General features: G+C 36.5%; 1 protein-coding gene and 1 long non-coding RNA gene across 2 annotated transcripts; one reads left to right on the plus strand and one right to left on the minus strand.

Moving 5' to 3' along the window:
* Positions 1-14,461: 14,461 nt before the first annotated feature.
* Positions 14,462-15,914, minus strand: LOC131641628 (uncharacterized). Its single transcript, XR_009295579.1, has 4 exons — positions 15,774-15,914; positions 15,566-15,681; positions 14,739-14,855; positions 14,462-14,651 (listed from the first exon to the last, which is right to left on the minus strand). It is a non-coding gene; the product is annotated as an uncharacterized LOC131641628 (long non-coding RNA).
* A 7,461-nt stretch (positions 15,915-23,375) lies between these two features.
* On the plus strand, positions 23,376-25,502 carry LOC131641625 (uncharacterized). Its single transcript, XM_058911928.1, has 5 exons — positions 23,376-23,905; positions 24,002-24,122; positions 24,208-24,498; positions 24,575-24,676; positions 24,891-25,502. Exons 1-5 carry the CDS (start codon positions 23,376-23,378, stop codon positions 25,500-25,502), a joined length of 1,656 nt encoding a protein of 551 aa, XP_058767911.1.
* Positions 25,503-72,089: the final 46,587 nt, after the last annotated feature.

Genomic DNA, 72,089 nt, shown 5'->3' on the forward strand with positions numbered 1-72,089 from the left:
AGCTTGAGAGGGAAGCACTCTTCCACGAATCCATGCAGGATCAACAGAAGATTGAGTTCTGATAGAAGCTTCCAAGTAACGCTTAACAGCCTTGTGAAGTTCTGCTTGGAACAATGTAGCAAAGCCTTCCACAGGAGTTCTTCTAGACATAATATCTGGGAAGCTTGAAGGAGCAGAAGTTACATCTCTGATAAGTTGCATCCTTAACAGATCAACACCATTGAAGATAGGACCTTGAATAATTCCAAAGAACCTAGGCGTTCCAATAGTCCATAGGGAGTCCATCAAATTACTTTCAATCAGAATATCTGAGATCATTCTGGCGAAAGGAATAGTATTTCTTTGAAGATGAGGATACTTCTCACGTTCTTCATCCCTTGACTCTTCAATAGCCAACTTCAAATTCTGAAAGAGAATGTTGGATATGTTGAGTTTAATTCTTCTTCCAATGCAGAATAGAGTGTATTTGTGATCAGGACTGATGTAGGAGGGGGAGAACGATTGCCTTCTGTGATGGAGAGAACCCAGAATAATTTCAGCCCACACTTGATAAAACGCACTCAAGGTACCGGTTTTGTGTGATTCAATACTGGTAGCAAGTGAGATTTGTTTTTCAACCTGTAGCCAGTTAACTCTACCAGGAAGAGGACCAGTGCATCCTTCTTCATAATTCAGGTTGTACAGTTTCCTGATCAGTTTCTCAGTTATCACAACTTCATGCCCTAGCACAAAGGAGATGATAGCAGTTGAAGTAACGGTTGCATGAGCCCAGAAGTCTTTCACCAGAGTTGGTTAATTGGTCCAACCAATCTACCAAGATAACTTGACCAGCCTTGTTCCAAGATTCTTGCATCAGCATGAAAACCATTTGCTTTCAGATTTTCAAAATCCACAGCAGACTCACAAAGAACTTCCAACTCTTCAGTAGGAATGGAGCAGTTTTTCAATGGAGCAAAATCACGCTTGCTCATAACCAGTTGAGTGGATGATACTTCTGTTTGGCTTGAAAAGCTTGATGAAGGATTCATGGTGAAATGCTTGGTTTCAGAATAAGGCTAGGGTTTGTGAGATGAATTCAAGGAGAGAGACAAATGAATAGAGAGAGAGAGCGAAAAAGATGAAATGAAGATGAAGCGGGTATTTAAAGATGAACAAAAGAAAATAATAAATGTAGTATGGTTTAATGAAATGATTACAGAAAAAACATGACATCAATTGCATTTAATGAGAAATGACGTTAGGAGAGATAAAGTGACAAAATGAAGTGATTTGCACAGTTACCTAGGGCGGCGTCTCCTCAACTGCACGCATGCTTGTCCAGAAATAGTAAACACGTGTTCGTTTTCTGGAAAACTAGTGACAGCTGTTTTACTTCAAAGGAGATTCTGAATCAACTTAGATAGTGAAACGTTAGTAATAACAGAATCAGAACTTCTAATTGATCATTATCAGAACTTCTTATAAACACATAATCCTAACACATTTCAGAATATACCCATACATAAGATCTTCTCATCTTCTCATTCTGGGCATAAATCCATACTGATATTTTTCAGAATGAACTTAAACCTATCTTCAGCAAGGGGTTTTGTAAAGATATCAGCCCATTGATGGTCTGTATCCACAAAGTTTAAAGAGAGAACACCCTTCTGAACATAGTCCCTAATGAAATGATGTTTAATCTCAATATGTTTAGCTTTGGAATGTAAGATAGGATTCTTAGATAAACATATGGAAGAAGTATTATCACAGAAGATAGGAATGTTACTCTCATATATTTGATAATCTTCTAGCTGACTCTTCATCCAGAGCATTTGTGTGCTACAACCAGCAGCAGCAACATATTCTGCTTCTATTGTTGAGAGGGCAATGGTAGCTTGCTTCTTGTTATACCAGGAGATCAGATGACTTCCTAGAAATTGACAACTTCCAAAAGTACTCTTCCTTTCAATTCTATCTCCAGCATAGTCAGCATCACAAAATCCTACTAAGTTGTATTCTTTAGATCTTCTATAGACTAAGCCAACATTAGTAGTACCTTTCAGATACCTCAGAATTCTCTTAACAGCCGTTAAGTGAGATTCTCTAGGATCTGATTGGAATCTAGCGCACAAACAAACACTGAATAGAATATCAGGTCTAGAAGCAGTAAGATATAAGAGAGATCCAATCATACCTCTGTACAACTTCTGATCTACCTTCTTACTTACCTCATCCTTACCTAGAACACACGTTGGATGCATAGGAGTTTTGGCTTCTTTGCTTTAAGAAAGATTAAACTTCTTCAGAAGTTCCTTCACATACTTCGTTTGATGAACATAAGTTCCATCAGAAGTTTGATTGATTTGAATCCCAAGAAAGTACTTGAGTTCACCATCATACTCATTTCAAATTCAGCCTGCATAGACTTAGCAAACTCCTTTCCAAGTGAAGCATTAGATGTTCCAAAAATAATATCATCAACATAAATTTGACAAATTAAGATGTCCTTCTTAGATGTTTTACAGAAGAGAGTCGTATCCACTTGTCCTCTAGTGAAACCATTGTCTAGAAGGAAAGAACTTAATCTTTCATACCAAGCTCTAGGAGCTTGCTTCAATCCATACAATGATTTCTTAAGTTTGAAAACATGTTCTGGAGACTTAGAGTCTTCAAAACCAGGAGGTTGGTGAACATAGACTTCCTCATCTATATAACCATTTAAGAAGGCACTCTTAACATCCATCTGATACAGAGTGATGTTGTGCTGAGTGGCAAAGGAAATTAATAAACGAATAGATTCTAACCTGGCCACTGGTGCAAAGGTTTATGTATAGTCAATCCCTTCTTGCTGACTATATCCCTGAGCCACCAGTCTGGCTTTGTTTCTTACCACTTCTCCTTTCTCACTGAGCTTGTTTCTGAACCCCCTTTTTGTACCAATGATGTTGAAACCTTTTGGTCTAGGAACAAGATCCCATACATCATTCCTCGTAAACTGATTAAGTTCTTCTTGCATGGCAATTATCCAGTCTGGATCTTCTAGAGCTTGATCAACAGAAGTTGGCTCGATCAAAGAAACAAGACCTAATTGACATTCTGCATTGTTCTTAAGGAATGCTCTTGTTCTGATAGGATCATCTTTCTTCCCAAGGATCACATATCCTGAGTGAGCTGAGGTGAGTCTAGAAGATCTTCTGACTGTTGTCACTTCAGAAATTCTGAGATTCTCTAAAGATGCAGCAACTTGATCTTCTGATTCTTTGCTTCTGAGATTTTCAGCTTCTGAAACTTTGCTTCTTGGATCTATAGCTTCTGATATATCAATATCTATATCTGCAAAATTCTCAAACTGCTTTGGCTTTTCAAGACCAAGCTTATCATCAAATCTGATATTGATTGATTCTTCTACAACCAATGTTTCAGTATTGTATACTCTGTAGCCTTTGGAGCGTTCAGAATATCCAAGAAGGAAACATTTTTGTGCCTTAGAATCAAACTTACCAAGATGATCTTTAGTATTCAGAATGAAACAAACACATCCAAAAGGATGAAAGTATGAAATGTTGGGCTTTCTGTTCTTCCACAATTCATAAGGAGTCTTATTTAGAATAGGTCTTATAGAGATTCTACTCTGAATATAACATGCAGTGTTTATTGCTTCTGCCCAGAAGTGCTTAGCCATATTGGTTTCATTGATCATGGTTCTGGCCATTTCTTGTAAAGTCCTATTCTTTCGCTCTACAACTCCATTTTGCTGTGGAGTTCTAGGGCAAGAGAAATCATGGGCAATACCATTTTCTTTGAAGAACTCCTCAAAGAATCTGTTCTCAAATTCACCACCATGATCACTTCTGACCTTTATGATTTTACACTCCTTCTCAGATTGAATCTGAGTGCAGAACTCAAAGAACACTGAATGAGACTCATCCTTGTGTTTTAAGAACTTTACCCATGTCCAGCGGCTATAATCATCTACGATGACTAATACATATTTCTTCCCTCTGACAGATGCTGTTTTGACTGGTCCAAACAGATCAATGTGCAGAAGTTCTAACGGCCTTGAGGAAGAGACAACATTCTTAGATTTGAATGCAGGTCTGGAAAACTTGCCCTTCTGACATGCTTCACAAAGAGCATCTGATTTGAATTTCAGATTTGGGAGTCCTCTGACCAGATTTAGTTTGTTAATCTGAGAAATCTTTCTCAAACTAGCATGTCCTAATCTTCTGTGCCAGACCCATTGCTCTTCAGAAACAGACATAAGGCAAGTCACCTTCTGCTTCTCAAGATCTGAAAGATCAATCTTATAAATGTTGTTCTTTCTCTTGCCTGTAAATAGGATTGAGCCATCCTTCTGACTTACAGCCTTGCAAGACTTTTGATTGAAGATTATGTCATAACCATTGTCACTTAATTGACTTATGGACAATAAGTTATGCGCTAATCCTTCTTCACGTCATGTGTCGCGAGCACCCAGAGTCCAGGTACCATGACATTTTGTGATTTGTCTTCTTTGCTGCTAAGGATATCTGCAATAGAAATTATCTTCTCCTTAGGTACCCACAGTTTCTTGGGTCCTTTCTTGTTAGTTTTCCTCAAGTTTTGATTGAACTTGGGTTTAGCATTATAAGTAACAGGAGGAACAGCATGATATTCTTTAGGTTTGGCAGCATGATATCTTTTAGGTTGTGTCACATGCTTCTTGGTGTGTGTAGTGTGAAAACTCTGTGAATGTGAAGTGAGCCTAATATCATGTGAGTGTCCATATTTGAACTGATCATACAATGGCTTGTATGTGATTTTCAAATCATCAACAGGTTCAAATTTATGTGAGGTATCACCCTCATAGCCAAAACCAAACCTTTTGTTTCCAGAAACACCATATATCATAGAAGCAAGATGACTTCTGCCAATACTTCTAGATAGGAACTTTCTGAAGCTCGAGTCATATTCTTTCAGAATATGATTGAGGCTAGGAATGGATTTTTCTGATTCAGAAGGAGATCCAATATCTTTGGATAATTTTAAAACTTTTTCCTTCAGTTCAGAATTTTCCACTTCCAGCTTCTTAGTTTCAAATTCAAATTGCTTTTTCAGCTTTTTGTATTTGATGCTAAGATGAGCCTTGAGTTCCAGAAGTTCTGTTAAACTGGAAACTAACTCTTCTCTAGATAGTTCAGAAAATACCTCTTCAGAATCTGATTCTGATGTAGATTCTGATCCATCATCTACTGTGGCCATTAGTGCAAGGTTTGCTTGCTCTCCTTCAGAGTCTGATTCTGATTCAGAATCATCCCATGTTGCCATAAGACCTTTCTTCTTATGAAACTTCTTCTTGGGATTCTCCTTCTGAAGTTTTGGACATTCATTCTTGAAGTGTCCAGGCTCATTGCACTCATAGCAGATGACCTTCTTCTTGTCAGATCTTCTGCCTCTAGAAGATTCTCCTCTTTCAGGCTTCTTTGAACTTCTGAAGCTCTTGAACTTCCTTTGCTTGCTCTTCTAGAGATGGTTTACCCTTCTGGAGATCATGGACAGTTCATCTTCTTCTTCTGATTCTGATTCTTCAGAATCTACTTCTTCAGCCTGAAAAGCGTTAGTGCATTTTTTATAATTAGCTTTTAATGCAATCGACTTACCTTTCTTCTGAGGCTCATTTGCATCCAGCTCTATCTCATGGCTTCTCAAGGCACTGATTAGCTCTTCCAAAGAAACCTCATTCATATTCTTTGCAATCTCGAATGCAGTCACCATTGGACCCCATCTTCTGGGCAAGCTTCTGATGATCTTCTTTACATGATCAGCCTTGGTGTAGCCTTTGTCCAGAACTCTTAATTCAGCAGTTAGCGTTTGAAATCTTGAAAACATCTTCTCAATATTTTCATCGTCCTCCATCTTGAAGGCTTCATATTTCTGGATTAGAGCAAGAGCTTTGGTCTCCTTGACTTGAGCATTTCCTTCATGGGTCATTTTCAATGACTCATATATATCATAGGCAGTTTCCCTGTTAGATATCTTCTCATACTCAGCATGAGAGATAGCATTCAGCAAAACAGTCCTACATTTATGATGATTTTTGAAAAGCTTCTTTTGATCATCATTCATTTCTTGTCTTGTAAGCCTTACGCCAGTAGCGTTCACTGGATGTTTGTAACCATCCATCAGAAGATCCCATAAGTCACCATCTAGACCAAGGAAGTAACTTTCAAGTTTATCTTTCCAGTATTCAAAGTTTTCACCATCGAATACTGGCGGTCTAGTATAACCATTGTTACCATTTCCATTGTATTGCTCAGCTGAGCCAGATGTAGATGTAGATGAAGGTGGTGGAGTCTCAACCATCTTGACTTAGTGTTTTTCTCTTCCTGAATCTTTTCTAAACACGGTTAAGTGCTTGCACCTTAGAACCGGCGCTGTGATGCCAATTGAAGGATAGAAAAACACTTAGAAAGGGGGGGTTTGAATAAGTGTAGCTTTAAAACTTGTAAGATAAAAACAATTTGCACAATGATTTTTATCCTGGTTCGTTGTTAACTAAACTACTCCAGTCCACCCCCTTGGAGTGATTTACCTCACCTGAGGATTTAATCCACTAATAAAACGAGATTACAATGGTTTTCCACTTAGACAACTTCTAAGTCTTCTAGAGTATACTGATCACAACCTGATCACTCTAGGAACAATCTGCTTAGATACCCTCTAAGACTTTCTAGAGTATACTGATCAACAACCTGATCACTCTAGTTCTTATAACTTAATGTAAACAAATTCTAAGAGTTACAATGCTTCTTATAAAGCTATTATCACAACTGTGATTTTCTCTTAAGTTTAAGCTTGATCTCACTAAAGTATTACAACAGCAATATAGTGAGGTTGATGATGAAGTTTGAGAGCTTTTGATTTGAACAGCGTTTCAGTGTTTTTGCATAAGAGTCTTGTATTCAGAATTCGTCACTTAGCTTCTCATCAGAACTTCATATTTATAGGCGTTTGAGAAGATGACTGTTGGGAGCATTTAATGCTTTGCGTAATCTGTACAGCATTGCATTTACTGTTTCACTCTTTTGTCAACTACCTCGAGCCTTGCTTTTGCTGTGTCTACTAACATTGCCTTTCATAGCTTTCAACGTTCCTTTTGTCAGTCAGCGTAGCCTGCCAGCTAGTACTTGCTTCTGATCTGATGTTTGTGTGAACAACGTTTGAATATCATCAGAGTCAAACAGCTTGGTGTAGAGCATCTTCTTGTCATCTGACCTTGAAGTGCTTCTGAGCATGATACCATGAGAACTTTAGTGCTTCTGCTTCTGATCTCAAGTTCTTCTGATGCTTCCATAGACCCATGTTCAAATTCTGCTTGACCATCTTCTGATGTCTTGCCAGACCATGTTCTGATGTTGCATGCTGAACCTTCTGAGTCAGTGCTTCTTGCGCTGATTTTGTGCATACTCTTTATATAATTCCTGAAATGGAATTTGCATAGTATTAGAGTACCACATTATCTCATACAAAATTCATATACAATGTTATCATCAAAACTAAGAATATTGATCAGAACAAATCTTGTTCTAACAGCCTTTAGTAGAGATCCCAACATTGATGAAAACGTTGTAGAGATCCAAGCATTGAGGGGAAGCTTCGATGATTTAGCCAGTCACCAGTTTATCCTTTGTATTTCGCCTTTGTTTTTATCCCTTATTTTTGCATGAACCAATTCCTTTGACTTTGATCCATCGGGATACCCTAATTTTTGCCTAAGTCGTTTTTGTTTTCTTTTATGGGATTTTCCATTTTGACTTAGCGGGCGCTTTTCTTTTGAAGGCTCCTTTTGAGATTTGATCCTTGGATATTGAATATCGTGACTGCTGTATTGATTTTGATTTGTAAGCTTCGCCTTTGATACTTCCTCGATCATGAATGATGTAATGAGGAAGAAGATTGTTGTGAATGTTATCTCCATTACTTTCTCATTCTTGGATGAATACGAGGAAGAAGATGTGCTTGAACCTTTGCTTTAACCTTGGTTGGATTGACTGATTCTCTTGACAACCAAAATACACCATTGAATTAATCGAAATCTACCCTGCCCCTGGTTGAAATCAAGGTTTAGTAGAAACAAACTCCAACTCCTGGCTCGAGGGGGTAACGAGGGATAAACATCCTTATATCTCCACTGTTTGGGAATTGAAACAATGCCTGTACATCCTCGGCTCGGTCTTACCTTGAAATCATACGTTTAGCTGGACCTAGTTATTTGTATTCGTCATTCTCCCTTAAGTTTGTTAATACTCCTAAATTTGAAATTAAAAAAAGAATAGAAGTGTGCGAGTAGAAAGTGAATGAATTGACTCCAAAACTTGCATGGTCATCTCATTAGAATTGCTAATTCGAAGGTACAACTTTTATCCTTAGTAACACTTAGCGATCGTGGGGGTTGAAATTCTGAGCGTGACAAAACCTATAGATCCTAGGGACAATTTCCTTTGTAAATCCGTTGACCTTGTTTTACTCCTTAGTTCCTGGACTTGTAGAAGTAAAGGGTAATCTCGAATTCTCTTTGGGCACGTCAAACCTGTTGGGAATAAATTGTTAGCGGTGGGTTTTCGTCGTATCGGAACTTCATGAGTTTCCTTTGACTGAACCTCTTTTGCTTTTCCTATGGATAGTATCACACCGTTCGTAACCTCCAGAGTTTGTAGATTGATAGAGAGACCTATGACCCTTTTGCCCCTTGGTGTGGAGTTAACATATGTCGCCTTCCCTCCATCGTAGTTATGCATCTTTGTTCAGGATTTTGCCCCAGTTGGACTAATCCTTGCCCCCAGGTTATCGTAAAGCGTCCTTGTAAATTTGATATGTTCTAAGACGAACCCCTTTATGAATAGATACCCCTTGAGTGTATCTATGAGGGAACTCTTTTGTTGAACTAATCCTTGCTCGATGATAACCTTTGTTGTATTTACAATCCTGTTTCGAAAAGGCCTGGACATATAACTGGCATGACGAAAGGCATCCTTTTTCTCCTTGTGAGACCAAGTTCGTTCTCGATAATTTATCCTCCTTTCTCCATGGTCTACGATCCTTTTTCTTTGTGAGTCTCGGGAAATCGGCTAGCGTGGTAGGTGTGGATGCGGATGAAGATAGAAATGCAAATGTAGATGCAAATGTATGACTGCATGAAAATGCGAATGAGTGGGTATGCGAGAGACTCCTTGTATTATAACTCCGTGTATGCAATGCAGACGCGTGACGTATAATCCTAGGGATAGCTTTAGAGGCGACATTATACCCTCGTGAAATCCTTGCAAGATAGATGTTATGACACGCCAATGGAAATCCCTTAGATTAGGGAGTACGCAGAAGGTAGCGGCTGGTGATCGTTCAAGACAATCATCAAATCTCATGGCCATCAAGAGGCCGTTCGACGTGTACCAATGAAGTTGTCCCTCGTGGGAAGGTTCTCTATGCGGAACACAACCTATATAAGGACAATATCGGATGAAGTGAAATCCCTACAGGCTAGAGATGAAATATGTATAGATGGGAATCCAAACCCTATAAGTTAGAGGGTGCGCGGAAACAACCACGGAGTTACCGTTCAGGACAGTCACTAGATCTCATAGCCATCGAGAGGCCAATCGAATGTATGCTAATGAAGTTGTCCTCCGTATGAGGGATGTGACTTTAGAAATAGAATCCATATAGGCTAGGGGTGAAAGATGTAAGCACGAGGTGACCGTTCAAGACAGTCACTAAGTCGCATGGCCATCGAGAGGCCAATCGACGTGCGTAAACGAAGATGTCCTTCGTGGGAAGGACACGTAGTTGTAAAATACAAAGATATAAAAGGAAACTCCCTACAGGTTAGGGGGTGCGTAGATGCAGGCGCGGAGTGACCGTTCATGACAGTCACTAGGTCTCATGGCCATCGAGAGGCCAATCAACGTGCATAAATGAAGGTGTCCTTCGTGGGAAGGACATGGTCTTAGAAATAGAGTCCCTGCAGGCCAGGGAACGCGTAGGGATACCTGCAAAAATCAAAACGCAAGATATTCGAAGTAATATAAATTGCAAACACATAATGAGCACATAAGCACATAAGCCCTAGGTTCATAGGTCCGACGTAACGGCTTAGGGTGCCTACCCTTCCCATTGGTATGTTCTAGAAGGTCTCATGGGGTCGTTCGTAGCCGCCGAGACTTTTTGTCCCTTTGGATTTTAGAACAACTCATTTATCCATGAGGTTCGAGTTTTAGGGGTAGGTTCCCAGAGAGATCAGCTAAATACCAAGTCCAACCCTTAACAAGGTCAAGCCTCGTATCAGACCTTTCCGGATATTCAACCCACTTTGAGTGGAATTATAATAAGACTCGTAGGCGATGTAGTTCCCCTCTGGTCTTAAATATAATTCCCACGCTTAGGTTTAACGCAATTTATAATATCCCACCATAATACAATAAAATAACAAATATAAAAATATTCAATTAAATTGAACGTAAATGAACGAAGTTGCGGTAAATGAATGAATAAATTGCAGATGAATAAATAAATAAATAAACATTTAAATATTTAATAAAAAAAAAACCTAAATCCTAAACCAAACCCCAACTTAGGCAAACTAGCCAAACCCTAATAGCTGCCACAAACCTAAATAATTTGCCAAACCTAAACCCTGCCAAAACCTATAGGAGCATAATAATTCACCATTTCTAGTTATGGGGCAGAGTCGCCAGCTGTAGCAACCTGCCCTAAAAATTAAGACTTAGATTCGCCACCTATTCTGAAGGGCGAATAGGAAACCCTACGCACTTTAGAGAACGGGGTAAGTTATTATAATCAGGTTGGGGGAAGGTGTTAGGCACCCTCAACCCTTTCCTAAGGTTTGATCTTAAAATAGAGGTTTATGGCTAAAATTATAGAGGTTAATAGCTAAGGAAATGAATAGGGTGAAAATTGAGATTTGAACTGAATTGAGGTTTTGAGGGAGGGGACTCGCCTTGGTTATCCAAGTGCCTACGTATCTCCTTAGGGAGAATCAGAGTCAACGTAGTTCGGGCACAGGGTTGTACGCCTTTGAATTGATTATGAAAGTGTTTGAAGGCTTTTTGAATGGCCTATCATAGTTTTAGAAATTGTGATTTGAAAGGCATTTTAAATTGCCTGATTGAAAAGGATGAAAATCCGTAGTGTCGTGGTTTAGTGTGTTTTAGATGTTTGGGCGTACAACCCTGATTTAGTATGTCACCATTAGATACGATGATCAATAGATTTGATCAGTATAGCTAACGGATTAATGGGGCATTGCTGGTTACTCAGATCGATAGATTCGATCGTCGCGGGCAGCAAATTAAATGTATTTTAAGTTTTATATATTTTCATCCCTCGTCTAATGCGACTAATAGATTTAGTCGGGTCGAGGAGAGAATTAATGTTAATGTTTTCTTGCCAAATGGGCAGTGGGATTGGACAAACCCTAATGTATTGATCGACTAGGGTTGTGTTGTTTTTAACAATTAAAATTAATTAAACAATTAAGTCGAATAATCGGGGGAAAACAATCGAGAGAATAATCCTAAATAATTATTAACCTAACCCTATTATTTATGCTAATCCTATTTTATAAATCAATTAAATTAATTAAATTACACAATATATAATTATCATTTAAACTTAACTAATTACATAAATAAATAAACATTAGAAGGAACCTGGCTTGGATCACATGTGAGTGAGTTGAGTGTCTATGGCATGTGCCTTCGTCCTGGTACGTTAGATTGGAATCATAGGAGATCATGTGGCTGTATGCTGAGGGTGTATTGTGAGGCTCTATTGGTGCTGCGCGTTGGAACCTGTGGAGATCATTACACCAAACGAGAAAAATAAATAAATGGCATACCCAGGTATCGAACCTGGGTTTTAAAGGAGCATCAAGACATCCTTAACCAATCATGTTGTGTTAATCTCGTTGCTTGACTAATCACCAAAATAAATAATATATGCAAATAACTATTAGTTGTATAAGTCAAAGAAACATCACAGACTGGGCCCCACGCTAATGGACCGTCCAATGGCTGCAGGAGAGAGAGAATTCAGATTTTGTCCAACCAATGGTGCCTTCTATTTGTCCTAAAAACGCCTGGAACCATGAAAACGAATGCTTTGTGTTCCTTTGCCCTAACAATGGTGTTCTCTAATCCTGACGTCAAAACTCAAGAATAATGGTTCAAATGCGTTCTAAGTAATCATATGAACTGTAATGCATGTTTAGAATTCATAAAAAAAACACCTTAATTACCGAAAACAATTTTCAAATAAAAGAACAAACCGTGGGGATGAATGCACATGGTCTGGTGCCTCTTAGCCTTGCTTCTCGACCTGGGATTGATTATTAACACCTCATAAGTAAGAGTGGACACTCAACCATGCTTGAGAATTGCTGCAAATCAGAACCCGATGGTGCAAGTTTCTTTGGAACCTTTGAATTTAAAACCCTAGTCTTCTCACTTATTTTTTCGTCCCCCCTTGTCCCTCTCCATCATTTAGAATATATATGGGCTATTTTAGGGTTTCTTTTGGGCTTGGCTATCACTTATCAAGAGAGAAAGAAAATTGATTAAAATTACATGATTTTTTCTCTATTTTTATATAATATTTTTCTATCATCAAACCAAGCTAATCTTAATGATATTGTGATCATGACTTTGATTGAAAAATTATCCTCATGCATTCTTTAGAATATCTCCATCATTTATTTAGTTTAAATTGAATTTAATTGAATAAAATTCAATATAAAAGAAATAGAAATAAAAATAATAAAAAATAGAAGAATGGATTTAGGGGTTCTTATTTGGGTCATGAATATATTTGAAGTGGAAATCTTAGGCCCATTAATCAAGAACTTCAAAATTCATTATTTAGGGTTTTATGTATTTCTTGAAATTTTTGCGAACTTGCGCGCCTCGTATCTCCCTCCCTTTTAATCATATGAATGAATTCTAAGACCTTTTAGAAAACTCCAAGAGTCCTCTAAATGACCTTTTTGATTTCATCTCAATTGAAGCTTCCATGCTCAAGTTATGAGCTTTGACCTAAAAGGTGTTTTTCGTTGACTTTTAAAAGGATCTGTAATGTTTTTGTCCATATCTCACAAATGGTGCATTTCTTGATTTTGGGCCCAACATCAAAGTTGTAGAGAATGAAATTTCCTTGAGAATAGGCTTTGGTTGGACAAATTCTGACAAACCATGTGAGATTTATGACAAGTCAAAGTTGAGTTGACTTTTTCCTAAAAAACCCTAATTTGAATAGGAGAGAGTGCTTGAGAAAAACCCTTGAACCTCGAGTTATTGAAGATGACATGAGGAGGGCAAATTTTGGGGTATGACAGGAGATAGTGTTAACAAGTTCTGATTAGTATACATTGCTATATCTGTTTCATCTTCATTCTGGATACAAATTCATATCAATTCTATATGTTTTTGTCATCATCAAAAAGGGGGAGATTGTTAGAACATGAAATGTTCTGATCATATTTTCTAGTTTTGATGATAACATTAGATATTAATTTTGTATAAGATAATGTGGTACTCTAATAAATTGTGTTTTCCATTTCAAGAAAAGTACAAAAGAGTATGCACTACATTAGCTTTCAGATGCTCTGACCCAGATGTTCTGGATGGCCACATCAGAAGATGATCTTGAAAGTGTCAGAACATGACTATGAGAAGCAAGCTTTGAAGCTCTGAAAGGTATCACGCTCAAAAGAACTTCCAAAAGTCTGAAGTGCTGAAGTTCTGATCTGCACCAAGCGCTAGAAACTCTGATGATCAAAGCAAAACATAAAGTCTGAGTCTAGAAGAAAGCAAATGATGAAAAAGACTAAATAGACTAGTCTGTGTGTCTGACAAAAGGAACGTTGGAAGTATGGCTACAAAAAGCAAAGTCAGAAGTAGCAGTTAATGCAAGGCTCGAGGTAGTTGACAAAAGTGTGAAACATTAAATGCAACGTTGTACTATACACGCAAAGCATTAAATGTAGAACTGTTCAACGATCATATTCTCATGCCTATAAAAGGAAGAAGTCAGCAAGGAAAAATGTTAGAAAGCCTACGTTCATTTTTCATATTCTCATCATCTAACTCTGAACCTTTATTACGCTAAAAGCTCAAGAACAAAGAAGCAATATTCATCTTCAAGCTCACATACTTTTGTATACTTAGTAAGATTTAGAACTTAAGCTTAAGAGAAAAATCATTTGGTGATTACAGCTTTATTAGAAGCAACTTTAATCTCTTGTATTGGATTATATCTTTGTAAACCAAAATTCCTTGAGTGATCAAGTTGTGATCTGTAGACTCAAGAAGACTTAGAGGTTGATCTAAGTTGAGAACCATTGTAATCAATTTTTTATTAGTGGATTAAATCCTCAGTGGAGGTAAATCACTTATGAGGGTGGACTGGAGGTAGTTTGAGTTCAAACGAACCAGGATAAAAATAATTGTGTTCATTATTTTTATCTGCCAAAAAGAAACAATTCTTATTCAATCCCCCGCCCCTTTCTAAGTGCTTTTCACTCCTTCACCTTAACCTGGTGAGTTTCTCATCACAAATATTCAGCCTAAAAAAGGTTTACCCATAGAAGGATCATTACGCAACCAAATCTTAGTTTCCAACTGCGGAACAAATACACACGTAAAGTTACAAAACACATCTTTTATGTGAAAATGATAGGAAAACCTCGATTCAAATCCCATACATACCCCTTTTGTAGCTGAATCAGTCTTGCTTGGAAATCACAACCAAGTTGAGTATCGAAAAGATCCTAGCCTAAACGCTCATGTGATATCGGATAACAACATGCTTTCTCATTTTCATATCTGTAGTAAAACAAACCAAACTAAGTTACGACAAAATATAACTCCACTTGATGTTTTCTCCATCAAGTGGAGTTAGAATTTTAAATATTTCTATTAATATGCATTATATACATATGCATTGCAGTCATGAGACAAGGAAAACAAGTGGCTTAATGGAAATGCATGGTTGATGTGAGCAAGAGGTCCATGGTTCAAACCCTCTCGGGACTACTTTATTTAAGTCTAAAAAGAATTATGGTATGATACTTGATGGCATAAGCACATAAACATTCAAACTTTTATCAACTAAAATGTGTAACAAAAGGAATGGAAAAGTAAAGAAGTTTCTAATAGAGAGATATTAAGAGAGAATACAAACCCTCTCGGGACTACTTTATTTAAGTCTAAAAAGAATTATGGTATGATACTTGATGGCATAAGCACATAAACATTCAAACTTTTATCAACTAAAATGTGTAACAAAAGGAATGGAAAAGTAAAGAAGTTTCTAATAGAGATATTAGGAGAGAATACAAACGTGACTCAAATTCACTTCAAAAACTCAACTGAAGAAAGTTAAAGCTCTGCCGCAAAATCAAAGCCCCCCCGTTACCGAAAATCATCAATATGACAAAAAAAAAAAGTTAAAGCTCTGCCGCAAAATCAAAGCCCCCCGTTACCGAAAATCATCAATATGACAAAAAAATAGGGTTTAGGGCAAAAAATCATACCTAAGACATCTCCTTCTTCGTCAACGTTAGAGAAATAGAAAGAGAAGGAAGACGGAAGAACCTCGAACTGCAATTAACCTATCTCTTCAAAGCTTCTTTTTGCGCCCTCTCCAAACCTTAAACAATAAATACTAAATCAAAATCAAAACCGACTCGCTCAATCCAACCGAGAATGAAATGGAAGAAAGAGAAAGAGATCAAAACCGACTCGCTCAATCCAACCGAGAATGAAATGGAAGAAAGAGAAAGAGAGTGAAAAATGGAATTGTTTGCCACATTTGAAATGGAATAGAGAGAAAGGAGTTAGAATACCACATTTGAGAAGAAAGTAAAAAAAATCAGTAATAACAATAAGGTTGGCAAAGGCAAAGGAACGTGAAATAGAGATATATAAAAGTGAAAGAATTGTTTAAAAAATCAACAAATTTAATATTTATTAAAAAATAGAGAGAGCATTGGATACAGTGTTGCAATCAACAAATATTTAACAATAAGGTTTCTGTGTAAAATGAAGTTTGCAATCAAATTGGATACAGTGTTGTTACGTTGTCGAAATATAAATGATTTATTAAAATGAAATATTTTAATGTTTTATTAAATGAATTTGATAAAAGTAATATTTAAATTCAATGTAAAGAAAAATAATGACTGAGTAAATAATAATAAGAGTAATCAAAATAAAACGTTTATTTTATATTTTTTAATAAATTCATCAAATAATATCCAATTTGATTTTCAAATATTAAGGACATATTTTATTCATCATTATTACAGATTAGTAATACACAATTATTTGTAAGACTGAGCTTAAAATATCATATATCATTTTAAATAAAAATTACAAGACCATTATTTATAATAGAGGTCATACTCACCAATAATATAAATTTTCTCACTAAGAAATGATAATTTTTATTACATAAAACTATTCTTAAGTACAATTTTTTTTACTATTATTTTTTCAAATCACAATTGTAGATAATGTTTCAAAACATTCTAAAAGGTATATTTTTAATTTTGTTATTTTAAATACATGTTTATAAAGAAAAACATTAATAATGGTTTGTCTTAATTTTCTTTAGTTCAATTTACTAAGATCCATTCTTCAAGAAGTCAATAATAAATCACTATCATAAACAACTACCAAAGAAAATTGCACTTTTCATATAACAATGATCTTGTTTACCAGTGCCCTCAGAATAATAGTTAAGCATTCTAAAAACAAAAAAATATATTTTATAAAAAATTTAATATTTCAATTTTCAAAGCAGCAAATACGCAGATTACCGAAATAAATTTACTATTTTAAAATCTTAACAATTGCTTTGAGGGTACTGATTATCATTTCCCTAAAACAATATTCATAAATACTTATTGAAATTTTTTTATATAACTATATATCAAAAATAAACTTCGTAGTGATAAAGAAAAAACAGCTTCTTTTGCTTGATCCTTCTAAAATGATTGATATTAGAAGAAAAAAATCTTCAAAAATCTCGTCAAGAATATTCACAATTAAGAAAAATAATTTTTTTTCAACTCTTTTAAGAAATTTCAATGTAATTCTTCTATAATGCATTAAAAGCTTTATTTGTTTTTTTTATCTTAATCAATAGATACATAATATACATAAAAGGTAGAATTTATATATATATATATATATATATATATATATATATATATATATATATATATATATATATATATATATATATATATATATATATATATATATATATATATATGTATTTAAACTAAAAATAAAATAAATAATGTTATCTTCTAAACTTGAAACTTCCTGTTTATAACGTGTTATTAAAAATAAATAAAAAATAAAATAAAAATAGAGTAGAACTGAAGGGAAGAAAAGAAAGAGAAAATAATTTATATTATAGTTTATATTACAACGTAAATTCTATTTATAAGACATAAGTGTACAAACATATCACTACATATAATAATAATAATAATAATCACTACAAAGAAACATGCACCCAGCGACCTTTTTTTGTGTCATGATACTCATGTGGGAAAATAGAGGGTGTTCCGACGTGTATACCACGTCACTAAAATATTTTAATGTTTAATAATAACAATCAGATAAATACATGGGGTGTCAGTAAAAAAAATTAAAAAATATGCTTGTGACATACAATCCACGTCGCAAATTATAAAATAAATATTCACGCATTGGAAACAGTAAAGTCAAATGGTGGGAAAACAAATTTTTCAAATTTTTCTGTTGTGACGTGTTTGTCACGTCGGAAATAATAAAGACTGACTTTGAATTGACCAGAGCAGGTGAGGGCAGAAGAAAAAAGTAAATATTATGACCGTTGCACTTTAGCGACGTGGCCTACTAGACAGAAATTAGCGACGTGTTATGCCTGACGGAAGTTTTCTGACCGTTGGATGTTGTGACATGCTGAACACGTGGGAAGGTACCGACTGGGCAATCACGTCGCTAACCCTAACTCAATTATTTCAAAAGCGCGCTTCTCTCACTTCTCTTCAACTCTTCACATTTTCTTCCTCTTCCTCACACCATATTTGAAGGTATATTTATTCTACTTGTATTTTATATTTAGTTTATTTATTATTTGTTATTTGTATTGATTATGATTCTAATTATGTTAATTTTTTTTTTTCAAGATTTTGAAGTATGTTTTGAAGATTGAGGAGATATAAAAATTGAACTAGAAGATTGGAGGAGTTTAGAGATTGAGGTATTTCTATAATTTTAAATCTGATATATTAATTAATTTATTGGTAGATTTAAATTAGATTGTTTTGTATGTTATATTTGTGTTAATAGATAAATATTATATTTTTTCTGTAATATGTGTGATATATTATTTAGTATATTGAATATTATTAGGTTAATTTAATATGTAATATTTGTGATAGTAGATAAATTTTATATTTTTTCTGAAATTTTTGTGATATATTAATTAGATTGAATGTTATTATGTTTATGTAGTAATTTATGGTAATTGTTGATGTTTTTTAATAAAACAGATTATATATTTTATTATGTTTTTTATTAAAATAGATTGTGTTTAATAGAGAAATATTTGTTTAGTTTATGGTAAATATATCTATTTTTAAGAAAATAGATTATGTTTTTTATTTTTAAATCTATAATATTATTTCTAAAAAATATATATAATTTATTAAAACGAAATATATTTTTAAACATAAAAATTATATATATGTAAGATATTATATATAATATAATTAAACATACTTTATATATATGTAAATTATATAGACAACATTTATAATATACAATTTTTTTTAAAAGTTTAATATTTATTATTTAATGAAAAATAGAGGTTTATTATGTATTGGAAAATAAAATATTTTTTAAAAAGGTAAATAGGTAAAAAGAAAATTTAATTGGTATATAGTATGTTATGATGTTGAAAAATGGTAAAAAAAAATATAATTATATATTAATATGTATTGGAAAATACAATATTTTTTAAAATGGTAAAACAAAAATTTATTAAATATTTGTATATGTTAAAAAGGTAAAAAGAAAATTTAATATGTATATTGTAAGTTCTTATTTTATTAGGTTATAAAGACAATTTATATTATATATATTTTACTTCTAAAAACATAATGTTTATACTTTTATATTAAAAACATGATTTCTACATTCTATTTTTATTTTTATTTATATGTAAGTTATTAAAAACATGATTTATACATTCTATTTTTATTTTTATTTATATGTAAGTTATTAAAAACATGATTTATACATTCTATTTTTTTTAAAAGAATAAAGTTTATATATTATGTGAGAATATGCTTGTTATATGTTATAGATTTTGTATAATAGCTAATGTATGTGAGAATATGTTATATATTATGTGAGAATATATATGTTAGATAAAAAAGTTATATATATATATATATATATATATATATATATATATATATATATATATATATATATATATATATATAGTTTACATAAATGTTATAGATTAATTAGTGTAATGATTGTACAAATATGCAGTATGGAATATTATCTGTACTATCGTAGTTGGATGTACGATAGATTGGAACCAGGAAGACGTGCACTTAAACCAAATTTCATAGAAGGAGTTGATGGGTTTATCAAGTGGGCATTTGTTCAGGAATGTTGTCGAAGTGAAGGGGGAGTTAGGTGTCCTTGTCTTAAATGTGAATGTAGACGTATAATTAGTGATCCAGAGGAAGTAACACGTCATTTGCATAGAAGGGGTTTTATTAAAAATTATTGGGTGTGGACATCTAACGGTGAAAATTTGCCGATGAACGTGCCAGAGACTAGTAATACTCATGCTTCAAGCAGTAGACCGACTATGGAATATGAGGAAAACTTTAATATGATCGGTGAGATGGTTGAGGATGCTTTTGGCGTGAACGTGGCCTATGATCAACCTGAAGATTTTGATGGAGAAGAGTTGCCAAAGGAGGAAGCGCAAAGATTTTATCAGTTGTTGAATGAGATGAATATACCGTTGTTTGAGGGGTCGTCAGATTCAAAATTATCGATGTGTGTGAGATTATTGGCTGCTAAGGCAAATTGGAATGTTCCAGATCAGTGTTTGGAATTCTTCGCAAAAATGATGTTGGACTCAACTCCTATGAAAGACAACTTACCTACAACATTTAAAGATGCAAAGAAGTTGGTTTCGAAGTTGGGTTTAAATGTAAGAAAAATTGATTGTTGCACTAATGGTTGCATGTTGTTTTATGACAATGAGTTTGGTACTAATGATGGATTGTTGGAGGAATGTAAGTTTTGTGAGAGTCCAAGATATCAAATTCAAAGTAAATCTATTGACCGTAAGCAAACACGTGTCGCAGTGAAGTCCATGTTTTATCTTCCGATCATACCAAGGTTAAAAAGAATGTTTGCTTCAATGCATAGTGCAAGTCAGATGACATGGCATCATACAAACAAAACAAGTCCGGGCACTATGCGACATCCATCTGATGGCGAGGCTTGGAAGCACTTTGATCGAATACATCCTGATTTTGCCGCTGAACCTAGAAATGTCAGGCTTGGATTATGCTCTGATGGATTTACTCCATATGTCCAAGGGTCGGGAACCGCCTATTCTTGTTGGCCAGTTATTGTAACCCCTTACAACCTCCCTCCTGAGATGTGCATGACAAAACCGTACATGTTTCTGACATGTATCATTCCAGGACCGTCGAGTCCAAAAGTTGGAATTGATGTGTACTTACAACCTCTAATTGATGATTTGAAAAGGTTGTGGATTGGAGTATGCACCTATGATATATCTCGTAAACAAAACTTTACTTTGCGAGCAACCTTGATGTGGACGATTAACGACTTTCCAGCATATGGCATGTTGTCTGGTTGGGGTACACATGGAAAAATGGGTTGTCCGCATTGCATGGGAAGCTCTACGGCGTTTACGTTAGAGAAAGGGGGGAAGAGCTCGTGGTTTGATTGTCATCGCCGATTCCTACCAATAAATCATACCTATAGAAGAAATAAGACAGATTTCAAAAAAGATGAAGTGGTAAAAGATCTCCCTCCGCCTCGTCTGTCACCGGGTGCAGTATGGGAACAAGTTTGTCACCACCCAAAATTCACAGATACGGGTAAAGCATGTAGAATTCCAGGATACGGGGTCGAGCACAATTGTACAAAAAGAAGTATATTTTGGGACCTCCCGTATTGGAAAGATAATTTGTTACGCCATTATGTGGATGTTATGCACATTGAGAAGAATTTTTTTGATAATATATTTAACACAGTGATGGATGTTAAAGACAAAACAAAGGATAATGAGAAGGCGAGACATGACATGAAAAAATGGTGTAATCGAAAAGAGTTGGAGTTGAAGCCTCAACCGAATGGAAAATTATTAAAACCCAAGGCTTGTTACACTCTGACTTCACAAGAAGCTAAAGCAGTTTGTAGATGGTTAAAAGAATTGAGAATGCTCGACGGATATTCTTCAAACTTAGCAAGGTGTGCCGACGATAACACTGGGAAGTTGCATGGCATGAAAAGTCATGATTGTCACATATTTATGGAACAATTACTGCCAATTGCGTTTGGTTCTCTACCAAAACATGTGCTTAATCCACTGACTGAAATCAGTCAATTTTTTAGAGATATTTGTGCCTCAACTTTAAGAGTGGATGATATCATTAAGTTGGACCAAAATATTCCAATCATTCTCTGTAAGTTGGAACAAATATTTCCTCCTGGATTTTTTGACTCCATGGAACATCTACCTGTGCATCTTGCATACGAAGCTTATCTTGGAGGACCTGTTCATTATAGGTGGATGTATCCATTTGAAAGGTTTATGGGTGATTCTAAGAGATCCGTGAAAAATAAAGCTAGAGTTGAAGGATCCATATGTTCACATTACTTGCATCGGGAGACATCACATTTTTGCAGTCACTATTTCAACAACTTGATGTTAACCCCAAGAATCATAAGGAATCCCGTAAATGTTTACGAAAGAAGCCAATTCACCTTATCAGTCTTTGGGCTTCCAGGTCGTCCATCTGGAAAGAAAGGTGTTCATTGGTTGACCCAACAAGAAATGCAATCCGCACATGTTCATGTGTTGATCAACTGCGTCGAAGTTAAACCGTATCTTGAGTAAGTATACCTAACTATTATTTTATCTATAGTGTGTAAATATTATTACCTTGAAACTTATGGTATGCTTTTTTATAGGGAATTTAACAGCGTCTATTTTCAAAGCACCGGTGTACAATCAACAGCCGGTGTCATTCATGCACAATTTCCATCTTGGTTCAAGGATAGATTGTCATGCATTGTTACACCGACACCAGAAATACTCCATTTGAGAAATTTGTGTGAAGGCCCTATTCTAAGCGCAAACGAATGGCACACATACTTCGTGAACGGATATAAATTTCACACTGAGACTTGGACTGAAGGGAAAAAAACAAAAAACAGTGGTGTATTCGTAAAAGGAGTTACAGATGGGGGTGAAGATGATTTCTATGGCTTTGTTAAGCATATCTACGAGTTGGTATACAATTACTTCGACTCGGAGAATAAAGTTGTCTTGTTTTACTGTGAATGGTATGATCCAACTAGAGGCACAAAAATAGACAAGACATATGGTACTGTTGAGATTCAAATGGAGCGAAGGTACAAAGAGTACGACCCTTTCATAATGTCACATCTTGTTAGGCAAGTTTATTATGTTCCTTATCCTTCATTTGTGCCACGTAAGCGAGGGTTGTGTGTTGTTATAAAAACAAAACCAATAGGCCATATTGAAACTGACGATCTAGTGGAAGATCTTGCTTACCAAGTTGATGAAGTTGGACCAATTAATGATGTCATTGCAGTTGAGCAAATTACCAATTTGTCTGATATAACAAATGAGGGGTATGAAGTTGATGCTTCTGTATTGTTGGTTGAAGATAATGTGAATGAAGAGCACGAAGGCGTTGGGTCTGAGGATAGTATCACATCAAATGATGATAATGATATGTATGAAGAGCCTGTAGATTTAGAATAATAAATGTATTTATAAGAGAATGTGTTTTTTGTAATTTTACTTAATGAACCATCTATTGAATGTGTTAATGAAAACATGTTTGAATATATTTGTGTGAATGTATATATTTTATTAATTGTTTATTCTCAATAAATAGGTAAAATGTCATCCCGATCTGAGAAGGGTAAGGGTCAGAAGACCCGACGCCCAAGAGCAGTAGTATGCCAGTCTCCTCAGACAGCAGTGTGCCCCCCCCACAGAGTCAGTTAGCAGGTTACATGTCCATGGCCAGTACCCAACCTCTTACGTCATTACTCTCCTCTCAGGGGAGGCCTATGTCTGGGTCACCATCTTTTATTCGCCCACCTATGGACTTTAGTTATCCGTTTCAGCAGACTGCAGGACCTAGTTTTTCATCATACCAGCAGACTGGAGGATATAGTTTTCCACCTAACACACAGGTGCCCCCAGGATTCCAGCAGACTGGAGGATCTGCTAGCTTTCCACCTAACACACAGGTGCCCCCAGGATTCCAGCAGACTGGAGGATCCCACACTCCATATCCCACACAGGTGCCCTTATCCTTCCAGCAGACACCGATGCCCCCACGCTTCCAGCAGACCGGGGGATCCCACACCCCGCATCCGACTCATATACCTGCACGTGAGGATGATCATGTGGAGTCTGGTGGGGATGATACTGTGCAGGATGCAGATGATGTTCAGTCTGATGGTGACGATGTTCAGGGGGAGGATGATCCGAGTGAGATTCATATCATTGACGGTAGATATTATATTTGGCCCGCTGGAAATTCGTAAGTATCTTATATATTAAATTTTTATTAAGTTTACATTTCCTTTTTTTAATATAAATTTATATTTAATGCATGCTAATTAACATAATTGTTTAGGTTTGGGCCGAGTTGGACTGCTGCCAGGTGTGTGTACTATGTGATTCAGCACATGTATAAAGAATCTTGGACGACTTTTGGAGATGTTACAAATAAAGATGCTTGGTTTAATTGCTTTAAGGTACAATTAATATATTTTTTCGAGTCATTGTTTTTTTAAATTTTTTTTACTATAGTTTTCTAACAGTTTATTTTAATGTCTTCAGGAAAAGTGTATGTGGGATCCAATGAGCGAGAAACTTGTTAAAAAAAATTATTTCAGCAGAACATCAAAAAGACTTTCTGACACGTTGCGAAATGTTAGAAAGCGTTGGGAACGTGATGGTAGTCGTCCTGCGTGGTTGGGCCAAGAAGTTCTTGAAAAACTTATTGCATATTGGAATTCAAAGGAATTTAAAGCTAAGTCTGAAAATGCTAAAAAAATGAGGGCATCTGAAAAAGGAGGTCACCTTAATGCAGTTGGAAGTATAAGCACTTACGAACATTCTCGACGCATGGTAATTATTGTCACTTTTTAAAGTTATGTTTTGATTAATTATTTGTTTTTTAATTAAAGTTAATTTTATTTTTTAGGCTAAAAGGTTGGGGAGACAACCACTCATGATCGAGTTGGTTAAAGAAACTAGGACCAAAAAATCGGGTGATTTAGTTGACGAGCGTACTCGAAAAGCTTTGGTAAATTATTCAATTTTTTTTATTTTTTTATTTATTTAATGGCAATTTTGTGATGTTATTTTCACGTGGCAACTAAAAAGTTCCGGCGTGATTTTCATGTGGCAACTATGATGTTGTGGCATGTAAATCACGTGGCAACTAATTTTCAATTTATTATTTAATATAATTTAATTGAAGTTATATATACATAATTTTTATTCTATTTTATGTGTAGGAGGATTATCAAACAAAGCTTGTGGATTTTTTGGTCGCTAATCCCAAATATACTCCTAGAGAAGGAGAGCCGCTTCATCCAGATGTTGATTTTTATATTTGGAGTGAAGTCATTGACGGAAAAGGGCCTAATGGATGTTTTTTTGGTGCGGGAAATTTGGCGGGAAGCTTGAGAAGTGGAGATCGAAATTTATTTCAAAGAGTTAGAGATGGGGAAGGATCGTCACGTCCAACACAATTGGCACCGCAAGTAATGGAAACAATAAGACAGTTGGCTCTAACTGAGGCGAGACGCGAGTTAGCGCAACGTGAGGCGGAGCTAAAGGCCCAAATGGATGAACGTGAGGCGGCGCTAAAAGCACAAGTGGAGGGGCAACAACGGCAAATAGAGGCAATGGCTAAGATGCAAGCAGAGATGCAACAACAACAAATAGAGGCAATGGCGAAGATGCAAGCAGAGATGCAACAACAAATGCTGTTATTTATGCAGTCTCAACAAAGTGGTGGTCAACCGTCTAGAGGAAACGTGGGAGCAGCTGACACTGAGCAAGAGAATGATGATGATTTCAACCTTGATAATTATCCCGATCCCGGTGATGATTTTTTAGGATAAATTTTATTTTTATTTTAAATTAAAATTGTGTGAGATAACAAAATTTTATTTATTATATGGTAGTATTTTGGATATTATATTATAAATATAATTTATTTTAGTAATTTAATATATTTTTGTATTTAGTCTATTATTATTATTATTAATTTAACTAAATAAATATTTTTATTAATATTTATTAATTTCCAACAAATAATATTAATAATAAAAATCATATTTTTTTAAAAAAGATTTTAATATTTGTGGCGTGTTTTCCATGTCACTGACTTGTGACATGTAAAACACGTCGCAACTTTCAAAATTAATTTCAAAATTAGCGACGTGTTTTACATGTCACAAGTCAGTGACATGGAAAACACGCCACAACTTTTCTTCGTATATTGTGCCATCCTGCTTTTTGCAGACTTGGTCTGTCCCAGTTGCAGATAAAGGATTGGTAATTGTGCAGAATTAGCGACGTGCCTACCATGTCACAAAGTTGTGACGTGATTAACACAACACAATAAAGTTCCCACGCACTCCCAGGCGACGTGAGTGATCATGTCGCTAATTTTAGGTTCTGACGTTATTTTCCATGTTGTGTCATGGATTCCACGTCGCTACAGACGTGATTTTTTGTAGTGAATAATAATAATAATAATAATAATAATAATAATAATAATAATTAATTCATAAGAGTTCAACATAAAAGAGCAGGAAAATCGACCTTTCATAATATTATTTATAACAAATTTTTTTTTTTTAGATTTAGTTTTGATAAATTAAATTATGCTCTGATTTGTTTTGACCAATTTTAGCACACGTGAAATAGTAAAATGTTGGCCAGAATTTAGTGGTCAAGTCTATAGTTCTATATGGAAAGCTACATACAAATAATTTGATGCATGAAAGCGAACTTGTCGACCACTAACTACTAAACACAAACTTGTGACTTCCAAGTATATATTGCTTCAACTCAAAGTATTAGTGGTTGGATTAAGACCCAATCCACCTTTTTCACACCTTGCACATGACTCATTTTATTAGTTCTGGTAACGAGGGAGTCAAATAAATTACGTGTTGAAATTTGGGAGCATTTACGTGGCACGCTAAACTTCTAATTCTAACTCTATTCGAATAAACATTTACTCAATTTTAAAACTTTTGAACATAATTACATTCAAATGGAGTTGAATTGATAGATCGGCTTTCAATAGTCACCGTGGTTCTTAATTTCAGAACTCCGCCCATTAATATGCATAAAATAGACATTCACCTTGGTTGTAGAGAGACAGTGTGAAGAGAGAATCAGAGAAATAAGTAAGATAGAGTATAAGAAGAGAGAAAGAGATAAGAAATAGAGTAGATTTAATGTGTTGTTTGGTATAAAAGAAAAAAGAGAAATAGAAGAGAAAGAGAGTGTTATTTTTGAAAAGACACAAATATCCCTTGATTTAAAAATACACTACATTATTGAAAAATAATTTATTATTTACATTAATTTAATAAAAAAACCAATATTTAAACTCAACTCTAGAAAATTAATTCATATATAAATTACTTTATTTAATTAGTTTTTTATAAAATAATTTAATTAATTAATATGAAACAAGTGGTATCAACTATCTACCCATTACTAAAGAATTGCCCAAACTGACCTTTCTACCCTTTCACAATAAAACAATTCCAAAGCCAAAAGGTTATTCAGGTAATTAACAAAATAGAAATTCATCCATGCCAATTGTTCTCTTCTCATTGGTCATTACCATTTACATTTCTACTTTTCTGAATTGTTGCACCAAGTGTTGCACTATTATTGGTCCTTATTTCCCACATTGTACTACTTTTTTTTCTCTCTCATTTCATTTCACGGTTCAAATTTCTTTCTCTCTTACAGCCTCTTCTCGTCTCCTTTCCCTCTCCCAACCCTAGCCGCCGCCCATTCTCACGTTCAATCTCACTCAACATTTCTCTCACTGCAACTTGGAGAAACCCTAGCAGCTCCTCTCCACTCACCACTCGCAGTCACTAATCACCTCCACGGCTCCTCCATGAAGAACACCAGTCCACCACCATTAACTCCACCACGACGAACACCATCACCATCACTCTCATATCCTTTTCTAATTGACTTTCACGGCGAACAACAACATTTGAAGATGTGATCGGATCTTTTTTTCTTCTATTGTTCGACTTTCGTTTGCAAGGTTTGATGATTTTATTCAGTTTTAGACTTTTTTTACTTTTAGGTTTTTCAATTTAGGGTTTTTCTACCACCGTTCTACTCTGAAATAATCTCTGTGCTGACATCTTTGTGTTGATCTTCTGTTTTATTTTTGTCTACAAGGTTATTTGGGCAGATGGTTATTTCAACATAAGTAGAGGTATAATCTTGTCCTTCTTCATATTATGAAGGATGATTTGTGGTTTACAGTCTTCTTAGAACTGAGTATTTTTTTTAAATGATATCGTTTAAGGGTGTTGGAATCTGCTAAAATGATTATGTTTGTTGCTGGGATCTATATGACCTTGGAAATCAGAGGGAAACAATTCATTTAGAGAAATCAGAGTGAAACAGTTTTTGTTGCTGAGATTTGTATGACCTTAGAGAATAACTTTAAAATTGTTTTAAGTGACCCGTAAAAGATTTGAACTTTTCATGTTTTAAGTGTGGTTCGGGTTTTCTCCATTTCTATTCATATTTTGCTTTCAATAGGTGTTTAATGTTTCTTAACATACATTCTGGTTTTAGTTTTATTAGTGGTTCAACATGAAAGTGCAAAAGTTTTGAACTTTTCTACTTTTAAGTGTGGTTTATTTTTCTCCCCCTCTATTCATATTTTGTTTGCAATGGTTATTTATGTCTGTGTAATTTACATTTTGAATGGATGGTTCTTCAATGACTTTAACTCTGTTTTTGTTTATTCATTTTTACAGTATCTTTGAGTTATGCAGTACCGAGGTTAAGGAGAAGGTATGTCATGTTGCTAACTTTGTATGGGAAAGTTAGACACATTTCTTATGTTAATTGTTACACATAGCTACTGCTTTCTCAAGTAGCTATTGTTTTTCCACTATTGCATTTTTCCATTTCTAAAGTAAATATTTTTCAATAGAGAGCATTTAATAATAGCCATTTAATTTGAATTAACGGTTCAGATCTTTTTTTTTTGACCAAAACAAATCTAGCTTCTTTAATTCAACAAAATATATTCAATACAGGGAGGTATAAAATTAATATAACTACGTCGAGCCCAAGAATTGGCCGCCTTAGTTAGACAATGAGCAACCATATTCGCTTGACGCCGAACAAACTCTACCTCAAAGTTAGGAAAATTAGATAGTAAAAGCTTAATAGACCGAATAATAGATGAAAACTCGGAGCCTCCAATAGCATTGGATCGGATAGCTTGCACCACCTTTTGCGAGTCACTCTCAAAGACGACACAATCAGAATGATGAACGGATGCTCCTTGGATAGCTTCTTTTAAGGCTATCGCTTCCGCTTCAATAACAGAGACATTACCAACATCCCACGCAACCCCCGCCTGAATAAAATTCCCCAAATTGTCGCGAAGGCACCAGCCTCTATTAGTGGTGCGATGACTTCTATCAAAACCCGCATCGACGTTACACTTGAGCCAACCCAAAGGAGGGGGAATCCAATGATGCAAGGTAGGAGGGACATTCCCGTTATCCTGAGGATTTTGTGCCGTAAACCATTCATGCCACCTGTGAAAAGCTAACCAACCTAGTTTAGAAGCCTCCTCCTTCTCATTATTCAAAATAAAATTATTTCTGTTATGCCATAACGTGTCAATCATAATCGCAAAGCGGCCAGCTGTATTTCTATCAACCTCAGTACACACCATCAAAATAAGAGTTTTAATGTCACTATAACGAGTAATAAAAGGAGCGACAATGTCATGCAAACCTGCTACTTGCCAACACGATCTTGTTTCAGGACATCCAAAGAAAACGTGCCAATCATCCTCCTCAAGCGCATCGCAGAAAGGACAAGTAGACGGGCAAGGAACATGATGCTGAATAAGGCGCACCCGGGATGGTAAAATACCTGAACAAATTCGCCAAAGAAGGTGTTTCACTCGGGGGGGCCCAAAGATCGAACACAATCCTTTCCAATTATCCTCATGGCGATGAGAGACATAGGACTTCTTCCTATTCTTCCACACTTTATAATCGGAGCGAACACTATATTGACCGTTCTGCTCTCCCTTCCAAATCAACCTATCTTCGGTAACATCATCCACAAGCGGGACCAAAAGTATCTCCTCCGCCCCTACATGGTCAAACAAATCACGAATCACCCTCATATTCCATTGCTTATCGGTAGGAAGTATCAAGTCCTTAACAACCAAATTATACATACCTTGCTGTTGTGGCCCCTTCACACGACCCTCTAAACTTCCTCGAAGCCAAGGTTCATTCATAACTCCTATTTGGCTACCGTCACCTATACTCCACCTACAACTAATAGTTAGCACTTCCCGGGATTTCCAGATACTCCGCCAAACGAAGCTAGGATTGTAACCAAGAGTAGCATCAAAGAAAGTTGTTTTAGGGAAGTACCTTGCTTTAAAAACTCTGGACACCAACGCTTCCGGGTTATTCATGAGAAACCAACCTTGCTTTGCAACCATAGCCATATTAAAGGCTCTAAAATCTCTGAACCCGAGGCCTCCCTCATACTTAGAACAAGCTAATTTATCCCATGCCATCCACCGAATACCTGTTCGATTAGTACCTCCACACCACCAGAAAGCATTCAGCATTTTCTCTATATCATTGATAACCGCATCAGGAAGCATATAAATACTCATCATATATGCCGGAATGGATTGGAGAACTGATTTGATCATGACATCTTTCCCCCCAATAGATAAGGCTCGACCTTTCCAAGAATTAATTTTTGCCCATATTCGATCTTTGATGAACGCAAAAGTAGCTTTTTTACTCCTACCAATCATAGAAGGCAATCCCAAATACTTCCCTGTTCCGAGAACGTGGCGGACTCCCATAACCTTGGCTAGGTCCTCCTGAGCTGGCAAGCTAAGATTGCGGCTAAAGAAAACTTCAGATTTATTCAAATTGATCTCTTGGCCTGTTGCTGTAGCATAAGTATTCAGTATCTCCATAAGATGTGAAACTTCATCTATGTTAGCCCTGCAAAACAAGAAACAGTCGTCAGCAAAAAGCAGATGCGACACACTAGGTGCCCCTCTGCAAATCTGAACCCCATGGGTATCCCCTCTAGCAACAGATCTCTTTATGAGTGTCGAAAGGCCTTCCGAGATAAGGATAAACAGGTAAGGCGACAGTGGGTCACCATGCCTAAGACCTCTTTCTGGTATAATAGGTCCTACCATGTCCGAATTAACCAGTACAGAATAGTGGACCGAAGTAACGCACATCATAATCCAATGAATCCATCTTCCATCAAAACCCATCCTCAACAACATAGCTCTAAGGAAACCCCAATCAACCCTATCGTAGGCTTTACTGATATCAATCTTAAGGGCCATATGGGCTCGCCTTCCCTTCGTCTTTCTCTTGGGAGTATGTATAATCTCGGTTGCGATCATAGCATTATGCAGAATAGACCGACCTTCCACAAACGCTGATTGCTCCTCAGAAACACACTTCTCCAAGAGAGGCTTTAGTCTATTTGCCAAAGCTTTGGACACCACCTTATAAACCACGTTACAAAGAGATATAGGACGGTAATCCTTCATACTGCTAGGCTGCACACACTTCGGGATCAAACATATATTCGTGTCGGTGATAGAAGCAGGAAAGTATCCTTGCGCTAACCAACTCGATGTTGCTTGAAAGATATCATCACCACAAGTATCCCAGAAGTGCTGATAGAAACCGGGGTTGAAACCGTCAGGCCCCGGGGATTTATCCGGATGCATATCCTTCAAAGCAACAAACAACTCAGCCCTGGTAATAGGTGCAATAAGTCTGCTATTATCTTCTTCCGAAACCCATTGCGAAACCCCACATAACACCGGCTCATACTCACTGTTGGTACAGCTCGTGAAGAGTTCTTCAAAATACTTACTCGCAGCGTCCCTTAATCCTTGCTGTTCATTGAGCACACTTCCATCATCAGCGGTTAAGCTAAGAATGCGGTTAGCATTCTTCCTGGCAGTAGCCGAAAGATGAAAAAAACGAGTATTTAAATCACCCTCTTTCAACCAATGCATCTTAGCTCTCTGTCTCCAATACAAATCCTCACGTATCAGAGCTTTATTATATTCCTGTTTCCCATCGAGGTACCGCTCCGTCGAATAAGAGTCTGGACAACCTCTGTACATATCCATAGCATGCCTATGCCTTTCTAAATCACCTTTCCTACTTCGTCTGATATTCCTACTCCACTTCTCAAGCGTCTCAGCACACCTAGAGATTTTTTGAACCACCTCAGCCGGTTCGTCAACATTCCAGCCTGTACCTACCACCTCATCAATACCTTCTTCCTTGAGCCAGCAATTCTCGAAACGAAAACGATAATTCCTTTGGATATTCTGAATCTTATCACATGCTAATAGGATAGGATTATGATCTGAATGCGACGCTATAAGATTTGTAAGTTTAGCATCAGGAAATAACATCATCCAATCGGAATTAGCGAGGGCACGGTCCAGCCTTTCTTCGATCATCTGAGCCGTCCCCCTACTCTTCACCCAAGTGTACTGGTACCCCTCAAGGGTGATATCCGATAAGTCGCAATCACTCACAGCTTGGCGGAAACCCGAGCACAACCAATTAGGATGCGGATGAATACCTCTTTTATCTTGTTGAGTCAAAAGATCATTGAAATCACCAATCACACACCACGGAAGATTAGACATATCCCGAATTTCTCGAAGCATATCCCATGCCATTCTCCGTCTACTACGCTCCGGGAAACCATAATAACATGTTAACCGCCACTCACCCTTCTCAGCATCAGTGACCGTAAGATTCACAAAATTCCTTGAGTAGTTTATCACATTACAACTACCTGTGTTCTTCCATAAAACCGCAAGACCGCCGCTCCGACCTTCAACATCAATTGAGAGACACGCATCAAAATTCAACATCACCCGAATCGTTTCCAGCTTCCTAGAATTTGAGAGAGTCTCAGCAAGAAAGATGATATCCGGTCAATGTTGTTGAGCCAACTTCTTTAAATTGGGAATTGCACTCGGGCTGCTCAAACCCCGACAATTCCAGCTGAGTATTTTCATGAGTCCCGGCAGTCCTGTCTGTCAGGACCTGCCGTTAAAAAAGAATGAACAATTGTATCGGCTTCCTCCTGCTTCCTCTCTCTATCTTCACCTACCTCCCTTCTCCGCTTCTTCTCCACCTGTTCCTCCTTACTGCATTTTCCTTCAACTGGGGGAATATCATGCTGCTGTTGTTGTAGTATGGGTTGTTTTAGAGAATCAGTAGACTTAGTTGAAGAGCTTAGGTGTTTCTGTTTAGTTAGGGACAGTTTGGTACTATGGGGTTTGTGTTTGAAGTGCACCGGTTTTGGGTTTAAGGTTGTATGCGAAACTGGGTGGGCTTTTGTTAGTTGGGTTGGTAGTATTATGAGATGCTTTAAATTGGATATCTTGGGCTAAGGCAGAAAAGGCTTTATCGTGGGGATTTTCATGCAATAGGAGTAACTGCTGCATGGAAGTATCACTTTTGGTTGATAAATTTATTGTGGGCTCCACCATATTATAACTATTATTGGGTAAAAAGATGGATAACGGTTTTGTGTGACTAGGTCCATAGGGTTGGCTTTTTATGGAATTAATGTCATGTGGGGTAGAGAATATTTGGTTTGTTGTAAAAGATGATTGGTTAAGTTTTTCAGCATGGTCAACGTGTGCATTAATAGCTGGTACAGGACGGTTAGCAGCAATAACATCCCCATAATTCACATTAAATGCCCCTTGATTCCCCACTAATGTCACATGATTCGTGGAGTTATGTGACTTCAATGCTAGAGATTCTTCCTCACCACCTGTGCTGAATGTCGCACCCGCACGATCATAGTCGTGAGCAGCACGCGCCTGCATGCCAGGAGCAAATTTTTTTGGCGTTTCTGCAGATTCAACACCCTTAGTACTTTCTTCTCTCAACCATCTAGATGCAACATTACCTCCTCCAGCCCTCCTCGTTTCTGCACGAATTTCATTAGACCATCCCCTTTTCCCATCATCTTCTTCCATGGCAAAACGCACCTCGCATCGTTGCTCCGAATGACCCAGAGTTCCACAAACAAAGCAAAATAACGTCAGCTTCTCGTACTTAAAATTCACCACACACCACTCCCCTCCTTTGTTCTTAACTCTAGTGTTTTGTTTCAGGGGTTTCCTGACATCGATTCGAACTCTCAATCTCATATATTGCCGCCAGAAGCTTGAATTGTTATTTTTGTCGTACTCCACAAACTCCCCTATGAAATTTGCCAATGTCTTCCCTACTTTTTCCATCATGAGGCCAGTCGGGAGGTTGTGAATCTGAACCCAGAAATCGACATGAAACAACGGAATACTTTCGATTTGCACACCTATTCCTACTTTCTCCAAAATTAACAAATGACTATCAAAGGTCCACGGACAACCTTTTAGAGCCGCTTCCATATCAAAACTGTGGGAAAATTGAAACAAGAACAAACCATCGCTAGTCGCTTCCTTTATTATAACTCCCTTCACCGGCCGCCACATATCTGCCACTCTAGTCTTCATAGATCTAACATGTATAGGTCGGTCAGTGAGAAACCGCCCCACCAAGCACCAACGGAGATCCGCAACAGTCTCTTCCTCCCCTCCCACATCGAAGCAGAAACTCTCCTCACCCTCAGTATCATTCAATGAAAGATTTTCCATACTTGGACCAGCCATAAAGTACTGATAGTAATGGACAACAGAACCTAATACCAGAAAAAGGCCAGAAAAACAGAAGCTTCTCAAAAGAGAAGAGAGATCAAAAGCCCTAGCAGAGCCTAGGGGAACCACAACTATGTAGAAGAAGAATAACGGTTCAGATCTTAATTTCCTTTGAAATTGTGAACATATGGCCAATTTTCTCATTTAACCGTGCATGTAATCACTTTAATTTCCAACAATGACTTTCTCTCTCTTTTTGTATTGATTTCTCTCTCTTCCTTCTCACATTGTAATGTCTTTTTCATTGTTCATATTTCTTCTTTCAAGTGGGCTGGTGATTGGAGATTAAAATCATTCTCAGGAAAATAATTATTATTAGACACAAATGAGGTTGGGTTTTAGATATAAGGAGTCTTGACCATTGTTTTTTAAATTGAAAATCATCAACTTTTTTTGTCTCTAACCACAATTTTCAGAATTATTGATAAAATATGAAGGAGTCTGCATCTTGCTTCTTTGCATTTCATGTCAATTAGTTTTCATATTTCAAAATAAACAACTAACAATTAAGAACACTAAAATAAATTTCAAAATTATTATAAAAATACTTAATTCACAAGCTTCCTTTAATTTTGGAATATCTTGCAATTATAAAAAAATATTTCTTTTTTAGATACATTAAATAAATAATGTATCTGGACAATATATTGTCAAAACACATTATTTATTCAATGTATTTTAAAAAACAACTAACAATTTAACTACAGTACAATGTGTTACTATTATGATTTTTTTTTTTATTTTTAAATTTGGTACAACATGTCCCTTTCATATCATCATGCAACATTGATCCACGCCCGACAATCCAAACTTTAGTTGAAATAAGCATTGAAGAGAGATTGAAACCAAACAGTTTTTAGAGATTCTTTCATAAGAGGGTGGAAACTAATTCAGTTTTTTTAATAACAAGTTAGTCATCCCGTAAAAAAAAAAGTTAGTCACAAATGAACAATTGGTTATTCAATCCAGTCTTCAATAAAATTTATTTTAGTTTTTTAGATTTACAATGAAATATGCATCGTTTTCTTTAATGAAGGGAATGATTTGCAAAACATTAATCAATAATTTTTTAAAAAAATTATTAATAAATTGATAATTCTAAATATGCATTGATTTATAAGTTGTTTTGTGTGAATATCATTTTAGAACAATAAATATAATACTATAAAAATTATTAATGTTTTGTTTAAAAAAATTAACAAATATTTTAATATTATTTTGATAGTTTTGAATATTTAACACATTAACACAATTGTTATTTAATATATTAACATAATTGTTTGATAACTCTCTTAGATGATTAATGGATTTTACACACAATTTTAACGCATAAATATGATAATAAAATATTTAATCGTACGGGTCACTATCAACACAATACATATTTTATTTTAATCAAAAAAGACTTTTATTTGTTGTTATTATATGATTATTATTTGAAGAATTTCAAATACTATAATTTTTTTTAGTTATTTATATAATATCATAAATAAAAACTGTTTCACTCTAACTGAAATAATCAGCCTATATAACAATTACATGTTATTTGACTGTATTTTACGGGTCACTATCAAATGATGTCACTCTATATAAACTTTTCTATAGGATATATCTTGCTTGAAATATTTTATTTATCAAGATATATTCTCAAATATTTTGTTGTTATTTTTTTAATTTTCTGATTCATATTTGAAGATTGTAAATTATTAGATTTTTTTTTAATTATTTACATAGTATCGTAATTAATTAGCCTCTAACTGAAATAATCAGCCTATATAACAATTACATGTTATTTGACTGAATTTTACGGGTCACTATCAAATGATGTCACTCTATATAAACTTTTCTATAGGATATATCTTGCTTGAAATATTTTATTTATCAAGATATATTCTCAAATATTTTGTTGTTATTTTTTTAATTTTCTGATTCATATTTGAAGATTGTAAATTATTAGATTTTTTTTTAATTATTTACATAGTATCGTAATTAAATTACCCGTGCGGGAGCACGGGTCTCTTACTAGTTATTTATAAAGAAAAAGCAAAACTGAAAAAAAAAAGTTATAAAACATACAATTAAAGGTTAAATTAGGAAAAGTCTAAAAATTGAGACACTCTCTCCACTTTCTTTGCAGCATTGAGGAGAAGATAAATGGTGTGGGTCCCACAGCAATTTAATCACTCTTCTCCATTTCTATGCAACACCAAACAGAAGAAGTATCTATTTTCTTTCATTACTCTCTCGTCTATCTTTCTCTCGCCTCTACTTCTTGCATTCCAAGCACACCCTTAGGGTCTGTTTGGAATAAGAGAAAGAAAGTAGGGACGAGAGAAGTACGGAGGAGAGAAGCAACTTCTCTTGCTTGGTATTGAAGAGAAATGCAGAAGAGAGATAAAATTCTCGTGGGGCCCATGACTTTTGCAGTTCTCTCATACTTGCGAAGAAAGGAAAGGAAAAAAGGGCAATTCCACTTTTATCCTTGTGATTGACATCAATTTTTAATTAACACTGAACATAGTAAAAAATCAGAAATTTATAGATCATGAAGTTTGAAGGTTGTGTTTTTTGAAACATGGATAAAGAATATTAATGTGTTTTTGAAAGAAATCAACAACATAATTTTTTAAAAAATTTAAGTAACTATATATCTATTAGGAGGAGGAGGAAGTTTTTTTGTTTTGGTTATGGTGGGACGGTGGATTGGTGGAGGTGAGGGTGGGTCTAAGGAGTTAGAGGGAAATGAATGGGGTGGTAAGTTTTTAACAAAGTAATATAATTTAATTGGTTAATAAAATAAAACCAATAATATGAACGTACTAAATTCATTAATTAGAATTAATAGTTAAATTTATTACTTTACATCATTTTAATTTAGGAGAATAATCTACTTAATTAAATCAAGTAATAAATAATTTAATAAATTAATATTTTGTTTTAACTAAAATATTACATTAATTTTAATATATATTTTAAAAGAGAGAGGTATTATTCTACTTTCAAACATAATTAACAATTCCTTCTTTTTTATTTCTCTTCTCTTTCTCTTAAACCAAACAATACATCAAATCTACTCTATTTCTTCTATCTTTCTCTCTTCTTATACTCTCTCTCACCTAATTCTCTCTTTACATTTTCTCTTTAGTGCCAAACAAAGCAGTAGGGATGGTAATTGGTATCCGTGGACACGGGTACCAGTCCTCTGCTACCCATCCTATTTAGTAAATATGATATCTATATCCGTCCATATTTGTGAAGGTATTCATCAAACGGGTATCCGTAGATTTTAAGATATTCATGGATATTAAATGGATATCCATAAGTATTATTTTTATTTAAATATATATATATATATATATATATATTTTATTCCTATTAAAGATAAAAAATATTTTTAAATAATAATAAAAATAAATCACATTCATTTTATTGTTTCTTTTATCCAATAAATAAATTCAAAAATATTAATAATTACATATTCAACTAAATAATTCTTTAATATATAATAAAAAATTAGTATTTAAGTAATTTTATTAATTATTAAATTCGTATTCGTGCCCGTAAGGAAACGGGTAACTAAATATACATTTATTTTACCCGTGGATACTCATTAAGCCATCAAACTCGTACCCATGACGAATTTTACCCGCGGATAGTCATGAGTATGGATTTTTTTTGCCATCCCTACATCCACTTAGTTTGTCCGATAATCTTTCGTATTTGCAAAATATTTTTATTTAATTTGATTTTGTATATAAATTTTTTTTGTATAATATTGTTAAAAATTATTTTTCCTTTTTGTCTTTGTCTAAAGCGGATTAAATATATGAAATGTTCATTACTTGTTTAGTAACCTACACTAGTAAATATTTAAATATTTGAAGGTCAGATGAACTTGACTTTTAATGGAACAGATTGAACTTCTGGTACTATAATGCAGGGTAAGATTTTTAAGATACCCACTCTAACACCTAAGCAGTGAATGTGTGAGAAAATAACTAGAGTGTGTGAATGTAAGAATACCTGAAACGACGTGTGTTGGGCTTTATATAAGAAAGGTGGTTAAAACCTTCTCAATAAGATTAGACACCTCATGCGAGTGACCGTCTGATCAGATTTAACGGTGGGAAGTGTGTTGCAACTTGGAATCATGTGTCGTCCACATCGGTAAGGTCTCATTTATTCCATGCGCCTTTTTGTAAGATCTTTACTATTAGGCCTTCAATCGTGGCCTTGCAAACAACCCAAAACTATTCACACTTGTAGAATGAAGGAAATAAAAAAATTTCGACTGGACGTCAATAATAGTGAGAATAGGTGCATTAAATGTCCGCCTTCTAATTAGAAAAGTTTAATTAGGTGCATTAAATGTCCGCCTTCAAAGTAAGATCTCGACCATTGGTGGTGCAGTTTGCACTTCCCAATATCTATTATAGTGGAACATACAACTGTCTTTATTGAAGGATATATCGTGGGTCCTAGAATTATCCTCTTCCTTTTTGCTTTTGTGGATCTTGAGAACTCTTTTTTGTGTTTACAACTTCTTTCATCTTCGTCAATATCCTTAAGTTGGTTATCATTTTAACTCATTTGCGCCACCCTGTTTGCAAGTTTTCGAGTTCATCTTTGTCAAGGTAACATCTCAGAACCTTTCTTTCGTGCTACATTTGCTTTCTTCGCATGGATTTCTTGAGAAGAGAATTATAATATCTTATATCTTATTAAGTGTTTTTTCATTATTAGTTGGGACAGATTGAGCTCACATATGCTCTATTTGTTGTCAATTGGGACAGAATGAGCTCCTATGTGCTCTATATATTGTCACTTGAGATATAAAAAGTAATTAGTGATCTCCGTTTAGCTTAATTCTTACTCAATTCAATTGACATTTATTAATAAGTGAAAGAAAGAGCATTTTGGTAACATTAATGAATTTTCAATTACTCACTAAAAGAAATGTCACTTTTTAATTATTTTCTCTCATTTCCTCTTACCAACCATTTTCCCTTGTTAGTAAGTAACAAAAAGAAGAAGAAAAAAAACAAAGTTGGTAAGAAATAAGAGAAGAGAAAGAGAGAGAAAGAAAGAAGATGAGAAGAAAAAAAGAGGAAAATCTTGGAGAAGAAAGGAAAACTTGGATTAAGAAGCAAAATTAACTCAACTTCATCATCAATCTTATTCCTAAAGTGGGTTCCTAGTTAGACATAGCTTTTTGGTGGGGAAAACTCCACGACTTGGGAGCTAGGGTTTTGTGAAACTTGTTATATGTGTGAATTGAATGATGATGATGCATGTTCTACTTGTTGATTTTTATGATTCATAATGCTAATCCATGATAACTGGTGTTAACTTGGTATAGCTTGATGTTAGATGCTGTAGTTGTTGCTTGTTTTTCCTCCCTATCACGTTTTATTATTTTATGAGTTGTGTCCTCCTTGCTAGGAGAGGAATGATCTCTCTAGGCAAGCATATCAGTTTCTTTATGCATAGCCTGTTACGTCATCCTCGCTAAGTGTAACACCCTTCTAAAACCCCCGCGGAAAATACAATAATAATCAGAGTAATCATACAACAAGGATGTTACAATTAATAAAATAAAGAAAACTCCAAGTCGTTTGTCATGCTTTATTAGGAATAATCCAAAATATCAAAACACATGTTCAACACAGCGGAAACTCATTCAACAGTGTTATAAAACATCTCCAATAAAATCAACGGTACATAATCCAAAAATGGCAAAACAGTGTATCACAAGAACTCTAAGACTATCGTTCCCAGTGTTACAGATCAGAGCATGACTCGACACGAACTACGAACTAGCCTACGAGCTATCCTCACCAAATCAAGATGCCGCTACTCCTTAATCTGAAATCATCAAAGTAAGGGTGAGTTTCATTCGAAATTAATAAGCATTATACAGTCATAAGTAATAAAATATCATAGCAATTATCATACACCCAACCATACATGTATTCGGAATTACTACAAACAAGCAAGCATCAATTCACACGTATCACCTACCACGTTACATAATCATTTAGTTATATCATACTATAATGCACATGAATGGACTGAAACTATGCATGTGGTACCATACATGGACTAAACCCATCCAACTAATCTTTTCATCACCAAGATACAATCCAACCAGCACAAATTCCTCACAATGGGAATTATGCCCACCATTTTGATCCACAACGTCACCGGGATCCATCACCAAAATGTATGCGAATGAATGCAACATATAACATGCTTACAACATCACCAATCCGATGTATTACATCGTCTCATTATCAATCACCAATTCATCACCAATAAGCATGCATATGTTTTAGCATTCATACAAGTATATCACACGCATACATGTAAGACATCACCCAATAAATAATATAAACAAGATAAAAACTCGGACCCACGTCCATTTCACCCATTCATCATATAGGCTATTAAATCAACTTCGCAATGCCCCAAACGGCACCTAAATTAGACACTCGGATCAAAAGTTATGGGTTTTTAAAATAAAAACAATTTTCCAAAAACACACAGTAGAACCCGGTTCCTCCCTATGTGGAACCCGGTTCCTGGATGTGTCCCAAAACTCGTCTCTGATTTTTACTATGGGGAACCGGGTTGTCTCTAGCTGGGAACTGGTTCCCAGCAACCCAGAATTCCCACGCCTCTGTTTTTGTAATGGGAACCCGGTTCTTCTCACACAGGAACCGGTTCCTACGTACCTGCACAGCAAAATTCATAGTTTTGACAGCAAAATACTTTTCCACATTCAACCAATTCGTCCACACACGAATATTACACACAAACATCACCAAATTATACATTGTAACACATTTCAAACAAGTTTTAAACATCAAATAACAACATATATCATGGTTATTATCCAAATCATGCAAAATTATGAAGGTTTATCAAAACCTAACAAAATTCCCAAACCCGACACGTTTGATTGAACTAAATGACAATCCTAATCAATTCTACTACCAATAATCGCATAATGATTACTAACCCGAAGAATCCCCCCTTACCTCAGAGTCGAATTTTCGAAGGTTCTCTTCCTCTTTGGTTCTTCTCCTTTTCACGTACTTCTCTGTTCCTCAGACTCCTGCCCTCTTGCTTCCAACCTTCTCTTTTCCCAATTTCCTTTATTTTTAAGAAAAATAGAAAATGTCTTAATAGGCCTACATAGTTAACACCCCCCCTTTTGCTAACTATTACACTAGGCCCAATAGCCAATATTTCATCATTTTCCAAATAATTCTCAATAAAATATTAATTCCAATAATTTAATTAAAAACTTAATTAAATTAATAAATAAGAATTTACGGGGTGTTACACTAAGCGAGGTAAGGTCTCGCTAAGCCAGACAGGTGGTTTGGAAGAAAAATTTCATTTTGCTTGGCCTCGCTGGGGCCTCGTGGGAGCTTGCTAAGCGAGACCTCGCTGAGACGTCATGTCACGGCTCGCTAAGCGAGAGTGTCCAGACTTGGATAAAATACTTTTTCCCCTGTTTCCACCTTAAAACGAGAATCGTGGTTTTGATTGATATGAGGTCAGATACAATGGAACATTAGTCTAATGCCTACCATTCGGTAAAAATAAACCATACTTGAATTCCATATATTGGTCAGTTAGTGATGGCAAAGTGTGGTTGCATAAGTGTTCTAAAATAATGTTAAAATGCTTGAGTATAATAGGACATGATTTTGTTTAGTTTGAATGGTTAAAGGTTGAAGAAGATGGGTTAAAAGTGAGATTTTTGGATTTTTTTGTCCCGTCAATATCGCTGAGCATGGGAGATTCTTGCTTAGGGAGATCTACTCTCAAGGAAATCCTAGCAGTATTGAAAACAAAGTATCTTGAGTTTCGTAACTTGAAACGAGATGCGGTCGGATGTGTTGGAAAACTAACGCATAGAACAATAACATAATGTAGTTTCTATGTTATTATTCCACTTTAATTCCTCCACTAAGTCCAGTTAACCCCACCATAAGATGATCAAATTTGCGCCTACTATGTGGCGCGTAAGTGGGTTAGCGTAGGTTGAATTAGGTTACGGAAAGCTTCACCTAATGCTTATTTAGCAAGTTCATTGAAGAACTTATGAGGAAACCATGCTTATTTTCCAATTATTGTTGAATAATGGTTATGGATTATTATATATGCGTATGTTCTAATTATTGGTTGGATAATTGGTGAGGAATCTTTGTTCCAAAAGTCCTATTTGGTGAGGAACCTTTGTTCTGAAAGTCATATTTAATGAGGAACCTTTTATCCAAAAGTCCTTTTGAATATAAATTGTACTATGATTTGTTTGCTTGTGTTTCGATTATGATTCAGATATTGGATGTGAACTAGTATGCGTAATTGTGAAGCATGATATGATGATTATATGCTAAATGACTAATGAATGAATAATTCCATAACGAAAAGTGAGATTAAAATCTAGAGTTGTTACTAGGTGAATGAATTAGAGAGATAACTTAAGTTATGGTAAAAAAATTAGGTTGCAGTGCTCGAATGTAAGAGGTTTCTCGGTATGCATCCATGAACAAGTAGTTACTAGAGATTGATTGTTCCATTTACGAAAAATTATCGGATGACATGGATGGTTAACGATGATCCAATTGCAAATTGAACTAGCTTGTATGGAAAACATTATGTATGTTGTTTAATGAACTAATCACATACCTATAATGAGAACCAATCACGTATTTGGAAATATACCCTTACTCGTGCTTGTCTAGATTGCGATGCTTATGTGAAGCACGATTGGGATATACACGTTATTTATTCACATTTTTATCATAAGTGGGTTCGAGTCCCATAGAGAAAAGATTTCCTCATAAGTGGGTTTGAGTCCCATTGAGTAGAGATAGCGCATAAGTAGGTTCGAGTCCTATAGAGCAGTGGACCTCAAAGTTGGTTTGAGTACCATACGAGGAAAGATACTCAAATTGGGTTTGAGTCATATACGACTGACGAATATTAAAGGATTCATGTCCTATGTGTAACACTCCATTTTTACCATCGGTAATTAATTAAATAAATCAGAGTATAATAATCAAAAGACTATCATAGGATGTCCCATTTTCTTCGAAACAACAAAACATGCTCAAGTTAAATAATTTGATACATACCACACTTTAGGATAAACCAACATAAAGACTTAAATCGTGGTTCTCAAACTCACTTTAATAATGCAGCGGAAAGAAAATCACAATTTGTTTCCAACGTATTCAACTTCATCAAAATCAACAACAACTTAAAACAAATGAGAGTTCATAATAATTCCCATTAATCCTCAAGCAAACAATAATTCACTAAAACGAAATAAAACAATCAAGCGTTCAACCCCCAAGTTCTATGTATCAGAGAATGACACCTACTCGAACTATCAACAACTAAATCTTCACTCATTGTGGATCACCTACACGTTACTAGTATAAAGGCAATAGCCAACAAGAAAAGGGTGAGATATCGAACAATATAATTGAGTTTATGATAAATAATGTATTAGGATCAAATCATATAAAATTATCACTTCACAAGTATCCACGTCACAAATCACTTCACATTTACAACAATCATCTACTTCAACCAATTCAATCACAATCCAATTCACGACACTTCACATCAGTCAATACTTATGCAAAATAAAAGGTGACACTAACAATGCACATGCATGTGGTACCCAGAGCTTCAACCCCCATCGCCAATTGCCAATTAATAGAGGCATCAAACAAGGCATAAGCCTTGTCACTGTTTGCCAATCCAGGCCATTACAAAATGCAAATGTATGTGACTCGATGAATGCAAAATCACATACACAATCACAACAAAACTTGTCACGAGGCATACACCCATATCACCGTTATTACCAATAAATAGAGGTAATTAATCGTCATAATAATTCCTGCACTTTGCAATATTCACCAAAATAATAACTTCACATCGTCATTGGCCATAGGCCTACAACTTTGTATCCACATCACAACAACAGCTCAACGACAACAGTCCAACAACAACAAATCAACAACAAAAGCATCACAAATAATACAACGACAATTAACACTGACTACAAAATCATCATATTTATTAGTCTCTTATTTAATCAATTATTCTACTACTAAACACTTCAAGGTTATTCTCTAATATTCACTTCTAAAATACACTAAAAGGCAATATATATTTTCTTCTACTATTTATCAAGTCTGCTATTTAATTACCCTTGCTATATATATATATATATATATATATATATATATATATATATATATATATATATATATATATATATATATATATATATATATATATATATATATATATATATATATTTCCATAGACCTATATATGTATTACCCCTAAAAATATTGTACTATTATTATTATTATTATTAGTAAATTGAAACACTAAATTTACTAATAATATTAGTAACTGATCTACACTAAAATGGTACATGTTTCAGATTGTGAACCACTCATTTATTATGTCTAACAAATCTTGGCCGCTACTGTATATGCATAAAAATAAGGTGATGCTGCCAATTTTATGTCTCCACTTATTTCAAAACTTAGGCTATATAATGAATGAAGCTACAATATATACGTTGAAATTGGAATGACACTACAGACTACACTACATTACGCACTCTATCAATTTTCATATACTACTACTAATATATCTAGGATGATTTGTTGCTATAGTGTAATACATACATCTCAATGAACCAATATATATGGATCAACGCTACAATACCTATTTCTATGATTACACTAGGTGCCAAAAAGTAAGCACAATCATACAGTAACGTCACTGAAGCCAAAAAGTAAGCCCCTCGGCACACCTGTCTCCTGTGTCGGTCGTCACTTCCTTTGTGCCACTCAGCACTACGTGATTTCACGCAGGCTCTTGTAATATCTTTTGCCCAGTTTTCCTTTGAGTCTCATACCAGACTGTCTATCAACAATTTAATTACAAAACACCATTTTTTCCATGATTCATAATATAATTTCACATGACAATAAAAATTGACATAGATAGTAACATACAAAACAATTATTTTGCAACCCAATTATACTAACACATAGACAATTTCATATAAATCTAACCTCCACATATCATCCATCATATACCCAGTTATATAGCAAGAACCCCACCCTTACCTTTGGATCGAAGGTTGCTCTAATTTTTTTGTTCTGATTGAAACCCCCAAAATTGCTCTACGTGCTTATCTGCTATCTCTAATTTTCTCTTCTGCTACTGTTATTCCTTAATGTTAGGTTTCTGATTTTTCCAAAAACTTAAGTAATATTACCTCACTAATATTCCAATTGCGCCTAATAAAATTACACGTACAGTGTTACACTTCTAGCCCAATTAATTTATTCACAGTATACTCCCTAACTACTCTTAGTCCCAAATTCTCGGTTTAATTTTAATTACTCGGAAAATTCCCAAAACATAAAATATTATTCTAATAATATTTCTAATACTAAAAATATTAAAATTCACGACTAATTATCACTCCGCTATCCCGATCTAATACCGACTAAATCGTTCAAAACTAAATCGTTCAAAACGCAAAAAATTCAATAATTATCACAAATGTCTAAATTAAGCAAATAATCGTTTTTCCGCGCGTTACATTATAAATAGTCTCAATCCAGAAGAAATTTGAATCACGATACAAAGATCCATGACCCGTTTCGATAGTCATTGATGTAGGATTGCCCAGGAAAAGATGCTTTAAATTTTCGAATAGTGATTTATTGAGTTGATGAACTCATGTTTACATGTTTCCATACGAAGTATGATTTCTCTTAGAGGCTTAAGTCCTCGTTCTATGGTGTAAGTATACATTAGTAGGGCGAATTTGAATGGCTTAAGTTAAGAACCGAGTGACCCCATAAGATAGAGGAACTCATTGAGATTATTATCTTACCCCACTATTATTGTTGTTCTTTCAAGTGGTTATTTGCAGGTTAAAGACAAGGATAAGCTTTTCTAATGATGTTTTAAAGAATTTTGTTATCGTGATCTTCTGTTGTTGGTTATGTGCAATTACAGATATTGCACATAGATCTTAGTTTTTGATTAGGTACTCTTGTACATCATGTGCCATAGTTGTATATTTAGTTTTGGACATATAATATTTGGCGTTTTGGAGATTTCGGTTGAAACCACGTGTCATTCAACTTCAACAATCAAATCTACCCTTCCACCGCTAGTCAATTGAAAGGGCTTGTGCAAAGGCAACAAGGACAACGTCCTCGTCCAGAAACCTTAACTCAAAACAGCGAATGAGCATACTAGGGACTCCCCTAGGATGCTATCCCAATTCACCTGAGGACAAGTCTTCCCAACAAATAGGGTTTTGGGGTCCCGAGGGGCACCTCCCCTGATGACCAGGGTTTAAGCTTAGGCTAGAACTACCCCAGAAACAACTCCGAAACACCGCGCTAGCCCAATTTCTGGTAGATGTTAATCCAAACATCGATACTAGCCGCCCTACCGGATCGGTAGAACAACTATATCACACCATTGGTTGGCGGCGTCGGCGTCCAAAAAATAGCAAGACCGCCGTCAACCACCAACACCTCATAAGAAAGCTCCCTAAAAACTAAGTTTCACATATCCTAAACCACATGCATTCTATAAAATAACAGAAATAGAGTGGAAAAAGTAGAGGAAACTAGAGAATTTACGTGTTCAATGAGAGATTTGACGGTGGTCAGAAGCTTGGTGTGGGGGTGAATGACGGAGATAATTTTGAGTAGATGACGAGCAGGAAACTGGGAAAGAAATAGAAGCGAAAGTGACAAATGGCTGGGTTCCCTGCTAATTATAAAGGGTCCCCCAAGCGCATGATCGAGCACGTGGCTAAAATAGTCATTAGCACATCTAAAACTCTTCCTCGAATCAGGGTTTACCTTTAAGTCATCACTCCCATGCTCGGAGCAACGACTTGGGGGACTCCTGTTCCGAACTGACCCGATGGTTAGGCATGGCCTAATCCAATCCTACTCCTAGAACGGCCCAGTGATGATTGGCCCAATCACGTGAGGGAAGTAGAGGCGCCATCTCCTATACCCGTCACCATTCCGCTCCCCTCGGATTGGGGATTGTCCACTCGGCTGGCACACACCCTGCTTACTTTGGAGGTGGAATAACCTATGTCCGACACAAGATCATGTCGACTAGGATCCACCCATTTACCCGACTAACGGCTAGTTATGGGCAGCCTCCTAGGATCCCTAGACATGCTCCTAGAATCCTGGCAGTCACGCATTTTGGGCCTAAATCCACGATCTAGCCCAACACATGGACCAATGGCCAAGCGTCAGGGGACAATATAAAAACCCTCTCATTTGAGGGTCAGGTAACACAATATTAAACCCTTGAAATGCTCTCACGTATCTGTATTCCTACTTACTTGCTCGTCGCAGTGCCTTGCAAGTACACACCCTCCTCCTCTTCATCAGCACCATGCAGACATCTCTGGCCCACTTTCTGATTCCGATCACTCTACGGATCAAGAATTAAGATGAATAATTCTTCTAATGATTATTTAGACAACAATCCTAATCATCCAAAATAGTGAATATGCACACTTAAGAAACTATTAGAGTACAACATTGTTTCATACAAATATATGTATTATTATCATCAAAACATAAAGATTGAATGCTGAACCAAATCTTATTCTAACATAGACCACCCACCAGAAGCACTTTTACTGCAGTCAAGTGTCTGAAACAGTCAAAGCCAAAATAACAAACATCTTAGTAGAAGTCCTAAGAAGGGTATGAGAAATATGACATATAACACCTCCCCTGAGTTTTAACCACTTTTTGATTATCCAAAACTGTTTTTGACTTTAGAGAAAGTCAACAAAAATCAACTTTCCACAAAAGGACATCTTCAGTGCAAGTATATAATAAAGCTTGAGTTTTTCATATGTTTAGCACAATGTTGAGACATTTAGACTGACATCATTGAGCCAACTTGCCTTATGATAGAAACAACCCTTTGTTACTTGAGCTTGCCTTCCAACATTTGTCTTCAAACTGAACAAATTCATCAGATTGAAATTGATATTGAAATAAAATTGTAGAATGATAAAAAACGTACTGTTTATGATGATTTTCGGTAAACAACCGCTAGTCTTCCAAACTATAATAAATATGATTTGGTTACTCGCAGGATCGACTAGATTGATCCTAGGACATAGTCAAAAAGGTTGTTATTCATGATAGTTCGAATTATGTCTATGGTTGGCTTGTCTCGAAATAAGAAATACTTAATCAAAGAAATAAAGATTAACAATCACCTTGTTATACACGTAAATATAACATCAGCGAAGGGTAAGATAAAGATAAAATATAAGACAAAACTGTAAAGTGCAAGAATCTTAAAGTGTAGAAACGTAAATGCTTCGAAACTAAGTAGAATGAAGATAAAGAGTGCAGGAATGTAAATGACAGAAAGTAAACGAAATGCAATAATATCAAAAGATACTTGAATAAAGAAAGATACAAATGTATTTAAAATGGTGTTGGTGTCATACGTACATTTCTCAGCGAAACTCGTTCTCTTAACACTTGATACTTGAGCAATATGTGAGTGATTTGTACAAAATGAACACCCAGAATCCTAACACTAAGACCCTTATTTATACTAATTTCGACCCTAATGGTCCTACACTAATCTGATGCCACGTTACTCACGAGAATCCTTGGGATGCCATCTGTCTTTGTGCAGTTATATAAACTACTTCGAAATTCAAATCCTCCCGCCTGAATCCTCTTTCGACGCGTGGCAACATAATCGAATCGAGAATGCCACGAAAATACGCTAAGCTCCAGTACTTTACATATTTCGTAAAAACATTTAAGTCCCCAAAGATGATTCTTTTCGAATTTAGCTTCAGTGCTAACTGTCTATGTCCTAACTTAAACCATCATTCTCGAACATGGCCATCAGTAGCCATTTTTGATCTCAAATATGGTCATCAGTAACCATCTTCCTTCGAATTTCAAACCTTCGAAGGATATTCTTCCCAAACGAAATCTTCAGCTAACAAATTGCCCCCAATAAATGCCTGTTTCGAAGACAAGAGAAATAGGCGTTTCTTGTTATAGCGAGATTTCGTTTTACTTACTTCTTAGAGTTCCAAGACTATTGACTGACGTCATAATCATTTATGACTCTGTTTCCAAAACGTCTTGTCATTTTTAAAGATGTCTTCTCATAACTTACATTCCCACGTTCTGGTCTTACTTCATGATCATTACTCCTATATACTAGGAGTAAAGCTAATAATTATTCGACCGCCGTTGGATTAAATCAACGCCTGCCGCGTCTCTCATGGCTTTTACCCAAAAGATTTGAAAGGGTTTCCGTTAAACCTTTAAATACTTAAACTTCTACCTTCATATAACTTTCACTTCTATCTCCTCATTCTCTCCACAGAAAAGAACATCTTCGGTTACATTCAAACCCATTTCCCAAATCAAACTTATCCATGGCGTCTTCTTCAAATGTTCTTCAACCCGTTCTAAAATTTCAAAATCCTACGCGGTTAGGGAATCAAGAACACATACCAAGTCCAAATACTGCAGAGGCGCGCGCCATCTATGCTTCTTAGGTAATCATTCCCTTTGAACTTTCTGGAAAAACTCATGCCTTCATGGGTCCTTTACCAGGAGAAAATAACTCTTCTTTAAATAAATTCTTTCCTGCTTATTACAAAACTAGGCCTTTAGTTAGCAAGAATAAGATAGACGATGAAGGTCACCCAGTCTCAGCCAACCCTGATAGCCCAAAAGAGACCTCAACTGAAACTCCTTTGGCCTTAGAGAAAATTAGGTTAAACTATGTAACCAATTTTGTGAAAGTCTTTAGGTCAATCCCATTAGCAAAGGATCCTGACCTGTATTATGCTTGGCTAACGAAGGTAGAAAAGCAAAAAGCGCCTTTCTGGAAACAACTAGGGATTTATGATTTAATCCAATTATCCAAAACAGGCTTAGAATATAACCAAACCATGCTAGTAGCGTCAGTTTACTTCTGGGATGCTTCTCACAATACTTTTCACCTTCCATGCGGGATGGCTACCCCTACCCTCTTCGATGTAGCTGCCATTACAGGGCTTCGACCAACTGGGGAAACCTTCGACCCTAACTTCATGGATACTGACACCATCAATTTTAATGAAGCAACAATGAACTATACTGCCTTCATTCAACAATACCACAACGAAACGGACCCAGACATTTCTGACGAAGAACACATAGCTTTTCTAGCACTTTGGCTCTCGAGATGCGTCTTTTGCTCTAGGTCCATACAAGTAGCAAAAAGATATCTTTGCATGGCTAACCAGTTAAATGCTGGGATAAAGTTAAACCTAAGCCAGTTAATTTTAGGATTTCTTTATGAGAATCTTGGCGAGGCAACGAACCTTCTTAAGAACTACAAAACAGGATCTCTTCTTTTCGCTGGTCCTTTCTGGCTGTTGCAACTATGGCTTAATGCCACTTTCGAGGCTCACCTCCCATATATAAATGTTATGGACGAAGAAAGTGCAGTCATAAAGGATCGAACAGTGGAAGGAATCAGATTGGCTTACCTAACTCCAAAGGAAGAAAGTGGCAAACTTCGTGAGACCTTCCTGTCATTCATAATGATGTTCGCTGAACGTCATCAATTCACTCCTTCAATGGCTCCATTCGTACAATGTAAGGTGGGTCCCGAATGGTTTACTCGAGAATTTCCAGCAACTTCTTCTGATCAACAAGCTGAATCTATGGCCATCTGGGAAGCTTTCCTCACCCCAAAGCTGTTATATCACCGACTTCAATCTCCAAAAAGTCATTGCTGTCTCCTCTGCTATCAACCAAATCTGGTTTCAAGACAATTTGGGCTGGTTCAACTCAAACCAAAGTGTTTGTATGACAAAAGGAATCACATGTGTCTACACACTTCACATCCGACAGAAGATGAATATGAATAAAAAATCTCCCGATATGTTGGCATCACCACTGTCTCCCGTTTCCTTCGAGCCTGCTTTTCATTCTACTATAGATTTTCATCAATGGTGGACATAATATTATTCTACGCAAATCTTCGATGCTGAAAGCCTTACTCGGGAACTAACTGCAGCTTTTGCTGATGTGCAGGAGAATTTCCAGAAAGGTACTTCGACTCATATTAAAGAAATTCAAGCATTTCAAAAGTTCTTTGAAACTATCTACAGGCCTGATGACCTTAGTCGGACCGTTCGTGAGGCTGCAGTTACTTTACGTGAAAAGTTTTCTGCTAAACTAGATAAGTTGAAATTGCCTACGTCTGTTCGACCTGAACTACGTTATAAAGTGGCTTTCAAACTTCATCCTCCAAAATTTCCTCCACTTCCTAGTGCTGATTTTGGGGTGGCCTTAAGCCCTCCTTTTCCAGACTGGTTTGTGTGTGGGAATCTCATAAAAATTCTTCAGGAAGAATCTAAAAAACGCGCTAAACGAGTGGTCCCGACTAAGCACACCTTGGATACTTTCAAAGGACATCTTCATATAGATCTTGAGCATGTTCGTGTTTTGACTCCAATACCTGAAGGTTGGGGTTTAGACAATCCTTCGACTAATTCCTCCTTTTTCATTGAAATACTGATTTATATTTTGTTCACAGTTGTTGCTCGAAAGAGACAAATCAAAGAAGCCCCTGTATAAAAGGGTTCTGGAACTTCGAGGAACACCCGGGCGAGTGGGAGTGATTCTGTCACCACTGGCAAGAAACCTACGATACTTGGATACCTTATATTTTAGCTTGTGAAATTTAATGAATGTCATTCACTTGGTTTTAATATGTACCTCAGAGCTCGAAACCTCCAGCGCCTTTGAAACGAAAAGTTCCTCCAACAGCCGACTCAGACGATGAAGATAAATCTCCTCCTCGCACCAGACAAACGATAAAGAAAAGACAGAAAGCTGCCACCCCTTCAGCCAAAGGAAAGGGATCTGGGACTTCGAAGCTCACTTCTTCGAATGACAAGGTATCTTCTGAGGACTCACCCTTGAAGGCTGCTAGCACTATCCCCATTGTGGAGAGTCATAATTCCAGTCCAGACAACACTGCGACCAAGGTATTTTGGGTTTCACAATTTTAACCATTTCTTTACACTCTAATTCTAATGATTAAGTTCATATTTTACCTTGTAAATGTAGGATGATGCTGGTACCTCTACTTCTGATCTCAAAGCCTCAAGTTTACATATTGACCTTGACAAACTTCGAGGTAAATGTCCGCTCTTTCGAATGACGGATGAATTTTCTGCCTTTTTCGTTTTAATCGATCCTGACTGTCCATCACAGGTATTTCTCAACACAAATCTCATGTGCTTTCTCCCGTTCTCGAAGATACTCAACCTCTTGCAACCATAATTCCGTCTGCGTCTGCTGAAGAAAGCCATTCAAATGATGAGTCTCCACCCATTCATCAAGATGAAACTATGGAGGAAAATCCGCAATGTTCGAATAGTGGTAACGCAGCAGGACAACCAACTGGCAGCAAGGACACTATATCTGAACAAGATGCTGCAGAAGAAACTTCCAAACTGGCTACACCTGGTTCTAATGAAACTTCGAACCTTGGGACTACAGTCACTCTTGGGACTACTTCGAAGCAAGCCCCTGCGATGCCTACTCCCTTAGAACTAGAGCAACTCAAGAAGACTGATCCTGTGAGCTTCCTCAAGACCATGATGAGTATCGATAACGCTTCGTCCCTTGGAACTCCTTCGACTGTCTTGGCAGGTGCTGGTGAGAAGGATGATATTCCTAAACTCCTTCATCAGATAAGAGAGAGGTTCTTTGAAACCAACCTCGTCGAAGCTCTTAGCAAGGATTCCACCAAATATTATGGTCTAAACAACCTTCTGAAGAAAGTGGATTTACTTCTTGTTCCAGTGGAAATCTCAGAAGTAATTGTTTTATTGAGTTCTCTGATTGAAAAAATCCAATCTAATCTCCTTCGGAAACGGGATGTTGACGGACAGCTCACATCAAAAATGACTTCTCACAGTTCTTTATGGGAAGCTGCTAACGATGCAACGAAGAAGGTTGAAACCCTTAAGCTCGAGCGTTCGAAGAACCAACGAGAATATGAAGAGTGTGAGACAAATATCAAAGCCTGGAAAAAATAAATTGAGCAACTCAAAGGGAAGATAAAGGATGCCCAGTCTCGTCAGGTAGAAATCCTAAAAACCAATCAAGATGAATTAACTAAAGTGGCGCAGTCAGGGATTCGACACTTCGAGACGGCACAGCAGCTAGTGCCAGAGATCGAAGAACTGAAAAGACAACAGGCATTGATCGAACGTCATATGTCCTTATGGGAGATCCAGTACTCGAAGATAAAAGATAACCTTCCCAAAGATTTTAATTAGTTGCTTCGAACCTTGTACTCCCTTTTGTGCTGCGTACTTATCTTGTTTTGTAATCAAATTACTCCAAGAATATATATATGTGCAACTTTATCTTTCAATTTCCCCACATATTTTATTTTGCAGTTGTCATAAGTAATGCCCTAGCAATTCTCTAAAACTTGCCAAAATCTACTTTTTCACTATCACAGTAATTTTAATAAATGTAACCACGTGACATGATTACCCTTCGCAGCCCTTTGAGCCTAGACTTGACGTTTCCACTACCCTTAGCCGTAACCATCATTGAAAGATGACGTCACCTTTTTCAAAACGTCTATTTAAGACGTGCGTGCATCAGTTCTCATCATGATTACACTTCAACTTCCAAGGGCGGGAAACGGCGGAAGCCATAACTTCTCTTTGGAATACCAAACGCAGTCCAATCAAACATTAAAAATGAACCGTTCCTCTACTGCCAACTTATTCTATATAAAGGGTTGGCATTCCACTTCTTCCTTCACACTTTCTTCAAACTCTTGCCCAAAATTTCGTTTCTTCTAGCATTCTCTCAAATACAGAGTTAGATAAAACCTTTTCCAACCTTTCTTCTCCAAATGGCACTACCCCTAACTTACGCTAACATCAGGGCTTGCATCAAGAAAGAATTCAAACTCTCTGAAGAAGAACTTGATGAAAACTTTATAAGCATCAGCGCCCTCTTTGCTAACCAAGAGCTTGATTTTTACCATGAAATCCTAGAGGGATCTGTTTATCCCAATATGTTAGCGAACTTTTGGATGTTTGCGTCTCTGCGCATAGATCCGAAAGGCATAACCACTATCGTCTATAAGGTTCGAAGGGCCCAAATTACTATCACTCCTTCCACCATCTCCAACCTGCTGAGATGCAATAACTCTGGAGAAACTTTTGATGATAATACCTTCAACATGACCAACCATCTTATGTTGAGGACTCTTATGGACAATGATCCTTTCAGCGCCAAGGTCATTAGGGTTTGGCACCAACTCCTCGTGGGCAACTTTCGTCCATGAAACCATGATCAAAATAGCATCATGGTGGAGGATTTGGAATTTATACTCTGTGCCCTCCGTGGGAAGAAAATTAACTTTCCTCTGTTGATCTTCAAAGGACTTGTTGAAGCAGTTTCTATGGCTGCTGCTCGGCAAGGTGTAGTAACATGTCTTCCATATGGAAGACTCTTGTCCTACATGTTCCTTAAAAAGGGGATAGTGAGAAGGATGCGTAGATCTGGATCCTTGGACATGTTCGAGGCGGAAAGCTTGGCCCTGCTTTCCCTAGAGGGTTTAGATCAAAGGATCAACTAGGAGGTAGGTTGTTTTAGGCTTCATGTTTTGAATTTTGTAATCCTCAATGTTCTTGGGAACCACCTTCTCTGTAACGAATGTACTCCTTTGATATCAATGAAAAATATTTTGACGTTTCTTTGTCTTCTTACTATATTTACCATGCATGTTTGTTTGAAAATACAACCATTTTGGTGTTAGTTCAACCATTTTGGCCTATGTAATATACTTCGAATATCTACGTTTTTGCAAGAATCTTTACTTCATGCATGCTTGGTTTGTATCTTTTCAGATACTTTCCATTTACCCTTAAAAATCTACGATCTTCTGCCAATTCTTCTATCTCATAAGCGTTATTTGAAAACACTTTCAAGATTCGAAAAGGGCCTTCCCAATGTGGGGACCAATTACCTAACGCCTGATTCTTTCGGTCTATAGGTAAAATAGCTTTCCAAACTAAGTCATTACTGATAAACGTTTTACCTTTCACCTTTTTATTGTATGCTCTAGACACTCTTTCTTTTTGTCTTTTTATCATCTCCAATGCTCGAAGTCTGTCTTCGTCCAAATCTACTAATTCATTCATCATCAATTCCCAGTAAGTGTTTGGAGGAATTTCTGCTTGCCTTTGGATCCTAACTGATTGCAGGTATATCTCAGTTGAGAGTACTGCATCATGTCCAAACTTCAATTGGAAAGGTGTTGTGTTTGTAGCTTCTTTTGGCGATGTTCGACAAGCCCAAAGCGCTTGGTCCAAAGTTTTATGCCAATTCTTGGGTTTTTTCCCTACATGTTTCTTTATAAGACCAATTATTATCTTATTTGCTGCTTCGACTTGTCCATTTGCCTGAGCATAGTAAGGTGTAGAGGTAAACAACTTGAACCCCATATCTTTGGCGAAATCTTGAATCTTTCGCCCAGTGAACACTGAACCTTGGTCTGTGGTTATACTTTATGGGATTCCGAACCTGTATATGATGTGTTTTTGAATAAACTCAATCACAGCCTCCTGATCCACATTCGCAAGTGGTATCGCTTCGACCCATTTTGTGAAGTAGTCTATTCCTACCAAAATATATCTTTGACCTCTAGAAGACTTGGGGTGAATTTCTCCAATTAAATCTAATGCCCAACCTTTGAAAGGCCATGGTTTTATTATTGAACTTAACTCGTTTGCAGGAGCGTGTTGAATACCTGCATGTTCTTGACATTCCGGACATCCCTTTGCAAATTCTATGCAATCTTTCAACATAGAAGGCCAATACATTCCGTATCGAAACAAAAGCCGTTTCATTTTGTGCCCCGCTTGGTGCGCGCCACATGCTCCGCTATGTACATTTGAGAGAGCCAAATATGATTCTGCTTCGCCCAGACACTTTAATAAAACTCCTTTGGGAGTCTTCTTAAACAACTCATTTCCCATTAAAAAGTATGATAAAGCTCGATATTTTACCTTTCTATCCGTGTCTGTCGAAGGATCTTTTAAATAGTTCACAATTGGACTTCTCCAATCTGTGTCTGCTAAAGAGTCTATATTCAAAACTTCAAACTCTTTTTTGTTGGCAAAACCTAATTGTGAATTCTCCAAGTCACTTGGGGAAAGCCTGGTAGCCATTGCCTTGCCTCTTACTTTGATCAGCTCTTCTAGTTTTTATTTTGATACCCTGTATCCTGAAGCTAATTGTGCCAAATCATTTTCTTCTTGATTTTTCACCCTTGAAACGTGATTTAAATCCACGTACTCGAATTTTTTGAGCAACCTATTTACTATAACAAAATACATGATCAAATTTTCTTTGATACACTTGTATTCTTTCGTCAACTGCTTAATCACTAGTTCAGAGTCTCCTTTAATTTCGACTCTAGTTGCCCCCAATTCTAACAAAGCTTCAAGTCCGGCAATCAGTGCTTCGTATTCAGCTTCGTTATTGGAGCATAAGGGACCTTCAATCTTGTATTTGAGCTTTGTTGGAATTCCATCAGGAGAAATTATTAGTACTCCAACGCCAGTTCCTTCTTTATGGGTTGAACCATCGAAGTATAGCTTCCAAGGCTTCAATTCTACGTATTGTTGAGGGTTTTCAACCACTGCATGGTCAACAATAAAATCTGATACGATCTGACCTTTCATTGCTTTAAGGGGTTGAAATATCAAAGAGTACTCAGTAAGGGCCAACGCCCATTTGCCAATTCGACTATGCAATATAGGCTTTGATAGCATGTGTTTGATCACATCACAATGAGACGAAACATAAACATCAACTGGCTTTATATAATACTTTAGTTTGATACAAGAGAAATATAGACAAAGGCAGAGTTTTTCTATTGCGCTATACCTAGTCTCTGCATCATTGAGTACTCTACTTAAGTAATAAATGGCTCTTTCGATGCCATTATCATCTTCTTGAGCTAACATGCTACCTATTGTATTATCTGACGCTGAAATATACAGGCGCATGTGTTTCTTCCCATTTGGGGGAGATAAAATTGGTGGATGCATCAAGTATTGCTTTATCTTTTCGAAAGCTTCTTGATGTTCGGCATGCCATTCGAACTTTCCTTGCTTTAGTCGAAGTAAAGGAGAAAAAGCTTGCGTGCGTCCACTCAAGTTAGAGATGAATCTTCTCAAGAAGTTTATCTTTCCCAGTAAAGACTGTAATTCTTTCTTCGTGGATGGTGGCTTTGTTTCCATGATAACCTTTGTTTTATTTTGATTAATTTCTATTCCCTTTTTTTGGACAATGAAGCCCAGGAAATCTCGAGCATGCACAAAGAAAGCACATTTAAAGGGGTTCATCTTTAAGCCATGTTTTCTCATTCTCTCGAATGATTGGCTCAGATGGTCCAGATGACTGGTATCTGAAACAGATTTCACCACAATGTCATATATGTACACCTGCATAAAAGTTTCTTTAAAATCATGGAATATAGAATTCATTGATCTTTGATAAGTTGCCCCAGCATTTTTTAGACCAAAAGGCATTACAACCCATTCGTAGGTGCCTATGGCCCCTGGGCAACGAAAAGCTGTTTTAGACACATCTTCTTCTGCAATGAATATTTGGTTATACCCAGAATATCCATCCAACATACTTAGATATTCAAAGCCTGTGGCTGAATCTACTAACATTTCTGCCACAGGCATGGGATATTCATCCTTAGGCGTTGCTGCATTAAGATCACAAAAATCTATGCATACTCTTAATGAACCGTTCTTTTTAATAATCGGCACAATATTAGCAATCCATTCGACATACCTCGTAGTTCTGATGAACTTGCATCGTAGAAGTCTTTCGACCTCTGCTTTGATCTTCGAATGAATTTCTGGTGCGAACCTTCTAGGAGTTTGCTTGATGGGCTTTTTCCCTTCCTTTATGGGCAACTTTAATTCGACCAAATCTCGCCCTAGACCAGGCATCTCATCATAATCCCATGCGAAGCAATCTTTGTTCTCCTTCAACAACGCGATGACTTTTGCCTTCAAGGTTGGCTCTAGTTTTGCACTGATGTATGTTATCCTCCTCTGATCTCCATCTCCAAGATTCACTTCTTCGAGTGGGTCTTGGGCTAACATTTTAATATTTTCCCCCATTGGGTCTTTCTCGAATCCCAAGGGTTCTTCATCGTAGATTGCGTCTAATCTTTGACTCGATTCTTCTCCTGAGATCACTTCGACTTGAACTGGATCTTCAAGGGATTGAGGGATCATGTGTACCCCCGAATCTGTCGTTTCTTCCTTTCTTGGAACTGCATTAACCATCATGTTTGATAATTCGGCTTCGAGAGCCGTCTTTCTTTTGTTCTCGGCTATATAAGCCGAAATCTTTTCGAAGAAGGATGACTCAGACATTATCAACGTCATCATCCCAGCCTGTTGGCCGTATTGTTGGATAATGCTCTATTGGTGCGGTATCTTCTGGACCGTCCATTATTTCTCTATTCCATTGGAATCCATTAGGATGTAAAGAAAAATAGTACAAAGCATTTTTGTTTGGAGTGTATATATCTTCAGCAGCATGGCAAGGTCTTATGTTCGCCAAATTCCTATCGAAACTAGTTTTGTTGACCTGATTGACTTCAGCCATGTAGTAACTTTGATCTCCTTCAATGTTCTCTACTATGCCATCTTCTCTCCAAATGGTTAGTCTTTGATGCATCGTCGAAGGCACAGCCGCCACTCCGTGGATCCACTCTCTTCCAAGCAAAAGATTGTAATTAGCCTTTGCTGGTATCACCATGAACATCGTTGGTCTCGTGACTGAACCCACTGTTAGTTTTACTTGAACAACTCCCAAGGTTTGCCCTATTTTGCCTTCATAGTTGGACAGAACCATGTTATGTGGTCTTATATCAGTATCGAACATACCAATTCTCTTCAACATGTATTGGGGCATTAGGTTCACTGCTGCCCCCCCATCTACTAAGGCTTTATTAATGCCAACATTCTCAATCTTGGCTCTCATGTAGAGTGGTTTCAAATGATTTCTCATACCTTCATCAGGCCTTTCGAAGAAAGCGTTCTGCTCTTCGACTGCCCCATTGTTCAACACATAATAACACACAGGTCTGTGTCTTGCCATCTCTTCCTCATCAGCTTCCTCACAATCTTTAACTTCAGTTTCTTGATTAAATTCATGAGGGAGTACTGACACAACATTGCAATTTAAGTTTATCGACGATACTCCATCTGAGTCGAAATCATTTGTCATCCTATCGTCTTCCTTCCAGGGGCTGGAATGCATTTTTTCTTCTTCTTTCTCATTTTCAGAATCAAACAGCTTACGCTCCACTGGAGGTTTATTTGTCCTTGCCCCCTGCATTGGGATTTGATTGCTACTTGATTCTCCAGTCTCCCTTGGTTTGTATTCCCTTTGGGCTTTCTTCATCCTCTGGTGCCTTCTCCATTGTGATCTGGACATAGGATTTTTGCCTTTGTAGTTCTCCAACCTGTACATCTCTCGATTGGAAGTCTAGAATTGCTTCCTATATGCCATTGCAATTCTTCCTCCTTGGTCCCAAATTCGCCATTTGTTGGTTCTGGCACTAGCTTGCATCCATCTATCCCTGGGTATGTCGGCGGGAACTTTGAATGTGACCCTTCGAGCTCTAGGGTGTGGGCTGTCAGGCCTCCTTGATGGGGTCCTGATATCGAACCCATACAAGTTGGGACGAAGTCCTTGAGTTTCCCGACCCATGTAGAGATACACCCTTTCGAATGATCTTGCTAGAAATTCATCATAAACTGCTCCACACCTAGGGCACAATGCAATCTCAGAGTTATCATTGTGACATCTGACCAAGAAACCCACCAAGCTTTCTTCAGTCCTTGGGTACACCTTGAGCAATAAGTTTCCTCCTCTCCAAGGCTGCTCCATTCTTTCTCGCAGGGCCCTCTCGAAATTGGCTTGAACCCTTCGATTCAGCATAACTGAACATCTTAGGCACATCAGCATTTTTCCACCATTTTTCACATGACAATCCCAGAGATAATCCTTCAAACTGTTCCCTCTTGGTGGGATTTCAATATTTCCTTTCTCCCTTATTAGCCATTTTTCTAGTTCTTCTATTTCAGATAAAGGTCGTCTAACAATGACCATGTTAACAACTGCCGGAGGAGCCTCAGAAATTCGTATCTGCTGAAGCTTCACTGTGAGGTCTTTAGTGGCCTCACTTGTTTTTCCTTTCAGATCTTCAGTCATCTCAGCGTCAAAGGATCTTCAACATCAGTATTGAAGATCAAATTGGTATTTAGGCTTTCAGTAGCCTGCTTTCCACCTGAATTTATCTCCGATTCAGCAGCATCAATTTCAGATACTTCCACCATGTTGACATCAAATGGTTCACACAAGTTAGTGTCAGCCACACTCAAAGGATATGTGTCAACCTTCATATGGTTCTTGGTTTTGTCAGCAAATTTTAGACGTCCATCCTTGATAGCATTCTGAATTAAATCCCTGAAAAGAAAACATTGTGAAGTTTTATGGCCTAAAAAACCGTGATATTTGCAAAAACCTCGCTTCTTCCGTTGTTCTAACGGAGGAACTTTTAAATTGGGAGGTACTATCATCTGGCCATCTTTTACTAATAGATCAAATATTTCGTCACATTTAGTGACATCAAATGTATAAGTTTTCTTAGGAAATCTATCGCTTTTATCATTCTCTACTGGATTTTTTCCATTAGAAGGGGTGAGCAATTTGCAAGAATAAGGTGGCGCCTCTTTTAACTCAGCAAGATCTATTTCGACCTCTTCCATACTATATGAATCTTCGAAAGGTTCGCCATCAACGTCGTCTGCTTCGACGTATGCCACTCTCTCCTTCTTATAACTTTTACTTGCTCTGGCCTTTTCTGCTTTTAATCGTTCGACTTGTCGAACCCTGTCTGCCAATTGGGCCATATCTCTTAGGTATTGGGTATCCAGTTTCTTTCGAATTGAATAATCTAGGCCACCTGCTGCCATTTCAACTAACTCATGCTCTGGGACAGTCGTGAAGCATCTTGATTTCAACAAACGGAACCTGTTTAAGTAATCATCTATAGATTCTATAAACTTCCTCTTGATGCTAGCCAGTTCTTTCAGACTTATCTTGGTTTGCCCCATGTAAAATTGTTCATGGAATAATCTCTCCAAGTGTGCCCATGCATCTATGGAATTTGGGGGCAACGTGGTGAACCAAACAAAAGCATTCTTTGTTAGCGAACTAGGGAAGTAATTAATCCTTAAATCTTCGTTCCCTGCTAGATCCCCTGCTTCCGTCAGATATCTGGCTATGTGCTCCACGGTAGACTCATTGGTGTCCCCTGAAAATTTAGTAAATTTTGGTACTTTGGTACCCCTTGGCAATTCCGTTTGCATGATATATTCTGCTATTGGGGATGTATAATTTGGGCGTCGAAGCCCGGTATTAAGGCCATTGTTAGCCATTATTCTCTCTATCATGGCAGTGAGATTGTTCTCTGTTGCCAAATTGTCTCTCCTAACCCTATGGACCACTTCGTCAGGATGTTCATTTCTTCTTACCATCACCAGATTAGGCTGTTGCTGGGCAACTGCTTGTTGGCCAACGTTAGTCGTTTGCCTTCGAGTTTCTAAGTCTATCACTTGGTTTTGCTCGACTGGTGTTGGTCTAGATGGTGGTGCTGTGGCTCAAACTTATTCTAGAATGGGTTCCCCTTCTTGATAAGTTGATTGGTTGCTCCTTCGTCTATTTTGTGGAACTCCTAAAAAATCTGCCATTCGATTTATTTGAGATGATATTTTTTGGAAAGTTTCCACATTATCCTGGTTAGTCCTAGCAATGTTTGTTGCTAACGGATTCAAGATGGAGCCCAATTCTTTGGCAAGAGTTCCTAACATATCATAGTTACTTGCATCCATTTCCTGTCGAAATGCTGCTTGACTACTTGTGGTAAAAGGGGGTACTTGGGCAGAGAAACCAGTATTCTGTGCGCTTCGACCTATCGAACTGACATTCGGCGAAAATGCCGTCGGGTTAGTTGTAGTGTATGTAGGCCCTGGTCCTCGTAATCCTGTCATATATGAATATGGCATTCCATATGGATTGTTGGGTCTCCAACTTTCGAAAGTCGATAATGGTCCTGGGGAAAATAACTGACTTGCAGCGTTTGTCGAGAAGGGTGGTATCTCGCTTGCGCTGATGAATGGAGGCGCGGTGGTCGAACTCCAAACTGGTATAGTCCCTGTTGTCCCTGTAGTATTTTCGGGTACCGCATGGGAACTACCTATGGGTTCAGATCCTGTCGAAACTGGTATAGCCTGCACCTCTTGAGTAAAAGTCGAAACATGCGTAGAATTTGTCGCTACTGTTCCTGACCCTTGTGGGGGATCTTGATTTCCCCCTCCACTGGCCACATTGACCATTTTCTTGTTGTACCTTCATTTAGGAATCGGTTGTGCACTGTTGGTTAATTTACCGTTCCTAAGGTTCATACAAGGTCTTGATATTTTCTAGACACAACAAAACAATCAATTAAAACAATCTGTTTGACACTGTCCCACTGGGCGTGCCAATTTGTTTACGGTGATTTCCGGTAAGCAACCGCTAGTCTTCCAAACTATAATAAATATGATTTGGTTACTCGCAGGATCGACTAGATTGATCCTAGGACATAGTCAAAAAGGTTGTTATTCATGATAGTTCGAATTATGTCTATGGTTGGCTTGTCTCGAAATAAGAAATACTTAATCAAAGAAATAAAGATTAACAATCACCTTGTTATACACGTAAATATAACATCAGCGAAGGGTAAGATAAAGATAAAATATAAGACAAAACTGTAAAGTGCAAGAATCTTAAAGTGTAGAAACGTAAATGCTTCGAAACTAAGTAGAATGAAGATAAAGAGTGCAGGAATGTAAATGACAGAAAGTAAACGAAATGCAATAATATCAAAAGATACTTGAATAAAGAAAGATACAAATGTATTTAAAATGGTGTTGGTGTCATACGTACATTTCTCAGCGAAACTCGTTCTCTTAACACTTGATACTAGAGCAATATGTGAGTGATTTATACAAAATGAACACCCAGAATCCTAACACTAAGACCCTTATTTATACTAATTTCGACCCTAACGGTCCTACACTAATCTGATGCCACGTTACTCACGAGAATCCTTGGGATGCCATCTGTCTTTGTGCAGTTATATAAACTACTTCGAAATTCAAATCCTCCCGCCTGAATCCTCTATCGACGCGTGGCAACGTAATCAGAATCGAGAATGCCACGAAAATACGCTAAGCTTCAGTACTTTACATATTTCGTAAAAACGTTTAAGTCCCCAAAGATGATTCTTTTCGAATTTAGCTTCAGTGCTAACTGTCTCCGTCCTAACTTAAACCATCATTCTCGAACATGGCCATCAGTAGCCATTTTTGATCTCAAAGATGGTCATCAGTAACCATCTTCCTTCGAATTTCAAACCTTCGAAGGATATTCTTCCCAAATGAAATCTTCAGCTAACACGTACTAACACAAATAATTGTTAACCCAGTTTAGTCCAACAATACCTAATCTGGGGACTACCAAGCCAGGAAGGAAATCCACTATTAGTAGTATCAATTTAAAGCTAAACAGTATCAGTTTACAACTTCTCACTTAGTCATTAACCAAAGCAACTTCTACCTAGAAATCGACATCTAGACATGGAAAATCACCATCCCACTTTCCTAATCACCTCAGTGATATCGAGTAGTCCCAATCCCCGTGACTATATCAAGAACAATCCAACAAGAAGATTATTCCTCCAAAACAAACTCAACTCTTTAGCTTAAAAGCTTCAAGAGTGAAAACAATACTCAACTCATTACCTAAAGGCTTTTGAGTGAGAACCTTACGTCTACCACAAGTATCATAAGATACAAGGGTGACTCAAAACTACACAAGAGACTCTCAAACCTGTAAACTTTAAGCTTCCCCTAGTTTACAAAATGTCAAAATTCAAGTTACAGTAGATTAGATCTTCTCTTTAAATACACATCTGCAGTCCATGGGCTTCAAAATATGCATCCAAATATTTCTTGATCCATAAGCTGAATGGTGCACCAATTGTGTCGATAAATCTCCTTAAATCTTGGAACACAAATATCAAGTTTCCTAAATTATCTTAACATCCAATTTTGGCAACTTGTATACAGCTGGAGATATAAATAATTGTAACTGGTTAAATCTTCTTGACCTGCGAAAATAACTGAGATATATCCAAAAGAAACATCACAGAATCAAATCAAATCAGTCAATATTTAAAATAGTCTGTGCTACTGTTCGGGTATAACATGTCACAACATCATTCAGAACATCTTTCCTGAGCAACATGTTAGAACATCTTCTATAACATCTTTGCAGTAAACTATGCTTTATAAAAATTGTGTCAATCCTAAAACTATGGTACTAACACAAACTGCTATATTGCACCTTCAGGAACTCCACCCTACAATGGTATATGAGCCTATCTCGAGTCTGCATTTCCAGCTATCAAGAGCTGGTAAAGAAACTTATGCATCAATTTTCGCCAGCCATACGGAAAGATGTCTACCACTAGATTGTTCATCATACGATAAGGTCCATCAGAGTCACTAAGAGATTATGTGTCTTGATTTAATAAAGCCACCATCAGGGTTGTTCCCTCAAAGAAAAAGAAAAAAATGTTTTTAGTCTCTTAATTGTATAAAAATTTGGTTACTTTAAAGTACTCACAACCATAAAAAATAGTCTCAATTGTATTTTTAGTCTCTTAATTAAATTTTTGGTTTCATGTTAGTCATATAATTAATAAATATTACTCCCTCCGTCTCATAGTAGGTGTTCTCTTTCCTATTTTTATTTGTTTCAAATTATTTTTCCCTTTAGAATATTAATGTAATATTTATTATTTCTTTTCATTAACTTACTCTTATTTATTGTATTTAAATCATATAACTACTCCACTACTTATTATTAATAAGGTTTTTTTAGTAAATGATTTTATTTTATCATTGAAATCAACATAATTAATCTTTATCTTAAATAGTGTGAAAATCTCAAAAATGATATCTATTATGAGACAGCTGAAATATCTTTTAGATCTTTAGTCAACTTGAGCATCGGTGTTGCTTTTATTTAACAAACATTGAATTTGTCTTTGTTGACATTACATGTGACACACATAAGTTTATATCATAGTTTATGAATAAGCAGTGAATTATATATCGTTTCTTTCACGTTTTTAATCTTTTTCACGAATTAACCATACAAATTGATGGCAAAAATTTAAAACTACAAAGTTTGTTGATTAGGTTTTGTCACATTTTCTTTCATTAAATGATTTTTGATACAAAGAAGAAGAAGAATTTGAAACCCATTTGCTTCAAATTAAATCTAAAGACCTATATATTAAATAGAGAAGAACACGACATGTTGCTTTTCTGGTACAAATGGCTGATCGATCTGAGGAAGATACCTTGAGTGAGAGCAGTCGCGAGGACTCTAGCAGTTTAATGTCGTTGATTTTCTCGAAATAGTTGTCTCCTGACCGAACAATCCCGATCACATGGGTGATGGGGATCCTGTTTAAGAGGACTAAGATACTACCTCTAGGGATTATTGGATGGCCGATTAGTCTAGAAATACCTCGTCCCGATTTGTCCTTCGTCTCGGGGAATCTTTTACAACGATGGCCGTGGAGGCGGACCTGTCCGCTGCTTTGGGGGAATGGAGGATGATATTCCCTACGGTGGACGACAAGATATGCTCGTAATATCAGGAACATCGATTTACGATGTACGAAGTTTGCTTTTGGAATATCGGGCTTCTGTTGCCCTTCACCGAGTTTCAGGTTGGTGTTTTCCATTACCTACACCTTGCGCCTTTTCAGTTTCATCCCAACTCTATTGCGATTTTTAGGGCATTCGAGTTAGTGTGCAAGCATCTCAAAAGGGGTGTTGTTCTTCTTGTAGCGGGGAAAATCTGAGAATGAAGCCATTATATTGACTTGACTCAATATTTCAGTGAAAGTCGCCACCGCGCTTTATTATTTCCAAAGGAAAAGGGAAAAGAACGAAGAAAACCCAAAGTTTTTTTTTAAAAACAAAAAGAGATCTTAGGTACGGGTGTTGATTATACAAGGGGAAGGTTTTAAGAACCCCTCATATCTGTGGTACTCCATATGAACCTTTTTGAAAATCTGTGTCGTGTGTGCTAAAAAAGAGTTTGTTTTATTTTTAAAATAAGCTCGCCAAGACATTAAGCCTCGTGACTACATACCTCCTTGGTGCAATGGAGAAGTCAGAGCTAATGTAGTTCCACTAAAAAATGGAAAACGGTTTTTTAAAAGGAATAAACACTTTATCGTCATTGGAGAAAAAATACTCAGCCATTGATCTTGAGCATGAGAACAAACGGACTCTTTGCATCACAAATGAAAGAAGGGCTCCAACTCGGATGAAAATCAACGAGTATGCCACTAGCTCTCTCACGTGGAAAAGATTCCATCATATCATTCAATCTCTAAATCGTGGGGTATCACAACTCACTACAACAATTAATCGTGTCTAAACTTTTGAAGAAAAGCCACTAAGGGCAAAAGATATTCTTAAAGAAAAGGTTTTAAAAAGGTTGCAAACATAAGAAGATTTTTAAAAAAAGGGAGAAGATTTTGAAAATCTAAGAAGGGGAGGAGATGAAGAGGCTATCCTAGTGCATAAAATAAAAGCTAAGGAAAGAAACGGTCTAACCGAAATAAGAAGCCAACACTTGACATTAAGTGTCAAGGTAGATTTCCTATCCTTTGGACTATGAATATTAAACCAACACATTACCACTTGGGGATCCAGATGAACTTATTATCTTTAGCACCACTTTGCATTAAGCACATTAAAATTCTGACAAAAATCGGGCAGAGTAACGGCTGTTTTCGGGTAAAATCCTTATATCAATTCCTTGGAATTAACCATCAAGGGATTTTGAGGAAATACCTGCACAGACAAACAAACAACAAACCAATGCCACATAGAATAACAGACAGAGTAACAGTAGCATAACAGGGTCCAGAGGTACTAAGTCCAACAAGTCCAAAAATCCAAAATGATCGGGATAGTAACCAATAGTCCATAGGAAGCCTTATGTGTTTTTTATATTTTTAGTTATTTATTAGTGTTTTAGCACAAAAATAGAGTATGGTGGACAAAAAGAAAATAGAGGAAACATAAACAAAATGTCTAAATGGACAAAGAGAAAATAGCGGAATGTAAACGTCCAAATGGACAAAGAGAAAATGACGGAAACATAAACATGATGAAATGATAGAATAAAGCAATAAAGCAAGAAATATAAAGAGCAATATAATAAAGTGCAGAAATTAAAGTTAATTGTTAGATGTTAAAGATAACCATCTTGAAACTTGTCAAGTATGTTATCAAAGTTAGTAATGAACATCGATGGTGAGTGAATGATGTTCTCGGATTTAAAGTTAATGGAAGTTTATCAGAAGCTTGATAAAATTATAGCGACTACACGACAAACTTCCATAAGTGTTAAATCAACCGCATACAATTCTCTTCCATACTTGATCTTTTTTATTATTCGGGACACGAAATATTGCGCTATGTTAAGCAGATCGCCAAGTGATTTATGTGGAAATCACCTTACAACGAGGCCGGTCAAAACTTTATGTGCTAATGCATGCGAGAGAAGTGATATATAGATCACTCTCCGAAAGCAATACCGCACGAAAAGAAAATAGGTAACGATCTCGTGTTTACCAAGAATCCATAAGAATTCTCAAGGTATCAAAGACTTTCATCGATCAAAACAAAAAGAAATAAAAGATGGAACCACATTCAAAAGCTCCTTCCATCTCTAAGTTCAATCACTTAATTTTATGGATTTGGATTTTCATCCTATCGACGCCCTAAGTCCATTGATATTCGAGTGAAATTAGGCCTCTAACTTGTGATTCAAAGAAAATATCAAAAGAATGGAGTAGAAGAAGAGTTAGAACCAAAACAAGCTTTAAAAAGGAAAAAAAATAGAATTCGGTCAGCGTGCAATTGATTACTGTTTTGGTGCAATCGATTGCACTGCCTGAATTTAGAGAAAAAACAGTTGGTGCAATCGATTGTTGTTTTGGTGCAATCGATTGCACCTTATTCAGTTTTCAAAAACAACACATTTTTACACCTGTGCAATCGATTGCAGCAAGAGAGCAATCGATTGCACCATGCATTTTTTAAAAAAACCGCAAAGCAAAGGGAAAAAACTTGTTTAAACATAAAACCAAACACCCTGTGATCTTAGATCAATTTGTGCACGAAAATGTATCAAGTAAGCAAGCAAAACTCAGCAATGTAGCACCAAAGGTGCATCAAACATAAACAACAATGGATCACATCTTGAATTATGGAAAGGATCTTGAATTTTACCAAATATTTCACAAATTTTGAATCTTCTTCAAGAACACACAACCACAAACCTCGATCTCTCACAATTGATGAAGAAAATAGTGTTTAGGTGAAGGTTTAGCTCAAAGTTAGTGAGGTTCAAGATGTAACTCACTAACTTTTATGGAAGAAGAAGAGAGCTTTGAGTGAGGGGTTTGGAAAGGATGAGGAGAGAAAGAGCAAGAGTTTCTTTGGCTTTCCAAGCTTTAGAAATGAAAAGGGGAAAGCCTCTATTTATATGATTTAGGCTTGGGATTATTGGTGGTTTTGGAGTTAGGATTGGAAAATAGATTTAGGTTTGGTAAATGAATTTGGAGCCAAAATTATGATCCAATGGTCTTGATGTGATCACATGAGGGTTTATGATAAAATGATGTGGGAAATAAAATATAAGAACTAAGTCATGCTTCCCACACTTGCAAATGATGTCATCACCTTCAAAAGCTGAAAATTTGCCTTCATTTTTCCAATTTTGCACTGGTGCAATCGATTGCTGTTTTGGTGCAATCGATTGCACTGCCTGAATTTAGTGAAAAAACAGTTGGTGCAATCGATTGTTGTTTTGGTGCAATCGATTGCACAGAAAGCAAAATGCAAATCTGGTGCAAAACAAGTTGGTGCAATCGATTGTTGTTTTGGTGCAATCGATTGCACAGAAAGCAGAATGCAAGTCTGGTGCAAAACAAGTTGGTGCAATCGATTGTTGTTTTGGTGCAATCGATTGCTTGCTGAAGAAAGTTGAAAAATGCCTTTTTGATGGATATTTTGACTTGGTACCTACAAAACACAAACACACAAAAGCACAAGGCAATATTTTTGGTATTTTGGTTAGTAAAACATATACAAATTAAATAAACATTGGTGCTTGATGGTTCCCTTGTAGATGAATTGAGCACAACACCATAAACAGAGTTTTAAGTTGAAAATCTTGATTGATGATTGATATGCGAATGATGTATGATCTTAGGGTCAAAAATTGGGGTATGACACTTCTGTTGAGGGATTCGACATTGTTATTCTGTTTTTTCATCTTTAGAGGGGTGTTGTTGGCGGACGGTACTCGTGGGTTGCTCTGAAGTAGACGAGGAAGCTTTTCAAAATTTTCTCTGAGTCCGTTCGAGGTTTTAAGGATAGATATTTAATGGTCAAGCCCATATCACGGAGGGCTCTCCTCAACACTCTCTACCCATACGTCATACATGGTCCGGAAGGGGATCCGAAATTGAATGATTGGGGGGGGGGGGGGGGAACCGAGGAAACAACTTGTTCAGAGGTTCAACTTCATATAGTTCGGAAGTTGTAACACCCTTCTAGATCCCCCGCGGAATATAAAATAAATTTATAGTAAACATTTAAAAGGATGCTAAAATTCCAAAAGAAATAAAATAGTTCAAATTGTTGATGTTCTGCTATGTAGAATTGTCTTATTGGCATCCATGCTTGGCTAAAACATAATAGCAGCTGGATGTAATGTTGTATTAGTCTTGCAAATATGAAAAGAACAAAACAGGTACTAAAGCAAGATGTTATATGGAATGTCATGACTTAAACCATGACATCGCGCCTATAGAACTGAGGAAGAAAGATTCAGTTTGATTTAAAACAGATACAGAATATTATGTAATCCTATGTGGCGCATATTTAAAGGTCAAAGAATCAAGTCAGAATATTGAAGAATCAAATCCGGATATTGAAGATTCAACGGTTTCTAATTTAGGAGATAAATTAGGAAACTCATGATTAAAGACCTTATTTGTAGCAGAATATTTTCTGCATATTTGTAACAGCAAAGTGCTGCGATTTTAAGCCCAAGTCCAACTGGGATCAGGTTATAAATAGAAACCTTTGTAACCTAATTTTGTATGCTAATAGCCAGAGCTAGGAAGATGTAGTCTCTAGGGTTAGCCGTGTAGGTGAACCACCCGGTGTGTGGGATGGTCACTGATTTGTGCCTCAAAGCCTGTAGGTGAGAGGTTTATTTTAATCACTCAGAAGTTGTGAAGCAATGAGTGAAGTTTGTTCTTGGAGGAAGCTTGTAAGCAACTTTAAGTTAACATTATGTTTGTTTGTTTTTAAAGTGTTGGGAATTAGGCTGTCGATGCAGTGGCTGAGTTGTTGACTGCTAGACATCATTGCTATGATTGGGAGTGGAATGGAGATATTCCATATCTAGGGAGAACCTAGGTAGAAATTGCATTGATTAGGGTTTAAGTGCGAAGTTGTAAACGGAGGAGTTTAGCTTCAAATTAAGACTACTGATAGTGGATTTCATTCCTGGCTTGGTTGCCCCCAGAGTAGGTTAGTTAGAACCAAACTGGGTGAACAATTCTGTGTGTTGCTTATATTTTTGCATTGTTTATTTGTTTGTTCATTTTGGATATCATAACTTCGTACATGACATTAGTGTTTTGCTTAATGACTGTGCTGTCACAGAACATCTGCAAAGCAAATTTATTTGTGTTAACTGAACTTATATGATCCCGACACTCATGGACTTCTGCATGCAAGAAGTGTTCTATATACGAGGGATCTGTATGTACTGCCTCAGCTAAGCTGATCACAGAAAAGGTGTCATAACATTGTGTATGACATTCTGAGTCTGTCTTGCCAAAAGTTTCACAAATCATTTGTCATATTATGGCTAAAAGGGGGAGAGATGGTACATAGCATGCTGATTTTGCTACTATCAAAAGAAACAAAGGAAGATCTGAAGACAAAGTGAATTGAAGATATTATGACGTGGTTAAGCAGTGAAGAACAGAAGTCCTAATTCTAAGAATGAAAAAAATTGTTCTTCCTGATGTGTTGAAAGTTGAAGCAGCTGCTCTTGATCTTAAATTTATTATAAATGTAAGTTTTAGCCAAAATAAGCCAAAGGGGGAGATTGTTGATGTTCTGCTATGTAGAATTGTCTTATTGGCATCCATGCTTGGCTAAAACATAATAGCAGCTGAATGT

The sequence above is a fragment of the Vicia villosa genome, unplaced genomic scaffold (genome assembly GCF_029867415.1).
Source record: "Vicia villosa cultivar HV-30 ecotype Madison, WI unplaced genomic scaffold, Vvil1.0 ctg.003889F_1_1, whole genome shotgun sequence".
Taxonomy (NCBI): Eukaryota; Viridiplantae; Streptophyta; class Magnoliopsida; order Fabales; family Fabaceae; genus Vicia; species Vicia villosa.

Bases quoted from the DNA above. Each gene is read 5' to 3' on its own strand.
- LOC131641625 (XM_058911928.1), top strand. From the start codon at position 23,376: ATGGCCAGTACCCAACCTCTTACGTCATTACTCTCCTCTCAGGGGAGG. The intron at 23,906-24,001 runs GTAAGTATCTTA...ATAATTGTTTAG, and splicing joins ATTTGGCCCGCTGGAAATTC to GTTTGGGCCGAGTTGGACTG. The intron at 24,123-24,207 runs GTACAATTAATA...TAATGTCTTCAG, and splicing joins CTTGGTTTAATTGCTTTAAG to GAAAAGTGTATGTGGGATCC.